This window comes from Argentina anserina, chromosome 5, assembly GCF_933775445.1.
Source record: "Argentina anserina chromosome 5, drPotAnse1.1, whole genome shotgun sequence".
NCBI lineage: Eukaryota > Viridiplantae > Streptophyta > Magnoliopsida > Rosales > Rosaceae > Argentina > Argentina anserina.
The window spans coordinates 23,878,019-23,947,921 of NC_065876.1; the positions used below are offsets into that span (position 1 = coordinate 23,878,019).

The 69,903-nt window shown below is 37.7% G+C and overlaps 9 protein-coding genes and 1 pseudogene across 11 annotated transcripts in view; 5 read left to right on the forward strand and 5 right to left on the reverse strand.

The window, feature by feature from the left end:
• Positions 1-6,004: 6,004 nt before the first annotated feature.
• Positions 6,005-18,328, forward strand: LOC126796040 (suppressor of mec-8 and unc-52 protein homolog 1). The gene is made up of 16 exons (XM_050522804.1): positions 6,005-6,116; positions 6,221-6,431; positions 7,061-7,213; positions 7,597-7,645; positions 10,399-10,482; positions 12,300-12,403; positions 12,782-12,868; positions 12,957-13,010; positions 14,094-14,189; positions 14,779-14,906; positions 15,280-15,406; positions 15,483-15,542; positions 15,661-15,768; positions 16,830-16,930; positions 17,271-17,322; positions 17,948-18,328. Exons 1-16 carry the CDS (start codon positions 6,088-6,090, stop codon positions 18,044-18,046), a joined length of 1,542 nt encoding a protein of 513 aa, XP_050378761.1. The 5' UTR covers positions 6,005-6,087; the 3' UTR covers positions 18,047-18,328.
• Positions 18,329-18,687: 359 nt separating this feature from the next.
• Positions 18,688-20,201, reverse strand: LOC126793793 (elicitor-responsive protein 3-like; annotated as a pseudogene).
• Positions 20,202-29,285: 9,084 nt separating this feature from the next.
• Positions 29,286-32,107, reverse strand: LOC126796035 (pentatricopeptide repeat-containing protein At1g03100, mitochondrial). Its single transcript, XM_050522798.1, has one exon. The coding sequence runs from the start codon at positions 31,957-31,959 to the stop codon at positions 29,626-29,628; it is 2,334 nt and encodes a 777-aa protein (XP_050378755.1). The 5' UTR covers positions 31,960-32,107; the 3' UTR covers positions 29,286-29,625.
• Positions 32,108-35,444: 3,337 nt separating this feature from the next.
• On the forward strand, positions 35,445-37,773 carry LOC126795782 (GDSL esterase/lipase At1g71691-like). The gene is made up of 5 exons (XM_050522539.1): positions 35,445-35,727; positions 35,938-36,059; positions 36,706-36,945; positions 37,186-37,435; positions 37,535-37,773. Exons 1-5 carry the CDS (start codon positions 35,445-35,447, stop codon positions 37,771-37,773), a joined length of 1,134 nt encoding a protein of 377 aa, XP_050378496.1.
• A 378-nt stretch (positions 37,774-38,151) lies between these two features.
• Positions 38,152-40,063, reverse strand: LOC126796052 (GDSL esterase/lipase At1g33811). Its single transcript, XM_050522819.1, has 5 exons — positions 39,811-40,063; positions 39,501-39,625; positions 39,032-39,283; positions 38,577-38,835; positions 38,152-38,369 (listed from the first exon to the last, which is right to left on the reverse strand). Exons 1-5 carry the CDS (start codon positions 40,061-40,063, stop codon positions 38,152-38,154), a joined length of 1,107 nt encoding a protein of 368 aa, XP_050378776.1.
• A 415-nt stretch (positions 40,064-40,478) lies between these two features.
• On the reverse strand, positions 40,479-44,962 carry LOC126796046 (uncharacterized). 3 transcript variants are annotated; one of them, XM_050522811.1, is made up of 11 exons: positions 44,703-44,962; positions 44,455-44,629; positions 44,191-44,349; positions 43,559-43,652; positions 43,320-43,390; positions 42,577-42,628; positions 42,233-42,281; positions 42,003-42,155; positions 41,358-41,477; positions 41,129-41,266; positions 40,479-40,814 (listed from the first exon to the last, which is right to left on the reverse strand). In XM_050522811.1, exons 1-11 carry the CDS (start codon positions 44,900-44,902, stop codon positions 40,811-40,813), a joined length of 1,215 nt encoding a protein of 404 aa, XP_050378768.1. In that variant the 5' UTR covers positions 44,903-44,962; the 3' UTR covers positions 40,479-40,810. The 3 variants fall into 3 exon arrangements, with proteins under 3 accessions (XP_050378768.1, XP_050378769.1, XP_050378770.1); XM_050522812.1 differs by lacking the exon at positions 40,479-40,814 and having other exon boundaries at positions 40,853-41,266; positions 42,003-42,140; XM_050522813.1 differs by lacking the exons at positions 40,479-40,814; positions 42,003-42,155 and having other exon boundaries at positions 40,853-41,266.
• A 5,302-nt stretch (positions 44,963-50,264) lies between these two features.
• On the forward strand, positions 50,265-51,644 carry LOC126796059 (glucuronoxylan 4-O-methyltransferase 3). The gene has a single exon (XM_050522824.1). The coding sequence runs from the start codon at positions 50,572-50,574 to the stop codon at positions 51,466-51,468; it is 897 nt and encodes a 298-aa protein (XP_050378781.1). The 5' UTR covers positions 50,265-50,571; the 3' UTR covers positions 51,469-51,644.
• Positions 51,645-55,298: 3,654 nt separating this feature from the next.
• LOC126795783 (pentatricopeptide repeat-containing protein At5g18390, mitochondrial) lies at positions 55,299-57,252 on the reverse strand (the record flags this gene model as incomplete). The annotated part of the gene is made up of 2 exons (XM_050522540.1): positions 55,299-55,747; positions 55,879-57,252. A coding segment is annotated over one exon (1,173 nt), but the record flags the coding sequence as incomplete, so codon positions are not given.
• Positions 57,253-63,338: 6,086 nt separating this feature from the next.
• LOC126796058 (peroxisomal membrane protein 13) lies at positions 63,339-66,562 on the forward strand. Its single transcript, XM_050522823.1, has 5 exons — positions 63,339-63,476; positions 64,595-64,831; positions 64,937-65,289; positions 65,581-65,673; positions 66,074-66,562. The coding sequence occupies exons 1-5, from the start codon at positions 63,446-63,448 to the stop codon at positions 66,275-66,277; spliced, it is 918 nt and encodes a 305-aa protein (XP_050378780.1). The 5' UTR covers positions 63,339-63,445; the 3' UTR covers positions 66,278-66,562.
• A 697-nt stretch (positions 66,563-67,259) lies between these two features.
• The window catches only part of LOC126796034 (disease resistance protein RUN1-like), a 4,580-nt gene continuing 1,936 nt past the window's right edge, over positions 67,260-69,903 (forward strand). The window contains exons 1-4 of the mRNA XM_050522797.1: positions 67,260-67,874; positions 67,984-69,085; positions 69,362-69,637; positions 69,755-69,903. The exon at positions 69,755-69,903 is cut by the window's right edge and continues 895 nt beyond it. Coding sequence (XP_050378754.1) covers positions 67,363-67,874; positions 67,984-69,085; positions 69,362-69,637; positions 69,755-69,903 — 2,039 coding nt within the window. The 5' untranslated portion in view covers positions 67,260-67,362. The remainder of the gene's footprint in view (positions 67,875-67,983; positions 69,086-69,361; positions 69,638-69,754) is intronic.

The window sequence follows — 69,903 nt, forward strand, 5'->3', positions numbered from 1 at the left end:
GTGGCGCGTGTGCCACACGCGCCGCCGTGTGAAGCGGTGTGATTAGTTTCGACTGAAAGGGTATTTTGGTAATTTACTATGTACGGTAAATGTAAATGTAATTTTTATTTACTACGGTAAATGTAATTAAATTTTACCTTCGGTAAATGTAAATATAAATTACTTTCAGTAAATGTAAAAAGTAATTTGTAAAAGGTAAATAGTAAATTTTATTTACTGAGATTGTATTTACATTTAAATCGTACGTATACGTACAGAAATACGTATTAATATTTATACGTACAGAAATACGTATTTAATATTTATACGTACAGAAATACGTATTAATATTTATACGTACAGAAATACGTATTATTATTTATACGTACAGAAATACGTATTTAATATTTATACGTATAGAAATACGTATATAGTATTTATACGTACAGAAATACGTATATAGTACTTATACGTACAGAAATATGTATTAATTGAGTATTATACAATAACCGTGAATAGTGAACAGTAACTTCGTAAAACCGAAATTTGCTGAACAGTGACCGATTATTACTGTTTCGGCATTTAAAGGTTTACGAAACGATTCTAAATTCTTTTCTTATCTTTTCAAGGTGACCGTTAAATCGAGGAAAGGAATTATCATCGGGAATTGTGGAAGTACGCTCGAGTCATTAAGGTGAGTAAAATCTCACTGAATTACGAATCTACCCTCGTGGTGATTCAACATTTTTGCAAGTGTGTTTATCAAATGAATTACAACATGTATATAATTTAGTGGACTACATATATACAGTATAATGGTAATAAGTACATATATATATATAGTTCATTAAATTACGTACTGTTATTAATTCATTAAAATAGTCATTCGATGACGGAAGTTTGGGAATTGAGCATGTGTGGTGAAATATGACATGTATAAGATATAGTGGACTATATATATATTGTATAAATGGTAAATAAGTACGGATATATATATAGTTTGCTATATAATATACTGTTATGATTTTATTGTGATTCTATTGAGCATGTGATTTGAATTGTACAATATGATGTGAGATTATTGTACGTGATTTTTAACATTGTGATTGTTAAAATGTGAATTGTCTTCGGACCTGATTTTGGTACAATATGATGTGAGATTATTGTACGTGTTTGGCAAGTCGAAACCTAGCCTTTGGCCGGGCGAAAGTTACGATACAGTTAGAGCTCTAGTCTGTCTGCCTTAGTACTGCATGCGAGGTAACGGGTGGTTATCTGCTCATGGGTACTCGGTGTATTTTGGATGTTGGGTAGCGGGTGGCTATCCAATATCAACGGTGTATTACGAGAGGGGTAACAGATGTGTACCAGCGTTCTTGGTACCCGTATTATAAATGCATTGGGTAACCAGAAGGGTTACTTAATTTCCTCATGAGCTTTTTATTTCATATTTCTTTGGATCAACCAGATGGGCTGACCATTGGCTCATGGGGGCATTTATATTTGTTGTTTGTGATCTTTCGTATATTTTGATATGCGAATTATATTTTGATTTTTACTCATACGAGCTATAAGCTTACCGGGTTTGTGTTTACAATCTCGGTGCACCAATTCGATGGTGTAGGGGATAATTCCGCAGGTGCTGTTTAGTGGAGGTTGAGTGTCGACTACAGAGGCTCGAAGTTGTTCGGATCCTACTTGTGGTGAGATTTTAGCATGGATTTGTGTGTGAGGATTTGTGTAATTTCATTTTCGAGATTTGTGAGTGATTTGTGAGGATTATTACATTTCCATTTTATGTATGGATTATAAATTGGGTTGTAATAATTGGTTGTCTGAGTTGTATTGAGAACTCAGAATTGATCCGCTGTTACACTTAAATGATTTCGATTTATTTGAGATTATTTTGTGGTTAACGACTTTAGAAACTTTGAGTTTTTAAGCTCGAAATTTCGGGGTCGTTACATTATTAATTAATCAGTTATTAATTTAATGCGATTTTCTTACACTAAATTAATTAGTGTGTTTGTTATTATGTCATCTTGTTTATTGATTTCTTAGTCTGTTGGGAACACTTGACAATTATATCATCCACAATCTGGGAGACTGTCCACCATTCTACACTCATATACGGAGTATTAGATATTTGGTGACGCCCGTTTACATAATTTGTGTCCAGTACTAATAATTTGATAGAGAATGAGTCCTTCAAGGAATGAAATGATTAGATACCTATCTTACGGTTTTGGTAAGAGATTCCTTATCATGACTACCTCCTATATGTGACTACCTTGGTTCTAATGCATGATTCCATCTTGTTTTTCCACAACTACTTTCTCTTTCTTTTTCACTTTTTCAAGAAGGGCCGGCTCCCTAAGTCCTAATTAATAAAACCATAGAATATAAAGAGAGAACATGGTGACTAAACTTCAAAAATACAATTAGTAAATGTATTATAACATACACCAGGCTGCAAAGAGTGTTTAAATATTAGCTAGTTATTCTAGTTGTTTTGATATAATGGTGATATAACGAAATAATTCAAATAGAATATGGGAGTGACGAAACTTTGCTTGAAGGCAATCGAGCAGCCATCGATGCAACAGAAGCTGCCATGAGAGTTAGACGTAGCTCAGCCAAGCTCTCATAACAATAGGGCACTAGGTCGAGAATGAGAGTTGAGACTAGAGAAGGTTGTGAGGTTTTATGCTTAATTGTGTAAGTGTCCAATGTACTTGCAATAACATTACAAAAACAAATGATCGTTCAACATAAAGACCACTCAAGGACAAGTTCGGTAAATGACTTTAGAGGAGATTTTCGTTACACATGTTTGAGTTTACACGTAGAATGAACAATAATCCGTACAAGTAGTGAGGAAACAAACTGGGCTTGCTAATCTATACTCTCATAGCCCAAATTGGGCTTGTTAGCCAAAACAGGAACAAATGTACAATTTTAACCCTAAATATATTTAAAAATATCAACATTGAGAAAATTAATAGGGATTGAGCTTGTTATAAAAAAGTCACATTTAATACATAAAATTAGAAAATAGTCAGGTAAGGTTTCAAAATTTAAAAAAAGTCAAGCAATCAAATCTGTTAGACAGTTGCCCCGAATTTTCAATAAAATTATGAACATTGCCACTAGATCTGATCCTAAACTCGGTGAATCGCATCACCAGCGTCACCGTCGTTCTCCGACTTCACCTTCCCCGTTCTCCTCTCCTTCCCCGATGCCGGTCTTAAACCTTACCTGCCGCTGAAGCTTTGAAATCACCTCAGAGGTCGAGAAGCCTTCAAAAGCGACGTTAATCCAAATTGGAACGCGAGATCGTCCAAGAGCTTTGTCGATCCAAATCGGAATACATTGTGTAATCTTTGTTATATAATTCCGACTTGGCATAGGTGGCGGTTCTGTGCGAGGTTCCGAGCCTTTTCTGGTTAGTCATGGTTTGAAATTAAAGCTAGGTGTTGGCGACAGTGATAGCGCCGCAAAAGAAGAAGGCAGAACCAGGAGACCAATAACGAGGTCTTTGTCCGGCAAGAGCTACTTTAGGGTTTGGAGGTCGTCCTCGAGGTTATGGGCTTGCGCTCCAGTTGATTTGGATGGTCTTCTTCTCGAAGATGGCGAGCGTGTCGTTGGTGGCAGTATAGCAGAACGTCGTCGACGTGATTTTGGGTTTGACATAGGTGCCCAGATCATTTTTCTAGGTGTCAATATGACATTTTTTAAGGCTTAATGGTTGAAGAACAAGGAATCTAGCAAGGGGGAAGCTATGGGCATAGTCAAGGATGGCGACGCAAGAAACTACCGTTAAGTTACCTGTCACACTACCTATCACTGTACCTATCACAATACCCGTCACAACACAAAGTTAGTGTGGTTGGTAGTGTGAGTATCAGTTTACCTATCACTTTACCCGTCACACTACCTGTCACACTAACTTTGTGCTGTGACATGTATTGTGATAGGTAGTGTGACATATATTGTGATAGATAGTGTAATAGACACTGTGATAGCTAATGTGATAAGTAGTGTGACAGACAGTGTGATTGGCGGTGTCTGTACTACAACATAAAATGTCAATATGTATTAGTTCAAGATCACAAAAGTTTGTTATTTCTAGTTATTTTCTTCTTCATCATCATCATCATCATCTTCTTTTTATTTTTATTTTTATTTTTATTTTTATTTTTATTTTCACAACATAGTTACACAAAAATGGTGTGACAGTTAGTGTGATAGGTATTATGACAGGAGTTGTGACATGTAGTGTGATAGGGGTTGTGACAGATTGTGTGATAGGGGTTTGTGATAGGTAATGTGACATAGGGTGTGACAGCGAGTGTGATATGTAGTGTGAGAGAGGTTGTGACAGGTAGTGTGACAGATAGTGTGACAGTAGATGTGATAGGTAGTGTGACAACGGGTGTGACAAGGGTTGTGACAAGGGTTGTGACAAGGGTTGTGACAAGGGTTGTGACAAGGGTTGTGCGACAGAGGTTGTGACAGTGGGTGTGACAAGTTAGTGTGACAGTTTTCTGTGATAGTGAGTGTGATAACGGTTGTGACAGTAGGTGTGACGGTTAGTGTAAGAGGTAATGTGACAGTGGTTGTGACAGGAGGTGTGATATGCTGAGAGGAAATGTGGAAATATGCGAAATTTTGTTAAAATTCAAATGAGATTGGTACAAGTATGCTCAGAATGAAAAGAATAGCTAGAATTGGTATAAGTATGACATTGGTTTTGCTGGAATTGCTTAGAGCACCGCCATCGATGGCGGCAACCCTTTGCGATGGTTGTTGCACCTTGTACGGTTGGTCGATTTGGAGTGAGTAGTATATCAAATGAAAGAGGGGAGCAAGATCTTTCTAACGGTACCAATTTCGTTAAAATCTATCGCCATACGGGAAAGTTATGGCCGAAATTAGAAAAAGAAAGAAAAAAAAGAAAAAAAAGAAAAAAAAGAAAAAAAAATGAGAAATGACAAAATAATCCAGAAAATATTTTTAAAGTGACTTTTTTTAATTTTCACTAAAATATGATGATATTTTTATAATTAATTCATAAGTAGTGATATTTTTATAATTAATTCATAAGTAGTGACATTTTTCTAATATAAATTGAAAGATTGTATCTTTTTATAATTTTCTATAAAATAATCAAATTACAAAAAACATATAATAAAAAAGAAAAAGAAATAATTTTCAATAACCATTACTCATGTGTTCAGTAACTACCTACTTATATCTCTAATAACTACCGACGGAAAAAACCATCTCCACTTTGCAATAAGGTACTTGCATTAATCCTTATTTATTTATAAAACGTTTAAACATTTTGATCGGGTGTGTGTTCATTCTAGTAGATATAACCGATACACATAATTTAACTGGCTTATCAAAAATAAGCATATATGCTTAACACGTGGTCCGACATTGAAAGTAGATAAAATAATTATATGAGGTAATGACTTTTTTTTATATAATTTGTAATAGTAAATGATACTTTTTTATTTTTTGTTTTTTTATAAATGGTACTGTTTTATAATTTACTCTTATATTTATTTTAATTAAGGACAAAACAAAACATATATATATGTATATGTTTTGGTGCGGATTTTTATTTTTACACTACTTTTTTATTAAATTTCCTCATCTGCACCGTATAGTATTTAAATAATATTGTGTATATTATCTTTACAAAATTTCAATCAATTTGGTAATCGTTAAGACTTTTAAAATTGCGTTTTTTGTTAAAAATATGAACAATTTATGTTTGACAGAATTCATTCAGTCCATTTGTTTTTCGATTTTGAGGGCCTTAATGATTACTAAATTGGATAAAATTTTATAGAGATAATATACAAAATATTATTTAAATATTAGACGGTAGAGATAAAAAATTTAATAAAAAATGGTGCGTAAAAATAGAAATCAGCAATAAAACTATTTGTGGGGAGGTCTACAGCCAAGAATATATTTATATATAAAAATCATCTTTTCCGTTAGACTCCCTTAAGGCGTCACTGTAAAACCCTACATTGCTCTACCACTCTGCCTTCTTATTCAAATTCCGACTTCGCCCAACTCTCAGAGCCCATGTCGACCTTGGAAATCGAAGCTCGAGAGTACGTCTCCGCCCCTCAATTTCTCGATTCCCTCTCTTCCTTTTCAAATTCCTTATCGCGCAGATTTTCAATTTCAATTTCTTTTGCTTGTTTGGGGATTTCAGTGTGATCAAGATCGTGCTTCAATTCTGCAAAGAGAACTCTCTGCACCAAACGTTCCAGACGCTGCAGAGCGAGTGCCAGGTGTCGCTCAACACCGTTGACAGTGTTGAGACTTTCTTAGCTGATGTAAACAATGGGAGGTGGGACGCGGTTTTGCCTCAAGTGGCGCAGCTTAAGCTGCCTAGGAACAAATTGGAGGATCTGTATGAGCAGGTTTGTGTAATTGCGGTTCCAAATCTCAATTCTTTCGATTTCGGATACAGCGAAAGTAATTGGTTCCAGTATTAGCTCATTGATGCTGCTTGTTTCTTAGTGATTGGTTCCAGTATTAGTTAGGGAGTTGAAGAGTGTAGTGTTGTGGATAGCTAAAGCGAAACTGAATGCCGTCGACTACTTGATAGGATGTACTTGTTTCGATAGTGATTACGCCTTAGAATGCAGGATAGGAGCAAGTACTTACTTTTTGAGGGAATGCTTATGATTAGGGTTGAAGTTAGGGACATAGCGTACCGCAAAGACACACTTTTGAAAACTTTAAGTAGAAAAAACAAAAGTGGATGTAAGTTGAGGAATGTAATTGAGGATTATTAAGTGTTAAGAGTAGGCATGTTATAGTTTTCTGTGGAAATTTTATGTGTTGAACTAGTGGACGGTAAATTTTGCTTTGTTTTTGGGTGGTGTAAATGGCTAAGGAGTTTAGTAGTATCTCAACCCGAGATTTCTCTAATTGATAGTGGTACCTGTACTTAAGATTTCTGAACTTGATAGTACATTGATTTTGATATTAGTTGTTAAAGTATAGCTGCACCGGTCATGACTACTTTGGCTTGTAAATTTTGTAGATTGTACTGGAAATGATTGAACTTCGAGAAGTAGAGACCGCTCGGTCGATATTAAGAAACACTCAGGTAATGGGTGTAATGAAACAAGAACAACCAGAAAGATACTTGCGTCTGGAACATCTCCATGCCAGAACTTATTTCGATCCAAATGAGGTATGAGAGTTTTGTTTAACTATTGGATACATGAGTCATTTACACTTTGTAATAAAAACAAGAGTTTTTTTCAACCCTTTTTCTTCATCTCTATTTATGCAACTCCCGTGGTATCTTGCCAGTTGTCAGCTAATCTTTTACTATCTATATTCTTGTGAATCTAACTAATAGAAGAAAAAAATTGAGAAATGGGGTAGTTGTATACTATTACGAGAAACGTCCACCAAGTATTTAGCCAAATCTGATCTTGTCATTTTTCCATGTAATTTGTTTTTATATTTTCTTTTTCAAAGAGCTGTCAGTCTGCAAGATAAGATAAATTTTTTGAGTATGTTCTTCTATCTATTCAATTAATGATATCAAATTAATCTTGTTTATTTCAGGCTTATCAAGATTCAACAAAAGAGAAACGGCGTGCACAAATTGCTCAAGGTTTACTTTATATCCCTTCTCACTTCTTTAGGATTACTTGGGAATACTCCTAATAAGGTCATCTGGAAGAAAATAGTTCGCCTGTAGGGTACATAATGAAAGTTAAAATGATGTGAAGCTTTGTTTATATTCATTAAAACCCTCAGCTGGAATTTAATCTCTGGCTTTCATGACTCATGCTTAAAGTTGCTCGTAATTTGTTTTAGTGGCATCATACATGAATATAAAGATCCTGTGTTAAATGTCATTTTTTTCAGTTGTCTGTTCTTCTTATTCTACATGTGTCCTTGATATTGATTATATGTGTTATACAGTCAGAGGTATCAGTTTTTGAAACCTAAGGACAAACAGATAGGAAATGTGTTGGGTTTCCAGCCCATGTGTTTTTCCTAAGATGGTTTCTTAGAGTATGGTGTTCCGGTAAAGATATGGAATCCTTATTTATGATTGTTTACCTGTAGAAGGAGGAGGCTTTACAGCCTACCATTATTAGGAATATGATTCCTATTTGGTGAGGAAACATGTTTGTCCTTATGGCTATATAATGAGGGGTTATGCTCTAGGTTTAGGCATTACAGAGATAAATACCAAAGTGTGTTTCATTCTCAGTTAGAGGGTGAGAGAGGGCAGAGAGGAGAGAGATAGGAAGAGAAGTGAGTCCTTGTTTTCTTAGTCTTTCTTGTGTACCCATTATTAATATAGTGGAAGTGTATATCTGTCTGGTAGATGTATGCAAAGCTAGTTGCTGAACCACCTTAAATATGTGTTTTTGTGTTCTTTACTTTGTGGTTGTTTCTCTTAGTTTGCTGTGCTTGTTATGTTTCTCTGACTAACTTGTTGACCGATTCACTACAAGTGGTATCAGAGCCTGGTTGAAGGTTGGGTTTGGCTGAATCAGTGTTGTCAGAATGGATAATGATGTGAAAGACACAATGATCAAACTCACCCACAAGAATTGGGTGACGTGGAAGCTAAGAATGGAGGATATCTTGTATTGTAGGGATATGCATGAGGCCATAGAGGGTGTGCTTGCAAAGCCAACCAATATGACTGATGAGAAGTGGCGAAAGTTACACCGGAAAGCAGTTGGTACGATAAGGCAATGGGTTAATGATAGCGTCTTTCACCATGTGTCGAAAGAAACTGATGCGGAAGAACTCTGGAAGATATTGGAGTCCCTCTTTGAGAAGAAAACTGCTGTGAAGAAAACATTCCTTATCAAAGAGATGGTCAACATGAAGTTTGATGACAACTCGAACAATTTTCAGAATGTGACCAACCAGTTGTCGACAATGGGTATGAAGGTTTATGATGAGCTACTTGCATTGCTATTGCTAGGAACTTTGCCGGATAATTGGGAAACTTTCGTGGTGACCTTGAGTAATTCTGCGTCTAATGGTGTATTGCCTATGGATACCGTTAAGGATAACATGCTTAACGAAGAACAAAGAAGGAAAAGTGTTAACACATACAATGAGCACGCAAGAGCCCTTTATGTGAAGGGTAAATGCAAGAATTCGGGTCAAAGGTTTAGTGGTGATTGTTACTATTGTGGCGAGAAGAGCCACATGAAGCGGATGTGTCAAAAGTGGAAACAAAACAAGAAGAAAGGCAAGTACCAAGATGGTGAAGATAATGGCTATACTGCTTGTATTTCAGATGAGTTTCTTACTTTACAAGAATGTCTATATGTGGGGGACAATGGTCATGATTGGTTCGTGGATACGGGTGCAAGTTGTTATGTTAGTTCCAACTTGGAGCTCTTTTGTACATACAAGGCAAGGTTTCCACCAGTTTATTGGTGATGGGAAGTGGAAGCTTACCGAATCGATCGTTGGACGTTGTTAGTGGAGAGTTTTGTCGTTCCTTGTACAAGACACATAGCTTGGTGTATAAAGATGACTTGAGTGCAATGGGTGATACTTCTTCGGATATACGGCATCATGGTGACGATCATATAAGGAAGAAAGGCGTTTTAGAAAAGTGGTCCCCAAATGTCTTTTTCCAGCGGGTTTTCTGACCAGGGTGAAGATGGTCAAGAGTTGTTCCACCAACAGGGACATGGTGATGAGTTGTTCGATCAGTGGGAGCCTGATCAGGTTAGCTTGGGCGGACCCCCGGTGATGGAGTCGTGCCGGTGTACCTCTCATGGTCTGGAGGGGGATATTGTTGGGTTTTCAACCCATGTGTTTTTCCTAAGATGGTTTCTTAGAGTATGGTGTTCCGGTAAGGATAAGGAATCCTTATTGATGATGGTTTACCTGTAGAAGGAGGAGGCTTTACAGCCTACCACTATTAGGAATAAGATTTCTATTTGGTGAGGAAACATGTTTGTCCTTATGGTTATATAAGGAGGGGTTATGCTCTAGGTTTAGGCATCACAGAGACAAAAAGCAAAGTGTATTCCATTCTCGGTTAGAGGGTGAGAGAGGGCAGAGAGGGCAGAGATAGGAAGAGAAGATAATCCTTGTTTTCTTAGTTTTTCTTGTGTACCAATTATTAATATAGTGGAAGTGTATTTTTGTCCGGTGGATGTAGGCAAAGCTATTTGCTGAACCACCTTAAATCTGTGTTCTTGTGTTCTTTTCTTTGTGGTTGTTTCTCTTGGTTTGCTGTGCTTGTTATATTTCTCTGACTAACTTGTTGACCGATTCACTACAAAAGGATCAAATAAGAGTAGATGCTAGACCATTACTTTTGTTGCTGCAATTTCAGTTTCCATTAATTCATTTTATTTTCTTTGCATTTCTCAGCACTTGCTGCAGAAGTTACTGTGGTGCCACCTTCAAGATTAATGGCTCTAATCGGTCAGGCTCTAAAGTGGCAGCAGCACCAAGGTTATTTTTTTCTTCCAAGTATCATATTTCTTGTCTGTTATTTGGTTTAAAGGTTCTTGCAAACTAAAGTTGAGTTAAAAAGTTATACATTTTTTTTTTTTTGGTTTGCTCTCTCTGACATTTGCAGTACTCTTGGATATTTCTTGGCCACAGTTTCTTCAGTAGCAGTAAACCTGCATGAATTTTTATGCATTTCAGAGTTTAAATACTATGAAAAGTTGCTTTCATCTATCTTACCATGCTAAGTATCATATTCACATAATTTGCTTATCTTGTATTCTTGTTGATGGATCCAATATGCATCAAAAAGATTAATTTTTCGTAGTTTAAATTCATCTAAGTTAATGGATTTCAGTAGTCTCCCAAGAAAAAGATGTCATTGAAAAACAATGTTTCCATATAAGACAAAGCTCACATATAATTTAGTTGGAGAGAACATGACAGGATGAGATGATCTGAAGTAAAAGTACTCACCTATCGACACTGTACTAGAACATATATTACATGTCGGGAAATTTATGAGGATTCACGAGGTGGGAAGACCAAAGTTACCAAAGGACAGGTTGGAAATTTACATCCTAAATTCTGGTACAGGTTTTGCTTTTGGTGAGGTAGTTTTTTCACCAAAATTGTAGAACAGACAATTCACCGATTCCGAAGGAACTATAGAGACAATTTTAACAAGTAGGAGAGATAAAGTAATCAACTTCTGTTGGTATATGTCAAATCTACATACGCAAAGGATGGAAATTGAATTGTTAGACCAGGGAAGAAGATAAGCCTTTTTCCATTTAGTCAGGGAGGAGGAAATCCTAGGGATGCAACAAGACTGTAGCACCGCAGGTGGTGTAAATATACTGTAAACCTAGCGGACAAGGAGGTGTTATGAATTAGATAAGGGGTATCTAAAGTATGGGGACTTGTGGTGGTCTGTACTAGTATCAAGCAAAGAAGGGCAAGCCATCCATTGTTCGTTTCCTCTCGCTCGAGTGAACAGTAGTTTTCTTGCAGCCAATCCAGTGATCAAGCCTGTATCAATCAGTACTTATTTCTTAGGCTGGGCAATCTTTTACATCCAGTTCCAGTAGTTGCCTATTCATAAGCAGTGCTAAGATAATCCCCTCCATTTGGAGTTTTGAGTAACCTTTGAATCAATGATGTATACTAATTGAATTATTCAATCAGACAGAGGTCGGCTTTTGCAAAAATACCAGAGAAGCTACTGAGATGAGACAGTAAGGCGAGTGCTTCTGATGGACTTTGCCAGTGGTTGTTTTAAAACGGCTTACACGGGTCAATTATTTAGAAGTTAGATGCTTTGAGTAAGTTAAACTGTAATGCGGATGGTTAAGGATATAAAAGTTAGTTGGCTGGTGCTATCCTCTTGTATATCTTTATTTCCTGGATAGTACTGCGTCTAAGGTGCTTGCTATTCGGTCTGGTCAGGAAGAAACAAATTAATAGTTGAAGATCAAATATGGTAGCAGGGAATTACCTGAGGGTCAAGCAAGATTGTTTCCTGTGAAACTTTTAAAATCTGGATCAGGAAGTTTCTATCTTGTAGGATATTTTGGTCTGGTTTACAGTAATTTGATGTGCATGTTGGCTGTTCCTTTGTTGTTTTGCTACACTCTGACCTTTATGTTTTAGACTTGCTTCTCTGCCTCTGGTCAACTGGACTGTTCGTTTGATATACGTACATTAGGTCTTTACTATTTACTGAAATTGTTCTGATTGTTTTTTTGCCATAAATCAAATGGTTTTCCGCAGTTACTTTGCATAAGTTGTCTAATGGTTAAATTTTCTTTCTCTTTCAGGACTACTTCCTCCAGGGACACAGTTTGACTTATTTAGGGGAACGGCAGCTATGAAACAGGATGTAGATGACTTGTATCCAACAACTCTTCAACACACAATTAAGGTAAGGTCACATAGGAATGGAATTCATTTGACTTCCCCAAAGGTCGTCCATCCCCGACTAGATATAGTTTTTAAGATGCTTTTATTCATTCCCCTGCAAATTACTGAAATTACAGCCCGAAGAATGCTGCCCATGATCTGTTTTCTGGCAGCAGCTAAACCCTCCTTTCGATCGAACTGTTGCCACAATGTAGGCATGGAGCACACTTGATCTTAGAATAGCATATTTGCCCAATTTATTTTGTTATGTATTAAGTGGAGCATCATATAGCATGTCTATTCTTTTCTTTGACATTACTATGGTTCTTATTTACACTATTTTTATCGTAGTTGTAGCAATTTTTTTAATTGTATGGTTAATTGTTCTATTTTTTTTCAGTTTGGGACCAAGAGTCATGCAGAGTGTGCTCGGTTCTCACCAGATGGCCAGTTTCTTGTCTCTACCTCTTTTGATGGATTTATTGAGGTATGTATAATTGATCGTCTTTCCTTCATGATAAAAATATTTGATGAGATTTGAAGGCACTGCCATTTTCTGACTGTGTCACTACCAGGTATGGGATTACATAAGTGGGAAACTGAAGAAGGATCTTCAATACCAGGCCGATGTAAGCACTTATTTCTTCCCGAAGTTGTAATGTTTTGTACTACTTTTGATTTTGTGTGTGTATATATATCAATATAAATGATATAATTTTCAGTTAGACTACAGAAATTGGCGCTACGGCTGTGTACCCTTCCCCTGAATTATAGGAGCATGAAAATATATGCTTGTATATTTATAGCATACCAATTTATAAATATCAATCTGATCTGCCCCAGCCTATATTGTGTGGGTCTTTGGGTCACCTTTCATATAATGAAAATCTCTTAAGCTTGTATCCTCTTTTCTTGTTGCAAATTTACTAGCAATTTGAAGATGTTTACTGAACTGTGATTTTATGATATCTTTTTATAATTCCAAAAATTGAAACCCATTTGACCCAAGAGAATACCTTTTGAGCTAAAGCAAAGGGCTTCAGTTTGGCCCCTTTTTCTTCAGCCCATTTGACTATATGTAGGTCTGCTGAAGAGCCACCTTTTACAAATATGGAGATACCGTCATTTGCATAAAGTTTAGCCTTTAAACCTAGTTTTACGTTACTAAATAACTTAATTGTATGATTTTCTATCTATCTGTATTTTATTGGTTGATCAAACCCGGTTCATTGACAATCTCTAGTCATTCAAAATTTTGCACTTCGCACATATTAAATCTTAAGCCAAGGAGATTTTCATTGAATTATATAATACATTCTGCTATGCATTCTAAGACAAGAAATTGAATAGCTGAGGTGGTTGTTTCTAAAGATCTCCAACACTGTTCTCACTAATAGTGAGAAGAGATAAGAGTAATCATTGTGAACTGTAATTGATCTGGTTGCTGTAAACTGAATTAGTCCTCTCAACTTTGCAGTTGCTAATCAAACATTCACCAAGAATCAAACGTAAAAAGAATCTTTCACACACATACATGTCCACATGGATAGTAGATACTTCTAACTATTTTAACTTAGCTAATTAGGTCATCGACACTACTTTGCTGATGAGATCTTAATGGGATATTCCTAAATCTGTTTGGTGAAGTTTGTATTATGATATGCTGGTTTCTGCATATTAATATTATTTTTTGACGTATTATCACTGTTCAGGAAGCTTTCATGCTCCATGACGATCCAGTCCTGTGTGCTGACTTTAGCAGAGATTCAGAGATGCTTGCATCTGGGGATCAATATGGCAAGATCAAAGTATGTATCTACTTTGGTTTCTTGGATACAGGAAAATATTTTGTTGATTTTCTCTTAAGGAAGTTGATTTAGGATGCGGTTGCTATTCTGATTGATTCTCAACTTCTGGTTTACTTCATCTTTCTCTTGCTATGATTATGTGTCTGTGCTTAGTGTATATGGGATGTTATACACATGCTGTAGCAGATTGCTTATAAATTTTGGTTTTGGTTTTGTATGGTTATATTTTTGCATGGGGGTGTTGTCAGAACGTGGTTCACTTCATGCCAATGTTCTTTCTGTTTTTAGTGAGTATTTGCGGTTACCTGTTGGTTTAGTTTTGCTGCATATAACATCTATGGACATAAGTTGGTTTGTTTTATTTAGGATATCGTTTGAATGTTCTGTAGAGATTCCTATATATGCTTCTACTGCTAGTCTTTATAATTACCAATGTATCTGATGCATTTGGACCTAATCTTTAAACCAGAAGATATGTGCTTAGTGTTCTCCAGTTCATGTAAATGCCTTGCAGTTTATTATGCTTTTTTATGCAATGTGCAAAAGTTTCTGTGCAAATTTCCTGTATGCTTAATTTTTCCTCTAACAGGTTTGGCGTATTAGGACTGGCCAGTGCTTGCGGCGTCTTGAACATGCACATTCAAAGGGTGTCACCAGTGTTACCTTCTCTCGAGATGGAAGCCAAATACTTAGTACATCATTTGATAGCACTGCCAGGTTTCATTGAACTTCTATTTCTTTGACTTTCTTGATGTACATGTTTGCTTGGATGTCAGATCGATATTCTACTGAGTTTGTTTATATCCCAAATCATTCTACCGTCTGCATCCTTATTTTGTTTTAATTTTTGACTGATTTCATGTGTTTCATATACCTAAATTTCTGTGAGGTGTATTGGTTAAATTACAATTATACTACTCAAGGGTAACTTCATTGGTTGCCTGAGGCATCTCTCACACAGACACGTTGACACACTGACGCATACACCATGGCTTTCACATTAAAACTTTGTATAATTGGTTGTTACATGCTTTTATGTGGGCTTTTCTGTTATACTACTATGAAGTTGATTGTAATTTGGCTTACATAGGATCCACGGCTTAAAATCGGGGAAGCTGTTGAAAGAATTCCGGGGTCATTCCTCTTATGTTAACAATGCAATCTTTACAAGCGATGGTGCCCGCGTAATCACTGCATCTAGTGATTGCACAGTCAAGGTAAGATCTCTAACAATGCGTCCTGTTGTTGAAGGAAACCTTTCAATTATTAGGCATAACAGAACATGTGTTACAGGTTTGGGACTCGAAGAGTGCCGATTGTCTTCAGACATTTAAACCACCTCCTCCTTTAAGGGTGTGCTCCTATTCTTTTAATATTGTGCATAGCCTGAGGAAAATAACTAATGTGTCTTGAACATATGCTTTTCTGAGTTTTCTCTAATCTATGGCTTTTATTTTTTGTTGACCGGTAGGGAGGTGATGCTTCCGTTAATTCTGTTCATCTTTTCCCAAAAAGCAATGATCATATCGTTGTATGCAATAAGACTTCATCGATATATATAATGACACTTCAAGGACAGGTATGTGTGTGTGTATTTATATATCACACCAAATGCAAGACATATTTTCAGGCATCTTTAGTTGATATTTTTCTTTGATTTCAATCCTGATAATCGTAGCAAATAACTTTTTCACTTATATCTGAGGTTGGATAGTTGATGATTATATTGATGCATGACTTTTTAGTTACCGTCATTGTTTTATTGACTCTATAAGGGATGTCAACTGAATTTATAATTTAAACATTTAAATGTATATACTATCAAATAATGAAATCAATACTTTAGGGATGCTTTATCACTTGATAAGCTCCAATGGGTTTCATTGAGTCATTGCAAATTTTACAAAACAAAGTGGTTATACATTGTTCCTGTTGACTCTGGGTATAAATCTGTATGACGGATCTAATTGGCTTATAGAATTAGTTAGTTGAATGTGTTGATACATATGGGGCCGTGCATAGACCACACAGCTTACAGTTATTGTTTGCTTCAAATTATACTTAGCCATGTACTTCAACTTCTTCATCTTTGCTTAGTTAAATAATGTAAATTATGATTCTTAAAGAGTTCTGAAAGCTATTGTATTTAGTGTTAAGATGTTGCAGTCAAGATATATATATATATATATATATATATATAAGGTTATTAACGAGTTTCTACTTCCCGATAATTTTTCTAACAAGCCATAGAAGAAATGTCTAACTGTCTTTATGCCAATTCCTAACTTTTCTATTAGTTCATTGAAACTCTGTTTCTAACTGGCATCTTTGTTTGATGTTTTAGTTTCATGTGCATTTGTAATTTTCTTTTAATCAATTAACTTTTGTTTCTTGTGAGAAAAGTTATATATCTTTATCCCAACTTAACTACCTGTACAAATTTGATCACATTATTAGGCAGGTCATCATAAACAAATTTAGGGACTTCTTTGTTCTCTTCTAGTTGAATGGGGGCGTAAGCCACAAATAACTAGAAACAACTGTTTTGAGCCTGAGGCCATGACTGAATGATTGTGAAGTGCATATATAGGTGTACTCAGATAGGACTCATCTGTTTCTGATCATTATTTTATTGTTTAGGTTGTGAAGAGCTTTTCATCTGGTAAAAGAGAAGGTGGAGATTTTTTGGCCGCTTGTGTGTCACCAAAAGGGGAATGGATTTACTGTGTTGGTGAAGACAGGTACATACTGTAAGACTATCATGGTCTTATTTCACATTGTTATTTCAATACATTGATTTTAGAATATTTTCTTATATACATCTATGTATGGATCAATGCACATCTTTGGCTGTTTTACTAAAAAGAAAATACAAATTTAGGAGCAAGTACAGTGTTCTCCGTAACTTCAAGAAGTCCAGTATTGTTTTCTTAGCGTCTTTGGATTCATTCATGCTCTTGAACCTTTGATTTCCTAAAGATTTCAGTGTTTTGAGTTATCTCTTATTATTACAAAGATGTTTCTGCAGCATGTTTCTGTTCTTGTGATCCTTATCTGATGCAAGAATTTTTTCATGTGCAGTAATCTGTATTGTTTCAGTTACCAATCCGGAAAGTTAGAGCATTTACTGAAGGTATGTCTTTTGTTAATGCAAAGTTGTATTCAACCCGGGCATCAGATTGCTTTACTTATTTCATGTATTTGCAATCAGAACAACCTTGAACGTTTGCTCTAAGTTGAGAAAGTGACTAGAGAACTTGATCGAGTTATTTGACATTTCCCTGACTGAAATGTCTTATTTTGCGCTTGTTGTTTGCGATGCCTATAAACGTGTATAATTAGTCAACAGATTTCATTTTCTTGATTAATTGTGGAGTCACCTTAAATAATATTTGGTTATTTTATAGATTGATAGAGGGCTGACAGCCTGACAGTTACAGGCTAGAAAGCAGACATAGTGGTCCTTTTTCAAGTTGGTGAGATTCTTTCAGGGATCCTTAGGGTTCACTGCGATGAGTTATTTAGTGGCATCTCTATGTTCTTGCTGACGTAGTTGTTAGCATACACATATCATTGTTCTCGTAACCGGTTCAGGCATGCCTCTTCTTAGGTTATGGTTATATAGGCTAGCAACTTTCCACACCATATTCTGTGTGCCGTTCAAATTCTGTTGAAAGGCGTACTTTTGGTATATAAATACACTTCTGATTACTTTAAGAGGTTGATCTGATTTAAACTCTTAATTCATACATTTGCAGATCCATGACAAGGATGTGATTGGTCTCGCACATCATCCTCACAGGAATCTTCTTGCGACATTTGGTGAAGACTGCACAATGAAGTTATGGAAGCCTTGAATACCCCTCGTCAACTGTAGTTTTGTTAGTGGGTGAACGTGGAACGCTGATTGTTATTTACGAGTTAAACTCCCCAAGGATTAGGACCCGACTGAGATATTGTATAGCAGCGCGCATCCAAGTGATCTGTGTTGTTCTTGTAAGTTAGGCCATGTAATATCAGCCTTTTAAATCTCATATTCATGTTAATAGTTGTGTGATGAGCCTTATAATGATTTGATATGTCGATTTCATTCTTCAAATATTTTTCAATATCAATCTTAAAGGTTGCAATTGAGTAGTAACTCCAAAACATTTCTAGAACCACAATTATTCCCTCCTAATATTGCAGGCGCAATTGCTCATATTCCCCATCACTCCTTTACTGTTCGTCATCATTTTGATCCTGATATAAAAAAAAGGCTTAATCACAGTGATATATATAGTTCCTTGGGATCTTGCTTTTTGGGGGTGAAATTGGGAATGTATATAGAAGAAGGTTTGGAACGCTCCAAATACCAATTCTTATTTAAGGTTTGTAGAGGGCTTGTAACAACATTTTGCCTGGTCTAAGTTGCTTGTTTGAGACAACTCGGACATACTCAGGTTCTACTAAAATGAAAAAATCAAATGCTTTGGTTGGAAAGAGTTTCTAAAATTCCTTAGTTCTGCTTCAGGTTGTTATTAGAATCCATTCTTTGATGATACATAATCCTCCACCATAGAACTTTCCATAAGTTCACAATGGTCCTGCAGATTGATCGTTCTTGTTTATTGTTCAGTGCTAAATACTCCCTTGTGTTCACTACAGCTTCTTCCTGCATATCAAAAGCATGGACTAAGTTGAGAAATCCAATTTTCTTTTTTGGAATACTATCATGAGGTTTGCATATCACATAAACTCTTGAAACGAATGTCCCAACATAATGTACTCGATAATAGTCAAATAATTTGTAACAATAAAACTTAATTAAGGTACTGACATTGCCACAAATCTGAATCCGATCTTTATTTCTCCTTTATAGGTGTCATCTTCAAGCACAACATTATATGGTGATGGTTTTACTTCAATAAATCCTGTCCTCTCCCTCGGAAATGATTCCACCAATATGAATCCTATATATATAGCAGGATCAAAACATTGGTGTGTGTATTTATGTATATAGATTTTCTCATGTTCGGAGGTTTGGACCGTCCGGATTCAGCCATTCCGGCCACCGGCGATGCGCAACGACTGCGCAGATGGTGTCAGTCGTGCTCCCCTCACGGCGATCACGTACGTGCTGGCCAGAGCTCCATCTGCGACCCACAGCTGCCGGAATGGCGAAATCGCTGGAATCTGCCCATAAACTTGTTTTGGTTTTGCAGATTTCGGCCAACGTAGGTCATCGATAGAGCTCCGGCCAGCACAGACGAAATCACCGGGAGGTGGGTAGTGTGGTTGTCGTGGTCCGGCCTGCCGTCACCGAACACGGCGAATCCAGACGGTCTGAATCTCTGTAGCCAAGAACGTGTGTGTATATATATATATATATATATTTTTTTTTTTTTTCATATGAAAATACATGTAGTAATAACTAATTTTCATATGAAAATACAGGTAGTAATAACTACCAGTTCTCATATGAACTTTATCCAAGAAGATGGTATATTTTATCTTACATGGTTTCGCCAACAAATCCACCATCCGTGAACATCTCAGTGTCCATAATTCTGAATTTGAGATGAGGCGAATGTTTCCAATCAGAAATTTCAAATGTGAACTTTTCATTCCAGGAAACTTTTTCATCTTCTTCTGTATCACATAACCAATTAAACTAGCTAGACCTAAGAATGATATATATGCAGTATTATCAACTGTGCACTACAGAGAAAGAATAAAAATATTAACTAAAAAAGAAAAATAACCTGATGATATTTTGGTTTTGTACACTTGAGTGCCACACTCTAAGATAACATAATATGCCGGTTTACCTATACGAGAGTAACAGAATATCTTAGTTTTTTCATAGAACGATTTCGGATATGTATAGTAACAAAGATCTGGGAATTCGACCATAACTCTTTTAGTTATTGGAATCTAACATAATGCACCATAGCTCTTACCCAAGATATTAGTGTGTCTAATGTCTTCAGCATCAACGAGAAGTACTTCAAGTGTTCCTCTTCCTTTCATGTATGGCTTCATTGTGTATGGAATGAGGATCTTTCCCTCTATATATAAATTGATAACTAATTAATGGGGCAGTTTCCAAAGTTAAAAATTAACTAGTACATATTTAAATGCACTAATTAACTGGACTGTTTTGTATAGAAGAGTAGACGTTTTACTTGGCAACGTAACTTTTCTTTTTGAATGGTTCGCAACAACCTTCTCTCGATCTATTTTTGGCCACTACGGAGATGCATGGTGATTGTGGTGACAACTACACCTAATGGAGACTGTCAACCGCTGCTTCATCCATTCCATTTGGATCAGCTGGGAGGTATGTATATAACTATATATTCCAGTTTGATAGACCAGCTAATCAACTACGTACCCAACACATTTCGTTGATAACTTCAATTCGGATTGAAAAATCTTGGTATATATCCCAATTTGATTAGACAAGCTAATCAACTACCCAACACATACACCTGAAAAATGTCTACATGACTACATTCCTCGATACTGACAAGTAACAGACAATAGCTACTCGACTCTTCGAAACATTTAGGCTAACCTTTCTCCAAAGTAATGTCTTGCTCATCACTGTTGTATAGTATGTTGTTTCATCTCTGATTGACACATATACATTCGTCTTGCCAGTTAGATTTGTAGTGTTTCATGTCTAAAACCCCCCAACTTGTTACATAATTACACGTGTTTAGTGTTTAGGCAAAAAATAAAATGGTAAATTGGTAAAAACAAGACTTTAGGATCATCCTATTAATTATTGGTAGTATCTTATTTAATTAGTGAATTAATAGAAGTACTACTTTTTTTTCCGGGGGTTTTAATAGACTAGATTGCGACCAAAAAGATTCGAAACTTGATCCCCACACAAACCCAAAATGCAATTGACAGAGACAGAGTAATAGCTTCAAGAACCGCTACAACAAGGTACGTATTCGATCAGTTTTCTTTTCTTGACGCGAAAGGAAAGTCAGGTTCAGAGTGAACAAAATTTGCCATTTTTCTTTTGTAATCCATAGACATTCAGGAAAAGGATTTTCAAGTTGTGCCATAAGTTCAGACCGACAACTCCACTCGAGGGATCAGAGACTGCTCTCACATCATGACCTCAGAAGGGAATGACCAAGTAAAGACGATGGAAAAGTTGGAGAAGAAGAGGAAAAGAATCCACCAAGAAGAGCCGGATTCCGGCAACGCCACTCGGACCAAACGGTGGGTTCGGCAAAGGTTCCTCGGCGCAGGACAATTTGGGAGCGTTTTCTTGGCTCAACCGGTCAAACCAGGTTCCAAAATGCCGCCGGTTATGGCCGTGAAGTCGGCAAGGCTGTCGGAATGTGCCGACTTGGTTAAAGAAAGTCGACTTCTCAAGAAATTCAAGAACTGCCCTTTTGTGATCGATACTTACGGCAGCGATGTGACGAAGAATGTTGAAGGTGAGGAGTTGTTCAACGTTTTCTTGGAGTATGCTCAAAGAGGAACCGTAGAGGATTGGATTCAGAGACTTAAAGAGTTCGGGTTGCACGAGATGCACGTAAGGAGATATACAGAGTCACTTCTGAAGGGTCTCAAGTACATTCATGGAAAGGGTTTTGTGCACTGTGACATAAAGCCTGCAAATGTATTGCTGGTTCGTGACGGTCCTGTTGATACCGGGTTTGGCTCTTACATGGCGAAAATCGGAGATTTAGGACTGGCAAAGAGGGCTGACAAGTACAATGTGATGAAGCGTTCTGATTATATAAACGGCACTGAGTTGTATTTGTCTCCAGAAGTAACATTTCACAACATTCAGGAGCCGCCGGCCGACATTTGGGCATTAGGCTGCACTGTTCTGCAGATGTTGACCGGGATGGAGTTCTGGGATGTGAAGAACTTTGGATATGGCAGGGGGGTTTCGATTGAGATTCCGATCATCCCTGAAGGGCTAAGCAATGAGGCTAAGGATTTCTTGGGGAAGTGCTTCATATTGGACCCTCTGGAGAGGTACACTGCTGAGATGCTTTTGAAGCACCCTTTTGTGTGCAACACTTTGCAAATACGGATTGTCTCATCTCCTCATTTGGTTCCAAGAAGTCGACTGTATCAAGAACCTGCTGCAATTCCTCTAGTGGGTGCAGTATAAAGTCACTGTTGCAATTGTGTTTTGTAGTTGTAAAGAAGGCTAATTCTTTGTGCTTTACATTTTGATCTGAGAATTTTTTTTGTAGCATATATGGTTAACAATTCTGTTCATTGTGGGGATTTGATCACAGTAAAGAAATTATATCGGTGGCTTTAGGCTGCATGCATATTTAGTGTTGATGTTAGTTGTTTGATGATGAGATCTGAGATGCATTGAAATTGTTAGAATTCGATTCCTCTATCTTGTTATGTAACAGGATATGATTGAGCAGATTGAACAATCAATCTTGCAGTAGCAAGATGAGTATGAAGAACAAAATATAGATTTGAAAACAAACTGAACATGCAGCTGTATTGATATTTCCAGATCTTATAATTTCCTTAGTCCTTACATATTGATCAAACATCTCTCACTTTATATAGTGAAGCAAAATGAAAGATTAACCTACAAAATATGCAAGGAGAAGAACTCAAACTGAAATTGAATTACACAAAATATCTATGATTGTTTTTGAGTGGAGAAAACAGTAAACTGCAGCTGGAAAATCTTATTAGATTTTTCTGCAGTAGTTTCCTAGTTGCAGCAGGAAGTCATTAACATCAACACTCCCTCTTAATGCTTTGCTTCTTCACTCCTAGCAAACCTCTTAGATATACAAATCTTTCTCTTGGCAGAGCCTTGGTGAAGATATCTGCCACTTGGTCTTCAGTATTGCAGTATATCAAATCAACTTCATTTTCTTCAACTGCATCTCTGATGTAGTGAAACTTCAAGGCAATGTGTTTTGCCCTACTGTGATAAACTGGATTCTTGCTCATAGCAATTGTAGATTTGTTATCACATAAAATAGTTGTTGCAGACCCTTGCTTCTCACCAAAGTCATTTATGACTCTTCTTAGCCAAATTGCTTGTGAAGTGGCAATCGATGCAGACACATACTCAGCTTCAGCTGTAGATAAAGCCACTGATTTTTGCTTCTTTGAAGCCCAAGAGAATACACCAGTCCCTAGTGTGAAAGTATAACCTGATGTACTTTTCAAATCATCAACACTTCCTCCCCAGTCACTGTCACAAAAGCCAAAGAGTTTTGGTTCCACATTCCTCTCATACAGTATTCCAAAGTCCATAGTACCTTGGATGTATCTCAGGATTCTCTTAGCAGCTCCATAGTGAATCTTAGTAGGGCTGTGCATAAATCTGGACATCAAGCTTGCAGCATACATTATATCTGGTCTTGTTGCAGTCAAGTATAGCAAGCTTCCCACTAGGCTTCTGTATAAACTCTCATCTGCACTACCACTTCCATCTTCTTTTGAAAATTTTTCATTGACAACTAGAGGAGTAGCTACTGGCTTGCATCCTAGCATCTTAAACTTCTCTAAAATTGCCTTTGCATATTTTTTCTGTGAGATAAAAATTCCTTCCACAGTTTGAACTATCTCAATTCCCAGAAAATAATGCAATATTCCCAAATCACTCATTTCATATTTCAACATCATATCAGACTTGAAATCAGAAATCATTTTTTCACAACTTCCAGTAAATACTAAATCATCAACATATAAGGAGACAATAAGTATACTTGAAGTACCTTCAGTTTTGGTGTAAAGAGTAGGCTCATTCTCACTTCTTTTAAAACCTCTCTCTGTGAAATAGGAATCGATTTCACCATACCAAGCTCTTGGTGCTTGTTTCAGGCCATATAGAGCTTTCTTCAATTTGTACACCTTCTGCTCTTTGCCCTTTATGATGAACCCTTGTGGTTGCTCCACAAAAACTTCTTCTTTCAGCACTCCATTTAGAAATGCAGACTTGACATCCAACTGGTGTAGATACCAGCCTTTTTGTGCAGCAATGGAAATCAGACCTCTTATAGTCTCATGCCTTGCCACTGGTGCAAACGTTTCATTGAAATCAACTCCAGGTATCTGTGCATACCCTTTTGCCACCAATCTTGCTTTATTTCTTTCCACAGAACCATCTGCCTTCAGTTTGGTTTTATAAATCCACTTCAAACCAATGACATCCTTGTTGTCTGGTTTCTCAACTAACTCCCAAGTGTTGTTTTTCACAATCACATTTATTTCCTCCTTCATTGCTGCCCTCCATTCATCTTCTTTTACTGCATCTTCAAATTTTTCTGGCTCAAACAAGCAGGCATTGCAGCTTGCATACACATCATTCAAGCTTCTCATCCTTATTGGTGTTGAGCTTGGTGTAGATTGAGCCTCAGAATTTTCAGGTGAGGGTTGTTGAGGGTTCTGAGGTGGAGACTGTTGTGGTGGATTTAGCTCCAACTCTTCTGGACCTTCTTGTTCATCATGAACAAAGGCTTCTTTAATTCGGATTGTACCATTTTTCCAATCCCAAGATGAATTCTCACTGAAGAGAACATCTTTTGCAATTATCAATTTTTCTTTTTTCAAATTGTAGAGCCTGTAGCCCTTTGTCTGTAAACTGTACCCCATGAAAACACATTTTTCACTTGTCTCATCCAACTTGGTTCTAAGTTCTTCAGGAATGTGAGCATAGCAGATAGATCCAAACACCCTCAAGTGATTCACACTTGGCTTCCTTCCACTCCATGCTTCAACTGGAGTCTTGCCTTGCACAGCTACTGTAGGATGTCTGTTCATTAAGTACACTGCAGTATTAACTGCTTCACCCCAATACTCTAGAGACACCTTTTTCTTATACAACATGGATTTGGCCATTTCTACAATCGTTCTATTTTTTCTCTCAGCCACTCCATTTTGTTGAGGTGTGTAACTCACTGTAAGCTGTCTTTCCAAACCAATGTCTGCACAGAAATTCTTGAATTCATTTGATGTGTATTCACCACCTCTGTCTGATCTAAGCTTTTTCAACTTCAACTCAGATTGTCTCTCCACCATAGCTTGAAATTTTTTAAAAATAGTGAACACTTCACTCTTCAACCTCATGCAATAAACCCAGGTCATTCTTGAATAATCATCAATAAATGTCAAAAAATATTTATTTCCTCCATGTGTAGTTGTTTTCATTGGACCACAAACATCAGAATGCACTAGCTCCAGTGGTGCTTTTGCTCTCCATGCCTTTCTCTTTGGAAATGAGATAGTATGCATTTTCCCAAGAGCACATCCTTCACATACATCATTTACTTCTATAATTTTTGGTAACCCCTGCACCATTTCTTTTTCATGTAGCAACTTGAGACTTTTAAAATTCAAATGTCCAAGTCTTTGATGCCACAACCATGGATCATCCTTCACATCCATTCTTCTTGCACTTTCTGCAGCATATTTGAGAGATAGAGAAAAACTTCGGTTCCTCTTCATATCTATATCCACCATGACTTTTGTTCTGCTCCCCCTTTCAAAGATTTGACAAGAGTCATCACCAAAATGTAGATGATAACCATGCTCAATAAGCTGACCTACACTCAACAGATTTGAGTCTAGGTCAGGAACCAGCATCACCTCTCTAATGAACATTTTCCCATTTTTAGTTTCAATAGCTATGCTCCCTTTGCCTCTTGTATCCACTAACATTCCATTTCCCATCTTCACTTTTGTAATGCTGTTGTAGTCCACATCATACAGGAGATTTGCATTTGCAGTCATATGGTTGCTACAAGCACTATCAACAAGCCACACATTTTTGTTTTCTGCAGTAGTTTCAGCTTGTGTCATACTGAACACATTTGCATCACACTCCTCTGTGCAGTTTGCTTGTTGATTTCCTTTGTTACAATCTTTTGCTGCATGTCCAAACCTATTACAATGTGGACATCTTGTCTGACCTTTAAACCAGCATTCACCTAAGTGAGCTTTCTCACAGGTTGCACATTTGGTATAGTTTGGATTGATTGAACTGCTTCCTTTCTCATAAGTTGACTTTCCTCCTTGCTGATTTGATTTTCCTCCCCACTTCTTGCCTTTTCCTTTCCACTTTTTCTGTTTGGTATTTGAACCAGATGGTTCACTAGTTTTAGGGGTAAGGCTAAGTGTTTGGAAGGCTTTTTCTGTTGGTTCATCATGACTAGCTAACCTCTGATCAAAGGCTTTCAAAGTCCCTACTAAATCCTGAACTCCTAGTTTTGAAATATCCCTAGTTGCTTCTATAATACTTACTATAGCATCGAATTTTCTGCTCAAACTCATTAGGATTTTCTCAACTACTCTTTCATCAGTTAAGGGTGCATTGTAAGTTTTTAACATATTAACAATGCTAGTTATTTTAGTACAATGAATATCTAGCAAGTCAGTATCACTCATTCTTGCATATTCAAACTCTCTCCTTAAGGACTGAATTTTAACAGCTCTAACCTTATCAGAACCTTTGTGCTCCAGCTTCAGAACCTCCCATGCTCCTTTAGCTGTCCTCTCATTTGAGATCAAAGGAAAGATGTCGTCTGAAACTGAATTTTGCAGAATACCAAGGGCTTTTGCATCTTTCTTGACTTGACTTTTCAGTTCAAGTCTTTGTGCTATTGTCATAGCTTCCAATTCTTCAGCTGTTGGAACTGTGTAACCTTCATGCACATAGCTCAACAGATCTCTACCAAGAAACATTGTTTCCATCTTGATCATCCAATAATCAAAGTTCACTCCTGTAAAGATAGGAACTTTGATTATTTCATCTGATTGACCCATCTCAGTAGCAGTAAGAATAAACTTGTGTTTGTTTGTTTTTAATCTCTTCTAACAGATGATACACCCCAGTTGATATTTGATCAAATAGGCTATGATACCATGTTAGAATTCGATTCCTCTATCTTGTTATGTAACAGGATATGATTGAGCAGATTGAACAATCAATCTTGCAGTAGCAAGATGAGTATGAAGAACAAAATATAGATTTGAAAACAAACTGAACATGCAGCTGTATTGATATTTCCAGATCTTATAATTTCCTTAGTCCTTACATATTGATCAAACATCTCTCACTTTATATAGTGAAGCAAAATGAAAGATTAACCTACAAAATATGCAAGGAGAAGAACTCAAACTGAAATTGAATTACACAAAATATCTATGATTGTTTTTGAGTGGAGAAAACAGTAAACTGCAGCTGGAAAATCTTATTAGATTTTTCTGCAGTAGTTTCCTAGTTGCAGCAGGAAGTCATTAACATCAACAGAAATGAAAAGAGGAACACTGTAAGTCATGATTTTACACCCAGAGATACAACCAACTCAATGATAGATAGTCGAGAAAGCACTAGGAAGAAAATAAAATGTAGAGCAATCATATAGCCATTGTTCACTTATCTAATTTCTTCTGCCATTCCATCATCTTTGCTAGGTCAAATTTCAGAGCTGCAATCACCTTGTCTTAGTGGAGTTGCTGCAGTCAGCTTCTTCATCATCAAAATAGCCAAAGAACCTGGCAGTCAGATTCTTTTCTTAACAACTGATGAGCAAGCATTGCAATCACTCATAGAGCCGCGTCAAGAAATTCACGAATTCAAGACCTGGAACATCCTCAACTTTCTCACAATATGTAAGGTCCAGATCAGTCAAGTTCTCCAGCTTTGAAACAACAGAGATAAATTATAATGCAATACAGTTTGTGATGTCCACCTATGTCAGACTTGAGGGAAGCGGAGGCAGAGATTTAAGCTTTCTACAGTGAGGCAATAGAAGTTCTTGGAGGACAGACATGCCACTCAGGCTGGCAGGAAGGTGGCAGAAACTATTACGGCTGAGATTCACAGTTCCGAGAGATGATAACTTCTCAAAAATCATCAAAACATTTCACCAGATATATTAGAAGTACGGGCATCTAGTTCATACAGGACTAATTTGAGAAGGAAGCTGGAAATATAAACTTCTCTTCTGCAGGTTCCCCATCTTGTGGCTTCTTCCCCATGCTCAAAACCATCAAACTAGAAAGCATACCAAAGCTTTCAGGGAGTTTTGTCACTGCAGTCTCCACCATCTGAAATTGGTGCAACGATTTTAACTGTCCTATTGATGCTGGAAGCTTGCCGAGCTGTTCGCACCTGTTCAACAGTAACATAGTAAGATTTTCCAGCATCCTATGGATTAGGGCAGTCTTTTCAATTGTGAGCAACCAGAGAGGATGAGGTTCTCAAGTTTTTTCAGGCCACAGACATCACTTGGAAGTTCAACCAGGTTTACACACCCTTGCAAATTCAAGTAGACTAAAGTCTTCAATTTCCCAATCTAATCATGAATTTTGATCAGTCCAATGCAATTCTTAAGAATAAGATTTTCCATGGCATGATTTCCAGATGAATCAGGAATAGCAATAGGAAACTGAAGCCACTAAGATTTAGGAACATCGACATCAACTTCCCAGTCACCTGGAAAATGATATAGTACCTATCAAATGCCAGCACAAATATGGTATAGTTATTATCAAATACCAGCACACATAATAAACAAAATACACTAGTTGATGCCTGCAAACTAGAAGGGAAGATACAAGGTTCACTATAAATAAACTGAAAGTGAACTAAAACAAATAGTGAAGGCTACAAGGCTCAGCATAAAGGTACTGAAAGTAAAATATAATAAAAGAGAATACATTATGACTGTTGCGCCTTTGAATAATCTGCAACGTTGGTTCCTAAAACTAACTGTTTCAGTGTTTCGCTATTTCAAACTTCCAGTAGCATCATCTGGTCAACCAAAGATGTTTGAGTTGACATAATGCAAACAATGCCATCCTTCAGTAGTTCAGTTGAGTATTCAGGAATATTCAACTAGTCAAGACAAATACAACAACAACAACAAAAAACCAAAAAAAAAAAACAAAAAAAAAAACAAAAAAAAAACAACATGCGCACATACTCACAGTCAAGAAAAAGTAAAACCTACTGAATAATTCACCATACCCCTCCCCAAAGATCTGGGTTGGGTTTCATTTGTTGTATCAATTAGCATAATGGCACAGTGAAAAAATCCTATGTATAGTAACTTATTCTTAGTCATCTTTCTATATCAACAACAGGTCTCTTCTGTCATTTATGCCCAGAAAAGCAAGAGTCCAAGACATTCACATAATAAGGACTCAAATCTTCTATGATCATACACAATACTTTACCTAAGAAATGAGGATGCTTCATGTCAACACTCAGATACTCTAAACTGTAGTGGTGCCTGTGGTGGTAATTATTCCCTTTATATGACCAACACACTCTTTTGGTCCATATCAAACTTCGATCCGATTTGATAGCTGCTGCACAAGATCATGCGTCATTATTCTGAGGTCAGACCCTCTTACAACCTTAGCACAAAGTTTCTTAAAATTCATGCCAAGGAGTGCACGAAACAGATAATACAAACTTAAATCAGCACACTCCTATCCAGTTCTTAAACGCTAATGCCGCTTCTCTCTTTTTATGTTGGGATTCAGTCTGGAATTTAGGAGCTTTGCCTTTGTGTAGTGTTTTATGGTACTTCAGGAAGAGTGTTCTGTACTTGTACTTGTCAACAAACATCTTCGCTTTCTCCATCATTTCCAGAACTTCATTTGCTCTACTGAAAAACCCACCCCTCACGAAAGTGTAAAGAACGGAATCCAGGAGTTCCTGATCAAATTCCATTGAGGAGTTATACGCAAGAGACTTCATCTCTCCCCACAGGTCTGTTACCTCTATATATTTTCCTCCTACAGCAGCATACCCAGTGACCATAGAATGAAAAGTTTGAGCATTTGGGGCATGCCCCAAACTTCTCATCTTCTTCAGAGCCTTCTCAGCATCTTGCATCAATCTCTTCCTACAGAAAAAGTGGATTACATTGTTCCAGTCATGGACCGCAGATTCCAATGTCGTCTGCCCTTCCTTTATTTCCTGCAACAGCTTTACCATCAACCTCGGTTCACAACCCTCTGCACATTCCTTCACCAACTTCTCAAACTCCCGATGACCAGCTTTTGGAATCTTAGCCTCTTTCATTTCTGCATACAAATTAAGAGCCCCCTGTGTATCATTTTGAAGCACCTTCGATCGAATAAATGCATCATAACTGCTTGCGTCAAGCTGGATCCCAGCCTTACGAGCATCTCTTAACAGTGATGCTGCATCTCCTGCTTGGTTTGCTTGACAATATGCGTTTAAAAGTGCACCGTATACAGAAGAACCTGTTCTTACACCAGCCAAGCACATTTCATCAAGAAGGTCATGTGCCTTGTCTAACCATCCAAGCGATATACATAAATTGATGACATGAACCAAGGCTGAATCATCACTGGAAGCTGGGTTATCTTCTCTCTCTGCCTTTATAAGAAAGGCTGCCAAATCCTTGGTCTTGTCTGCTTCCAGAAAGGCCTTGACTAATTTTGCAAATATTTTTTCGGTTGGCTGGAGGATACCACGGTCAGTTGTTACCAATTCAACTTGGCTTTGTAATTTAGCTAACAAAATTCCCAGTACTTCCTTAGCCTCAGCCTCAAGTCTCAAGAAGTTTCTATCCCTAGAGAACTCTAAATAAGATAAATAACGGTTACCAGGTAACCTATTGTCTCCATTATCAGCACATGATTCTCCATGGCTTGAATGATGCCAGAATTCAGAATTAACTGCCAGAGGGGACTTGTTTCTCCTTCCAGCAGCATCAAATACCAGCGTTGCTGCTGCAAGAGAACCTCTTGCTTCTTTTGCTTTCCGCAGCATTTCCAAAACCAGCAAGCAATTGTAGAACTGGCGAAATTGGACATCAGTTAGGTCATGGGCTTCATCCACATACCTTTGCAGTTTGCTAAGCTCATCTCTCCGTCCATTTCTCTCACAAATTTGTGCCATTAGTATCAATAAGTTGGCATCCGTTTTGATACCAACTCGAGGCATCATGTCAAGGAGCTGCTCTGCTTTCTTGGTTGTTCCAAACAAGAGACAACCAGCCAAAGCAATGTTGAAAGCAGTAGTATTAGGCTTCATAGCAACCAAAGGCGCATTACACTTCTTACGTGGGTCAATCCTGTGATCTTGGAACAAGTAACCTATCTCCAGAATCAATTCAGCAGCAACATAAGCCCCTTGAGCTGTCTGAGACATGAATGCCAAGACAGCAGACCAAGCAGCAACAGGTGGGTATTCCTCTATGTCTACCATTCTTCTCAAAACAGTCGACGCAGGAACTGGTAATCCAGCTCTCGCAAGACCAAATGAAACATAAATCAGCATATTCCTCTCCAACAAGTTTAGTTTGCTTTCATCAACAACCTGCTCAACCAACCCATAAGCCTTCTCAAGCCACTCAACATCACAGCTTTCTACAAAACCTGCTAAAAGCTTATTAACAACAGATTTCCTATGAAACCCATCCATCTCCATATACTGCTCATAAAACCTCCAGGCATCATTTAGTCTATTCTCATCAACTGCATTCTGTATCTCCACATTTAACTTAGCCGGGTCTCGAGCCTGGACCAAGATTGTTCCAGCCATAGTCGAAAATGAACCAATTCCAAATTCAGATTTTTTGGGCAATCTCAAAACACAATCTTGCACAATGGGTTTGGCCAAACAATGAGAACTAACATACCCAAAACTCGAATAACTTCGAACATGAGATTCAAACAACCCAGCTGAACTTAAACTAGCATATGATGCTTGCACAATATATAAAACACAAGGGCAAACAGAAGCTCTCCGATGGATGATTTTCCTCGAACAAAGCATCTTAAGCAGACAGAACACAAACTCGGTATCTAACTTAATAACAATTCAGTTGTTCCTGAACTCTACTGAGTGACACGGTGGCGGGAAAATTCATAATACCAATTGGTATGCTATAAAGAGTTGTAATTTGAGACGAGTGCAATAGAAGGAAGGATACTGTGACCGGCGGCCGCTCGGTTTTGAGTTCCATGAAGAAACACTGTGGTTGGTAACTTGGTATGATACTGGGGAAGCGACTTAACCTTGAGCGCCGTTTGATGATTCAAAGCATTTTCTCGTTTATCAGCTGCCTTTTTAGTTTATTTTATATATTACTTGAAATTTTTCCATTTAAGTTGGAATCTGAAAAAAAAATTGTAACAAAAAAAAAAAAGAGATGATGAACCCCCACGGATTTGGTTTGGTGGCATAAGTCACGGTAATCGTGAATTCTACTACGGGGAGTGAAATTTGCACTCCTTATTTGAGACATTTACAATGAGAACTATTTTGTTGAAGACTTGTTGAGGACTATTTTGATACACCTATTTTTCAATCTTAGATTTATATCTCGACCGTTTAGGTTGTAAATATATATAAATAGATCATTTCTGTAAATTTTTGTTCAAATTGAAAATCGTTAAAAATATTTATAAATGTGATTTACTCATTATGAACTTGAACGGTTCATGTTTGACAATTTTCGTCCATTCACTAATTTGATCTATTTTAATACCTTAAAAATTACTAAATTGGATGAAAATTTGTAAACGTAATCTACTTATATAGACCTAAAATCTAAACGGTTAAGATGAAAAAATGTGACCGAAAATAAGTCTAATTAATAATTAATTAGAAAATTTTCAACTAGTCCCCAAGAAGATAGTTCTTATTAGAAAATCTCTCCTCCGTATTTTACAACCTACACTCATCTTTTCTTCTTTTAGTTAAAACTTTTAGAATGAGACAAAACACATGTTACTACAAACAAAATTTAAGTTACCATAAAAAGAAAGGAGTGTGGTTTGTAAAACAAATATGTGTAAATTTCAATTTCCTTCTACTTATAATTGACTTTCTGTAGCACATCGGTTGTTTAATACTAGCTTTTACACGGTGGTGGACACTAGAAAATTATACAAGTGGGGCCAAAATATTATAGTTTTTTTTTTGCGCGAAGTGAAAAAAAAAATTTGGGATCCTGACACAACTTTATTATGCTTAAAATAGGTGTCATGAAAAGTTGCAAAAGGATACAAGCCCATGTTCTTACGAATCTCAAAGAGTCAGAAAGCGGGAGATGACCGGAGGATTTACGACAACAAGAATGATAGTAAATTTATGACATGAAATTGATATGAAGACTTTAGTCAAATATATTATTATCAATTAGTCTAATATACCTATATTTTAATAATTTTTTATGCAACTCAATAATAGAACTCAATATTGTATGTTATGGATCTAACACTCAGTCATGATAATGTGGTAAAAACAACTAAACAAGTTAATAAAGGCCATATATATGAAGCTCGTTGGCAAAATCAAAAGTACAGGTGGGGCAAGTGTCCCCACTCGCCCGGTCAAAATTTGGATGGGTTATAGAGAAATTCTTGCGTGTGTCAAAGGCACCACGTGTCCCGTGCGACCGGCCACTCCTTTGTTGACACGCGCTCTATAATTCCACGTTGGTATAGCAAACCTAATCGACCGACAAAAACACCATCTCCAACCAAGTGGAACTGCAGCTTCCACCCGTTGCAGCCGCACGTAAAATGCATGTGGCTCGTCTGGAGCAGCCCTTTCTTGATCAGCCTCTGTCGCCGCTTCTTCCTTAGCGCGCCAGCAGAGCCTTGCCTGAACCTTGTAGATTACGAGCACCAGGAGATGGACCAGCCCGCAAGGGGAGTAGCAACACACGGCGGCGGTCACGCCGGCCACTTCAGCCAGTCGATCTTTGCAGTTGGTGAGTCTTGAATTGCAGAGGCCATCGGCGGCTCCAGAAGCCTTGCCGGAGGAAAGGGTGCTGGGAAGAAGACGACATGGGTGTATGAGTTGGGCCGTTTTCGACCGAAACTGAGCAAATTCCGATATGGGTTTTCTAGAATGAACCCCAAAACCCCTAGAGATTCAAGAATGAATCAAGATTCGTGAATAAGAATAAAGAAAGACACCTTGCTCACTTGCTTAGGGATTGCCGGAGTATGGAGGAAGAGAGGTTGATCGGAGATGGCAGTGTTTCCGTTTGTCCATTTCTCTTGCTATACCGACGTGGATTTATGGGACACGTGACAACATAGGAGTGGCCGGTCGCACGGAACACGTGGTGCGTTTGACGCACGCAAGAATTTCTCTAGGCTCATAATCTACAAAGTTCTGGTAGGGCTCTGTTGGCGCGCTAAGGAAGAAGCGGTGACAGAGGCTGATCAAGAAAAGGCTGCTCCAGACGAGCCACATGCATTTTACGTGCGGCTGCAACGGGTGGAAGCTGCAGTTCCACTTGGTCGAAGATGGTGTTTTTGTCGGTCATTTAGGTTTACTATACCAACATGGAATTATAGAGCACGTGTCAACAGAGGAGTGGCCGGTCGCACGGGACACGTGGTGCGTTTGAGGCACGTAAGAATTTCTCTATCAATATAGATATAAAAGAGAACTAATAAACCGATCATCACTAATCTACATGTTGGTCCGTACGTACGCTATCTAAAACCGAGACATTAAGCCATGTCCCACGGTGTCTAAGTGATCACTACTAATCTGCCGACACTACTAATCTAGATCAACAATTCGCAGTCAGGTGTATAATGTGTAAACTATATTAGCTGAAGTAGCTCATGTTGTAATGACTAACATGTAGACGAGTTTGTGCTTTTGTCATATATATTTTTTTTCTACATAGGAATGCTGAGCTACACCAACTACCCACAACTACCCACTTCAGATAGATGCCTCTACCAGGGAGCAGCAGCGCAATATATTAATCAACAACCTCTCCTAGTTTTGGCAAAACAAGGTTGAAAACTTTCATGAAACCAAATAATGAGGTACCTGGAATGGGACTGAGCACCACCATCATCACCAATCATCTCTTCCTCCCTCACAGGCATGCCATGACTACTGCTGCCTCGATCTACATAGTCCATATGTGCTCAACGTAACCATTCAGCTTTTTAGCTATGCGTGTTGACTTGTTTTTTCTGAGAAAGAGAAGAACAAAGAGAAGCCAAAACGAGGGTGTAAAAATTCCAAGAAAGCTTTCAGGACTGCAGAATTTAAGTTGGAAGTTATTTCGTATTTACTACAGTGTTGGAGAACTGGTGAAAACATTAATAACAGTCACAACTACTGCCTGAATTACCACGCCTATTTAAAACTCCTCATTCCATCAAATACCCGACTACCAGTAGTAGGGTGAACATACACACCACGCACCTCTGATCTCTCCCTAACTACTCTCGTTTTCCCTCATTCTCCTCTGCATCAAACTCAAAACACATTCCTTCATGGCTAAGCATTACTTTAGGCTGTTTTCTCCAGCTTTGCTTGTTCTGTACTTCATGGTGCTGCAGCAGGCTGAAGTAGCTTGGGGTCAAGGTGGTGATACTGAAGCAGGGAGGAAAGAAATGGTGCCTGCAATGTTCGTATTCGGAGACTCTCTTATCGACAATGGCAACAACAACAACCTCCCTTCATTTGCCAAGGCCAACTATCCTCCCTATGGAATTGATTTCAGCGGCGGAGCAACTGGCCGGTTTAGCAATGGTTACACCACGGTTGATGAAATAGGTAACTCGGTCTCTGCTTCCTTCGAATTCGTGGCTCTTGCATGTTGTTTAATACTTTAGCTCTCTTCAAATATGATTAATTTAACAGTCTTAGGATGGACTAGTATTATTTTTGAACAAAAACTAGGCGCATCTTTGAATTTGTTACTCTTATTTCTGGAGATTGTAGCCAGTGGTTTTAAACTAATTGACATGGTATATACACATGCAGCTGAATTGCTAGGACTTCCCTTAATTCCTGCTTACTCTGAAGCATCTGGAGATCAAGTCCTTCATGGTGTCAATTATGCATCTGCAGCCGCTGGAATCCTTGATGACACTGGCAGAAACTTTGTACGTAATTTTTACCTTCATTCAATAAAATGATTAGCTCATAAAATTTGCTCCGTTCTTATCTTGTTTATAAGGTAGGCAGATGATGCTTCCTCAAGCTATTGCATGCCTTACTCCACCATGTCAATATATAGAAGACAGTTTCCTCATCTTTAACTCCGAATATCTGCAAAAGACCATTAGACATGTGTTTGACAATTAACATGTTATGTTGTCCCTTTTTTTTAAGGGGTTTGGAACCCAGCCACGAATAAAAGATAAAAGACATAACAAGGGGGACTAGACCAAAATATTGTCGAGAGAAAAAAAAAAGCCAAAGGAAAAAGAAAAAGAAAGTAGATAATCATATTATAAAAACTGATAATTCGGAAATCTTAAGTAATCAGTTTGTAAGAACTTAACGAGTACACTAGGGGGACTATCATACCAAGCAAAAGAGTCATGTTATGTTGTCCCATATGATAGTGTACATTGTTTTGTACTCTACATCGACTTGGATAATACTCATAAGAGTTGAGATGAACAACATATATATGTGTATACATGCATGTGTTATTTCTGTACATCAGCCTTTAGACACAATCTGTGGTTCATAGGGAGCAATTTAATGGAATAATTTGGTCTCAAAATCGATTGTTTTTGTCAGGAGGCTCGCATTCCTTTTGGTCGACAAATAAGGAACTTCCAGACCACACTTGATCAGATAGCAGAGATTCTGAGCGCAGACGATGTTGCCCGGTCCATTGCAAAGTGCATCTTCTTTGTTGGAATGGGCAGCAATGACTACCTAAACAATTACCTTATGCCCAACTATGACACCAAGAATCAATATAATGCTCAACAATTTGCTGATCTCTTGGTTCAACAATACACTCAGGACCTCACTGTAAGAATTTCATCTCTCCTTGAGGAATATATAAGTATAGAAAGACCATGTTCTTAGATCATATCGGCTGACAGTCTCTTTCATAGAAGTGGAGTCTACCTTGTTGTATATAACTATATATAGAGGCCTCCTATCTCTACTAGAGATCTGTCCAGAATGTGACACAAGCTATGCAAAAACAGAATTTCCTTGATAAAGCTAAAGTTACCAAACAGTTTACCTGAATATGACATTTTACAGAGGCTCTACAATCTTGGTGCGCGAAAATTTGTTATTGCGGGAGTTGGGAAGATGGGTTGCACACCAAGTATCTTGGCCCAAAGTCCAAATGGAAGCTGCTCAGAAGATGTTAATCGCCTTGTTTTACCTTTCAACGCAAATGTGAGAACAATGATCAACAATCTTAATACCAACTTACCTGGTTCAAAGTTCATTTACCTTGACATTGCTAGAATGTTTGAAGACCTCATCGCCAATGCTAGACTTTATGGTATGCTTCGCCATCATCTACAATGCTACATCAATCTTATTCTTCATAGAATTAGCTATAAGCCGGTAGATTTTCTTCTAATCTTTGTACTTGCAATAGGATTCAGTGTCGCGAATAGTGGATGCTGTGGTATTGGGCGTAACAGAGGGCAAATTACATGTCTTCCAATGCAAACACCTTGCCCAAATCGTGACCAGTACGTGTTCTGGGATGCGTTTCACCCAACCGCAGCAGTGAACATCTTACTTGGCAGGAAAGCTTTCAGTGGAGACCCTAGCCAGGTTTACCCCATGAACATTCAGCAGCTTGCCGCTCTTGACATCGAATCAATTAACTAATGAGTGGACAGGTTATCATCTGTCCTAGATAGGAATCATGCTTGTTCTGGTTTTTATCGTTTGGCTCTATCCATTTTTGTTTGGCTACATTGTATGATTTTTCATGGTACTGCTTATTGCAATGGCATCCACACACTTCTATTTTGGTGTTCTTTATGTTATTAGAAGAACTGATGATCTGAGAGTTGTTGGGACGATTCTAAGAAAGATATTTTAGACTTAAGGTACAGGTAGTGCAAGAATAAATTAGTAAAACACAAGAAACCTTTTATTACCAGCAATGAGCCAATGAGGAATCAAAAGAAAGCATATATGTTGAAGTGCTCAACAACATGAGAGAACAATCATATTTGCTTATGCATTGAAGTTTCAAACCCCTTATAGCATTGCCAATTGTTGAATATTAATTGGATATGTATATCGCCCGGAACTGAATGTTGCCCTGCCAAAGCCAACGTTTGCTATATCGGTTGGATGGAAGGCATCCCAAAACAAGTACTTTGTTCGTTCTCGACAAGCTTCTTGAAGAGGTAGACAAGTTAGCTGCCCATTGTTCCTTCCTACTCCACAGCACCCCTTGTCTATCACATCAAATCCTGCGTATACCATTTTTCATAATCAGCAGGTTAGATACGCGGACGTATACTAGCTAGTTTTGGTATAGCAAAGTCATATCTGGGCGTATTATATTGTCAATCATGGTCAATCTAGCGATGGATGTAGTTTGCAAAAATGGGAAGCTGTTAGAGATAAAGTAGAAAATGTTTTGGAAATTTATGCATGCAAAGTATGTAGTTATGTACCAGAAGCATTTGGGTTTTTATAGAGATCAACGTTGCTTTGATAGGCATCTACATAGACAAACTTGGCTCCAGGCAGCTGACCGCCATTAAAATTGTCAACAAGTTTTTTAAGCCCTGAGTTGAACATAACAATCGCTTTGTTGATGTCTTCATTGCATCGGGTGCTGTTTCCACGAAATCTTGCTAGTTCATAAGGTATGCATCCAATTTGGCCAATGGCTGTGACGATCACTTTTCTAGCTCCAAAGGAATACAGTTGCTGAAGAAAAACACAGAACAAATAATCTAGTTATTAGAGACTTTGTTTTTTCATCTAGTAGTAAATCTAGGTCATATATAGAGATATAATATATATTATTATCTTGAAACTAGATTCCCAACATGACCTTGATATGTTGGGTATTTCAAACACTTGGAACAACAGTTGGTGATGGTTTTTTGGATTAAGTACTTACAGTGAGCTGGCGCGAGTAATCCTGAAGAAGTGCTGCAGCATAAGCTTTTGTAGTGAAATCGGAACTGGTCGAGTAGAAGTCAGTCATGAAATAATTGTTAAGATAATCATTACTCCCCATCCCAGAATAGAAGATGCATCTGCTGAGATAGCTGTTTAGTGCATTGGCGTCTCCTCTAAACAACCTTCTCATTTCTGGCAGTATATCATTTCCAAAGATCGAAACTTGTTGGTTCATCGACGTGTGACCTCCCTGTACGTACATGGAAACAAAATATTACATACATGCACTACGAAAATCTTTAAATAATGGTCGCAGAAAAGCCAAAATCAAAAGGATTCAACGTATCATGCAGACAAGAAGATATTACCATCATGATGCAAGAACTAGGTACCAGTTGAGTGAGTTAACTCTGAAATGTGATAACTATATAGATGAATGTCAGAGTAAAGATATTATTAGTTATTACCAAATTATCTCCAGTTTCATCTCGAATACCAGATGCTCCTGATGCCAGATTTGCTCCCCTCATAAGTGCAGCTCCACGAGTTCTTGAATAAGGTGGAATAAAATTTCGAAACCCCAGAAGCTGAGCTGCAAATGCCACAAGAATAGTGTTAGATTACAATATTTCAGTTCACAGTAACAAGGCATACCTAGAAACCACGTATAAGAGCTGCTTAGTATCTTGATAAGGTACTAAAATGCCTTGGTCACTAAACATTCTGAAGAATGATGTTCAATGAAAAGAAATTGATGTGCGTACACATTCACCTTACCTAGTACATCAACATAGGTTCGGCCATTTGTGAAGCGACCGGTGACACCCTGCGGAAAGTCGATGCCATAAGGCCTATAGTTTGCCCTAGAAAGTGTGATCAGTCGATTGTTGTTTCCATTGTCCACCAACGAGTCGCCGAAAATGAAGAAGCAAGGGACTCGCTGTTGTGGCTGCGAGCAAGCCCTGGTACTCAACCGCAGCCAAACCACTAGTACAAAAAACAACCTCCCCAACTCATTAAACTTCCTCATCCCGTACTATGATATTGGATCATAGCTACTCGTTGCTACAATTTTATAGACATGTTTCAAGGCCTTCTCCTAATAGCTATAAAGCTACTCACGTGTGATATGGTTGTGATGATGATGAAGACTTGTGAATAAAGCAACTTTTAGCTCAGCAGCGGTGGTTTATAGACAACTATATATCCTGTGAACTGCTATAAATATTGCCATTTTCATACATACTAGAAACAGCTGAGATCAATTACATCTGTCTGTACGCACATTCATTTGATCCATTTATATGTATAGAGGGAAACAAAAGTGTTCCATTGACAAAGCGCTCATCCTTTTGTAGCTATGATAGACAATGTTAATACTTTTCTAATTACAATTTTTCATAGATCAACTAATTTTAGGTTCGTCACAATTTAAGGAGGGGAGATCTTCTCACCAGTTACTATGGACTTGCTAACAAATATTTTGTTTGCTTTAAAATGTCAGAAATCTAATCTTGGTTCTTTGAGTCGATGAGAGGTTGTCCATCATAAATAGTGAGATAAGAAATACTGGTAGTGCCCGAACAAGTTGCTCATGCAGGATGCATACTTTTATTCGTCCCACGTATATGAATGTGCGACTTCAATATTCCTCCAATATCTATCGATCATCACACTTATCCTCCTCAAGTCATCAATGTTATCTTTCCCAATTCTTCAAAGCTTGTAATAGAGCTTTAAGTTAGTTTCTTCTTAATTTTCGCCTGTTGCTTGGTTTCTAACTATGAAAAAGAAAAAGAAAAATACTCAGAAAATTACATTGCCAGAGCCTGAACTTCAATCCTGTAACATACAAAATCATTTGAACTTGTTCACAATAGATGTTTAAAACTCGCAAGTCAAAAAGCACTGAGAAAGAGCCAAGAAAGTTAGAATCTGGTACTACGACTCTAGGAATTTCTTGGAAATTATCAACAAGGATGAGAGGTATGGTAATCAAATTGTTTCTAGATTTATAGTTATCTATATTTCACTACTTACTCTCTCTACTTAATGTGTCTCCAAAATTATATGGTGAAAATAGGAGTAAACTCACATGCAGGCCACAGCAGCTTCAGAAGCAAGATGATAACGCTTACTCCCAGAAAATTTCTGTCTGAACTGCTCAAAATTACCAGACTTAATCGCCTCCCTTACTGAACGGAAGAAACCTAGGTAGTGGTGGGTATTATGTCTGCAAATAAAACAATGACAAGATTATCACAAACACATTAAAAAAAAAAGACGAATGTAAAACAATATTGGAAGCATATAGTAGCCCATACATCTCAAGTAGAATCTGAGCCAGCATTTCATGAACATTGAGCAGGTGATTAATGTACGCTTTTGTATGATTCTGGCATGTGTAACAGTTACAATTTTCAACAATTGGTGAAGTGTCTTTCCTGTACGAAAAAAAAAATGTCACCGTAACATCTGTTGTGAGCACACTGCAATTGTTAATTTTTAATGTATTGGGCATTAACTGATCCGGAAATATTCTATGAAAATGCTGAGACTGACTTCATAACTTTATGTCCCAAAATGAAATGCTATTCCACCCTGCATTATCTCTAAATTAAAATAATAGCATCTATTTATCACCAAACCAATAGCCAAGCGCAGACAGCTTGGGATCCATCGAGTTGCATTATGAAAATACTGATACAGGGATGTGTTACATCAAAGATAAGGAGAAGAAATCTGGAAAAGTTAACCAACATTAGGTGATTATCGGTATTGGTTAGGCAAGCACACAGTGAAGTAAAGCACAGATCTCTATAGACATTGTTTATTTACACGTTAAGGTCAAAGTTCAATTACTAATAAACTATGAACTCGATAGACATAATAACAAACCAATAATTTGTCAAGACTGTTACCACGACAATCTTGTGAAGACACAAACAAAAAGTGAAGTAATCAGTTACCTGTAAATTGTTGCTCTTAAATTAATCTTGCTTCGATCACTTCCTATATTAGATAACTGAAAAGCAGAGACATCAGTCTCAACACCACCTATTGGGAAGGCAAGTGCAAAGCCTCCTAGGGTAAGATGGTATATATACCTGCAACAGATTGATCTATATTACCCCTTTTAGAGAAGATACTTGCAAGGAGAGTCATATGCCCAAATTTTTTAAAAAAAATGAAAACTTACGTAGAGTCAAAAACATCGATTCCTGCAGCAACACCCTGCAAGACCTCCTCTGAAAGAAATAAGAAAGATCAAATGTTCAATTGCCATATATGTTTATTTAAACCATGAACTTTAGAAAGGTTATAAAGATGCAAACATTTCCCTTTGATGAAATGTCCAAATAAATGCATGTCTTCAATCTATTAACGTATGAAAGTTGCAGAATGAATCTATAACTCATGCTAACACTGCATAAATTTGTTCAGCTAAATGTTATATTTCTATCGAATGCATGAAACTTTCTCAGAAGATATTGTTTGCAGGGATCTAAAAAAAACTTATGCTAAATTTGGTACACCTATTACCTGGAAGTCCAAGCCCACTGACCAAGCGTGGTTTCTCCTCTTCTAAGATATCCTGATCATGTAATAACATAATTAGATATCAAGAATGATAACAGAAAAAGGAAACTGTTTATTCTATGGACTCGGCTATTGTTATATGAAGAAACCAGAAGATCTTCTAACAAAACTGTAGAGCCATTTTAAGTAATTTCAAACTGTTGTTGAAGAGTGAGCTTAGTTTTAGTAGTTTAGTTGTTATAAACAAAACAGGAACTTGCACAGTAGCCAGTGTGCTTAGAACTTGTAAAGCTGCCAAAAACTTCATTTTAGTTTAAAATCCTCCAACCCATAAAAGTTATTCTATTTCAATCCCTGGAAACGAGTAAACCAAATTCCCCTAAAAGAACCGTAAAAGAAACTACAGTCTATCAGTGTTTCCTAGTGATGTGATACATTAATACCTTTTAGACCAGATAACAGTTGTTTGACATCAGGTGCCAACCGCCCAACCATACATTACCCTACAAATGGTTCTCTCTCCCTCCTCTCTCTCATTAAAGAAAAGAGGAAGTGTGGACCCTGACAACAAATATGATCTCTACCACAACCCTCATTCGAATTCAACTTGAAATTAAGTTGCTTAACCACTGATCTTCATAGACAAATCTTATTGAGTATATATATGATAAATGGAAATGCTGCTTCTAAAAAACCAATGCGACTCATATATCAAATTCTAGATATAAATTCTGGTTGTGACTTACAGTAACAGCATTAAGGAGAGCAGGGCGCTCATCCATGCTCTCTCCAAGCCCAAAGCCTCCAATCCAATAACCTGCACAAGGATACACATCTAAAAGTTCAGGGTAAAGTCTTAACAAATTCTAAAATATCTATATCCAATTGACCAGTGTCCAGCGCTTAGGAAAAATAATCAAAAGTTCAAAAGAAGCATATCCCTGTACATCTTCTATAAAGCAAATTGTCGAAAACTGCAATTAACCTGATACACCTCGGCTGGCGACCTCTTGCGCACATCGCTCACGTTCTTCAACAGAGGATCCTCCAACAATGGATCCAAAAACAGATCCACCTGCCTATAATTTCAAGATTAGTATATGTCCATTATTGAATAAAAATAAATCAATCAATCAAAACTCAGTTTATTTTCACTTGAAACCCTACTAATAGAGTTTAACCGTGACAGCATCAAGACATCTTTCAAGTTAAAACTGCAACAAGTAACAATCAAAACTAAGGGGCTACCCTGACAAAGTTATTAACAGCTAAGCTGACAGTTTCTCAGAAGCAAGAACTAATTGAAAATTAGCAACCTCTAGAATGCTTTAAACTTCAAAGGTCCTATAGGATACAAGTAAATATTTACGAAATCCATATAAAACAAAGCACAGTATGAAGGTAGTCCAAGACAACTTTCTGAGGATACAAAACCTCAAGAGAAATTGGTTGTGAACTCACATTCATTAAAGAAAGTGTTCAATATATACTGAAGAAATTCCAAAATGCTAGGTATTCTAGTGTGAAATCTTGCAAAATAACACATGTTATACGCAGTTAATGTTACTCCTCTCTAAAGTACATGTTCGAGAACAGCACAAAACCATGGTCTTTTACCCAATTTAGCTGAATGCATTCGTCAAGCCATCTAACAGTCCGATCAACCGAGGTCTTGTTCCTCTTATCAGACACCCATGCAGGGACTTCGTCCGCCAAACTAGTCCATGTATTAGGCTTCAATGAAGAAATCAATTCAACATACTCTACAGGCTTAACCTACAACCAAACAAAAACAACATATGTTCACCACATTAACTCAATAACAAACAAACAAAGCTCATACTAGTGAAATGTAAACCAATGTATCCATGAGGGTCTTACCAAAGTACGACCACAGGGAGTCTCGAAAGATGCTCCCAACTTATTAGTGGAATTACATTCCGGGAGACACTGAACCGAGTCTCTCGGAATGGCGACAAACCCGTGGTTTGGTAATCCCACCATCTTATGCAATCCTCCTATTTTCGATATTGTCTGCGGCGAAATGCCTTCCAAGCTGCAGTATGTTACATTACTTTCTCAAAACCCAACTCGGAAACAAAAAAGGGTGGAGAGGGAAGAGTGCTTACAAGTGAAGGGAGGTGACGTGGAGGAGATGGGAGTCAGGGGAAGGGAGAGAAGGGAGAAGGTCGGGGGGGATGAAGAGGGGCAGGCCCTTACGGGTAGAGAGGAGAAGAGCAGGGGTCTCTATTGGGTTTGGGCAGCTGCCCAGATGGAGTACCCCTGCCCGTGCGCTTCCACTGCTCCATGCCTTGACTGCGAACTTCATGGCGCTCTGGACAGAGACTCCGACTCCTGAGAATAGATAGGGTGGACTAGAGGGTTTAGGCAGGGTTTTGATTTGGCTCCCCATCCATAAAAAGAATCTAAAGAAAATAATAATAATAATAATAATAAAACTAATCGATCGGTACATAGAGTGAGAGACTGAGAGGTCGTGAGATTCGACTCACATGGTAACATATTAAGAGAGTGTATTCTGTGCTTCAGCGGTGTGCAAGCACCATCATCACGTGCCTAAGCACGTGCTTCTTTAAAATGTCTCAGTTAGTCTCCGTCATAGCTCCAGGCCTCCAGCCTCCATGGTTATCTCCGATAATTATGCAGAAGATGTTTCAACTCATTCAACAGCTCCATGACATAAAATCAGTTTTAAGGTAACGATTAAGAAACCAAAATCATAGGTTGTGTTTGTGAATCTGATTCCTACATGTGTGTTTTGGTATTGAATCCGCTTTCTTCTCATCTGCGTTTCTTAGAATCCTAGTTGTATTGACATGGTTAGAGCTTGTAAATGATGTTTATTATGGCCTCAGTATTTTGAATTTTACCTCTCCATTCCCTCAAAGATTAGAGCACAAATCCAGGGACTTGGGTTTGTTGCTTTGTGTTTAGGGCTGCAATTTTCCTTGGGTTTCTGAGGTGCTTCTCACAAACCAAATGAATATTTCCTTGGCTTTAAGAACCAATATTTTTTGATGAATATTTGAAGGCAAAGAACTACTTAGTACAGATCAAATCGAAAGAATCTTATCCCCACCCACATCTCTTCGAGCACAACCGCGAAAGCTGCCTCCGACCACGCAGCACCGACACCGGCCAACGACGAAACTGAAAACCTATCGACCCTAAAAACCACCACCAACTCCCCTAAGCTCAGATCTCGTGACCAAAACACCAGATCTCACGACCTACATCCAAAGAGCTAAAGGCCATCACCAACATCAGTGGCACCAGTAGCCATCGCCATCACCACCACCAGGAACAAAGAGAAGTTTGTCTAGTCAACCAAATGTTGACCGTTTAAAGAAACTGATAGCTTCTTTCAAATCTGATGGATGAGAATTTTTTGTTTTAGTCTTCATAAATTAATAGTTGAGATTGTCTCGATATTTGTAAAATAATAACCGGTGTCTGCACTCCAAAGTGCATACAATCCGTTTCCACATATTAATTGTTATATTTTAAACTAATCAATTTGGTCGTACAAATCTTAGGCTCCTTGCGGCCAATATGCTTCCTCCTGAGTAATAAGCTGCTCCAAGTGGGAATGCAAACACTGATTTTGTTCACCCTAAACGATGTGTCAGTTCTTCTTATTCTTCTCTTATTTCCATCAAATCATTTAGAATTTTTAATTTTATCCCTTTCTCTTAGACTCTTACACAAACAAAAACTAGAGATTTATCAATCCGGAGTCATAGTCTCTAGCTTGTGTATGTTGAAAATTTTCGACTGAATGTTCGGTTCATGTGTGGAATACGGAAATTAACAAAAGCAAGAGCTAGGCTGCAGTGTATCCTGAAGGCCGGGCTTACCTTGCACACTTGTTATAAGGCAAATAAAGTCTAAAATAGGGGTATTTAGCTATACACTCATTTAGATAGACCTGATTTACATTAAACTCATCTCTTCATTTTACACCGACCATATTTACTAGATTAATTATTAATTTAAAAAAAATTATTTTAAATGTGGATAATAGAACCTAATTTTACAAATATTTACTAAACATGTCATAAACCCAAATTAAAAACCACAATCATGATTCCATACTAATTTATCCCATCCTAACTAAAAAATGTTAAGATTATTCCATGATTAAAGCTCAATTTATTGCTACCTTCATTATAGGTAATTTATTATTACTAAAATTACATAAATATTTGTTTGACTTCATTATACTTGTTATAATATACCTGACTAATAAGAGTCGCTTGATGATATACTTAACCTCTAGGAGTTGGGTAAAATAAGAAAATACCTATAAGAAAAACAGGATTATTTAGGAAAAAGATGAGTACCTTACGATGAGAAACTTTTAGCATAAGAAAATGTACTTACAAGGAAGACAACATTGTCTTGTTTAATTATACATATAAGAAAGACAACATTATCTAAGAATAAGAAAATATACCTATAAGAAAGACAATATAATCTATAAAAAAAATGACCAGTACCTTACGATGAGGAACTTTTAGCATAAGAAAATATACCTACAAGGAAGACAACATTGTCTTGTTTAATTATACATATAAGGAAGCCACCATTATCTTGTTTAATTATACTTATAAGGAAGACAACATTATCTAGGAATAAGAAAATATACATATAAGTAAGACAATATAATCTAGAAAAAAAATGACTAGTATCTTACGATGAGGAACTTTTAGCATAAGAAAATATACCTACAAGGAAGACAACATTGTCTTGTTTAATTATACATATAAGGAAGCCACCATTATCTTGTTTAATTATACTTATAAGGAAGACAACATTATCTAGGAATAAGAAAATATACATATAAGTAAGACAATATAATCTAGAAAAAAAATGACTAGTATCTTACGATGAGGAACTTTTAGCATAAGAAAATATACCTATAAGGAAGACAACATTGTCTTGTTTAAATATACCTATAAGGAATATAACATTATCTAGAAAGAAGATGAAGAACTTTTAGCATAACGTATAAAATACTTACCAGATCATGTTATATTTCTTGATCTCATATCTCCCAATTTTTTCTTCTTTTTCAATAATCTTTCTTCAACTATGACTAGGAGAGTAGGCGATAAGTACCATGCATGATTGCCCTCCTCTTGCATCTCTCGTTCTCAATATTATGCGGTAACATTTGGTTTCATTGAGAAACTTATGTATGAAATTCTTTCAAAAAAGACTACATTCATAAGAAAGATAAGAATTACGAATTTGTGTTAGAAACAAATTGAGCATATATATAGAATGTGTGTTCATGTCAGCAACATAAAATAAAGATTATATAAGGAAACAAAAACTGATTAGTCGTAACTACTTATCTAGGAGATGTTTTATTTTTTCAACTAGAATGGCAAAACAATGAAGCACCCAAAATGAAAAAAAATGAATTTATAAAAATCAAGGTTCTAAAAAGCGCTAGGTGGTATGTAGGCGGACAGCCACCTCCTAGCGCCTAGACGGTTAAGCGGCCTCCTAGGCGGTTTTGAATTATTAAATATTTATTTATTTTTATACATATATTTTAAACTATTTTAATGATTAAAAATATATAAAAATGTTTGATATTAATTTTAAAATACTTAAAATAGTCTAAATTCATATAAATTACGTAGAAAGTCCATAAAAATATTTGAAGAAGAAATAAATAATGAAACAAATGCAATAATACTAAATCTCAATTTATTTCTCTCCAAATTATTTCCTAACTCATTCAGTATCAGACTCAAACTTAATATTTATATTTCTTTCCTCTTCTTATGTTGATGAGATTCAGTTTTCAGAAAATAGACAAAAAGTGAGAGTTGCGGCCTCTTTTAGTTTTTTTTAATGTCAAATGATGATTGACCGCCAATGACTAAATATGGTCAATTAGACCGCATAGGACTGAATATGGCCGCCTAGGACCGCCTATGACTGAATAAGACCGCCTAGAACCGCCTAGGACTGAATAAGGCCGCTTAATTCACAAAATGCCACAGATGGCCGCCGAGGCAAAAAGCGCGGCGGTGGGTGACCTCCTAGCGCCTAGACCGTTTTTTAGAAAATTGATAAAAATAAAATGATTAAATACTTGTGACATCCTATACTTTAGGTGTAAAAACAGTTTTGTCTTTCTATTTTCAAATTTAATCTGTATATCCTTTAACTCTTATTTTTTAACAGTTTTGTCATTCTACTTTCAAATTAAATCTATGTATCATTTAACTCTTATTTTTTAACATTTTTGTCCTTTTTTTAACAATTTAGTCAATTCCGTTAGTTGACCGTAAAAAAATTCCGTTAAGCCATTAAAATACCTAGAATACCCCCAATTCAAATCAAATTTTTTTCTTTCTTTTCTTATGCCTTTTTTATTTTCTCTTTTGGTTTTTCTTGTTTTTAAATTTAATTCATCATATGTGCTATCAAATATATATAATTGTAATCAACACAAATTATCAAATTAATTGTAAACAAGAGGAGAATTAATGGCAATTGCTTAACATCAAGTTGGAAATAAATAATTTGAAACTATTTTTGCATCAAAGTATGGATATGATAGTAGAAGTCTTTTTTGTCTTAGCATTGTAGAAAATAATCAAAATATATTTGTAGAGCATCATAATACAAAGGAAGTTTCTAACTGGATTTGAGTACTGACACTCACATGCCATTTTAGCCATTATCCAATTGATTATAAGATGTTTACAATTAATTTGATAATTTGTGTTGATTACAATTATATATATTTGATAACACATATGATGAATGAAATTTAAAAACAAGAAAAAAAAAGACCAAAAGAGAAAATAAAAAAGGCATAAGAAAAAAAGAAAAAAAAATGATATGAATCGGGGTATTCTAGACATTTTAACGGCTTAACGGAATTTTTTAACGGTCAACTAACGGAATGGACAAAACTGTTAAAAATAAGAGTTAAAGGATATACAGATTAAATTTGAAAGTAGAAGGACAAAACTGTTAAAAATAAGAGTTAAAAGATATACAGATGAAATTTGAAAGTAGAAAGACAAAACTGTTTTTACACCTAAAATATAGGGTGTCACAAGTATTTAATCATACTTTATATGAAAATGGGGCTTTCAGGATAGGTCTATGACTTAATTATCTCTCTAAAAAACAGTGTGTAAGTCTTTACGTGGTTTTGAAACATTTTTCCTCATTAGTCATAACCACAAACACAAACCTAAACCGAGCATTGTAATTGACACATGAAAATGATCGTCGGAAAAAGAATAAAACCAACATTGTGAAGGAAAAAAAAAGGAAAAAGAAAAACGAAGCCAGCACATACAAACACATTATTAGTCCTACGATAAAAAAAAGAAGTCCTACGATAAAAATTAACATCAACATCGTGGTGTCCTCAACCCCTCCAATTCAAACACATCACATCTGCATAATATAAACAAACAAGCCAATAATAATTAAATTCAACAAACACTTGCTGATATACCAACCATGCTATCTTTACCAACCGAAGTGTCATGGTAGTGTGGAATTGATCATGACCCCAACTTTTGCTTCACTTCTAAGACTAGGAGTTTAAAGAAAAATAACTCTTGCCTATCTCACAAGCCACTCCTCTTATTAAAAGGACCATATCATATTTGAGCCATGGAACAAATTATTTCCAATTATCCATATTTAGGAGGTATGCGTTCTTTACTTGATTGATTGTTCGTTCACAAAGCCTTGCAATATAATTTATGTATTTGGTAGTTTGAGCTTCATTTTCTTAGTATGAATCTTCTGACCTGTGATTATTACTCACTCTAGAGGTTTCTCACGTACCATAGTACCAGCATTTCCTCCTAGAAAAACAACAGAACCCGTCAATTTGTGTCTCCCATCTCTCTTCATCAAGTCCCACATTCACCTAGCTAGCTTTAACACCTTGATCCCTTCCCCCCCTCTCTCACAAGCATCAGAAAAATGAGGTCCAAACCTCAATGTGGCATCAATCTCAAGCTCATTGTCATCTTCTGCTCCCTCCTCCTCCTCTTCACCGTCTTAATATTCCGATCAAACCTCACCTATCCTCTGAAAACCCCATCTTCATCATTGATCTCAGAATCCCGCCTCTCAAACTCCACTACTGATCAACCTCAAGTCCCAAAATGCCCATCGCTTGAAGTACCCTTCATCCCCACATGCACAAAAACCCCACCTTCCTTGGCCAACGCCCTCATCCACTACGCCACCACGAACATCACCCCGCAGCAAACCTTCAAGGAAATATCAGTATCAGCAAGGATCCTAGCAAAGAAGGCCCCCTGCAACTTCCTCGTCTTCGGCTTAGGCCTCGACAGCCTCATGTGGGCAGCTCTCAACCACGGCGGCCGCACCGTCTTCCTAGAAGAAGACCAGTCCTGGATCGACCAGATCAAGGAACGCCTTCCCAACTTAGAATCCTACCACGTCATGTACGACACCAAAGTCCATGAAGCTGAGGAGCTCTTCAAGCATGGCTCGAAAGAAGAGTGCAAGACTGTGAGCGACCCTAGGTTTTCCAAGTGCCCATTGGCGCTGAAGAACTTGCCGGGAGATGTGTACGACATGGAGTGGGACTTGATCATGGTGGATGCTCCCACTGGGTACTTTGATGGAGCTCCTGGTCGGATGAGTGCTATATACACGGCAGGGTTGATGGGGAGGAACAGAGAGGAGGGTGAGACTGATGTGTTTGTTCATGATGTGGATAGAGTGGTCGAGGATAAATTCTCCAAGGCTTTTCTTTGTGAAGGTTATTTGAGAGAGCAAGAGGGGAGGATTAGGCATTTTACGATTCCGAGTCACAGGGCTCGTCTGGGCAGACCCTTTTGCCCGTAAGATGTTAGTGTTATTATAGAGCATGCAGCAATATGGATCTATATCTCTTCTTCCTTAATTTCATCTCTTCTCCTGTTCTTTCTGTGTAGCATCAGATAAATTTCTTCGGATTGTATTCTTTTTCTATTGATTTTGATGCATACTGAGATTATTAATTAATCTACTCTAAGAATTCTTGATCATTAACTCTAGTCAAGTAGCTAATGAATTATTTTTAGTGGAAAAAAAATGAAAAAGAAAGGAGCATGCAATGGCAAAGTAAAAAGGTAGCGACACCTGCTAACGCCGAATTAAAAAGCTAGTGACACCTGCTATTGGTTTGGTTAATCAATTGGTAGGAAGTCAACAACAGCAATTGTGAAATATCTAAATCAATAGAGGACTTTGTGTCCAAAAAAAAAACAAGACTTTCTAATCTCCCTCCCTTAGGAGAAAGAGAAACCATTAGCTTTGGTTAAATCCTAATTGGAGACCAGTTCTCCCTACATACTAAAACCGCCACATCAAAATCAGGGTTGATAAATGTTTGGTAGGGCAATCATATAGCTAAATTTTGGCAAAATTTTAAAATTCATCTAAATATCCTTACTACCTTTGTTCTAAGTTAGGAAAATTGAATCTATGCTAATTTGCTTCAGAAATGGTACTATATGAATAATACCAGTTGAAATATCTTCTTCATCTATTGTTGTTGGTTCATATGGAAATGGAGGTGCAAATCCATTTTTAACAACTCCTTCAAGTATCCTTTTAATATTTTCTGAAGTTGTTTTTAGTTATGATGATGAATGGGAAAAGCTAATACTAAGCTTGGTACAAACTTGCCTAAACATGTGGAAATGTTATATTGGATTAAACCAGCTGTTGGAAATCTTAAATTGAATGTTGATGGCTTCAGGATGAATAATGGAAATATTGGAGTAGGGGGTGTGCTTAGAGATGAGGTTGGATGTTGGCAGGGTGAGTTTAATGTGAACATTGAGACTGAGGAGGTCCTACAAGCTGAGGCTTGGGGCTTGTTTCATGGTGTATACTTAGCTCGTAGCTTAAAGATTTCAAAACAGTTGAGTTTGATTCTTTAGTGCTTATCAATCTTCTTCAACATAATAATATTGATTTGCATCCTCTTAGGACCTTGATAATAAACTGCAGAAGCCTGATGTGTGTCTTTGATTTTATTGATGTGAAATATGTCCACAGAGAGAGAGGAATATGATAGCTGATATCCTTGTTAAATATAGTACCTCTAATGATAGAGGAATATGTATCTTATATGACCCTCCAACGCTGGTTTCTGCTCTGCTGGATGACATTGTTTGTCTTTCTAGAGCTATGGAGTTTATGACTTGTAGTTCTGACTAGTTTCTTTTTTTGCTTTCTTTTACTTGGGCTAATGGCCCCATTTATACCAAAAAATAATATAGCTAAATTACTGTACTTTCTAAACTAATCATTGAATGCCACTAGTGAGTATCCAAACACACGTAAAAGTAATTTTGCAAGTAAATCATCGAAGATAGAATGTATTGGCCATTCATGGTAAAAATCAGCTGTCCAAACGGATCCAATGCAAAAGCTCTCTACGCGGTAAATCTATTATAGCCGTAATCTGCACCACAATTTTACTAGGATGAAATCAAGTTTCTTCACTGTTGACTGTGACAATTGATCCTTTTATTGGGGAGTACTTGCCTACTTGGAGTATTTATTTAGGTTTAGACGCCCAAACTACTCTTACTAAAAAACTACTGAAGTTTCTGGAAATGGATGGCAAGTCCCCCTTAAGGAAGTTTCTTAGTATGGTTTTGTACCACATCAAAACATAGACACACAAGGGCTCATAAAGCTTTGGTTATGTTTGTGCTTCCAATCAAAAGTAGAGAAGCAATAACAAGAGAAGAATGGAAACAGATATGAGCCTGTGAGGGATAAACTTGTTGAGGCTAAAAGCCGAGCAAAAGAAGAGCCTCTGCCTTGGATCATCAACGTTGCTACAGTAATTTGGGTAGGTGATCTTGGAAAGAATATGTTATACCAGCGGCATTGTCGATGCTCCTCAGGTACTCTGTTAATCCCTTCGGTGAAGCAGCACATAAGAAAACTTTAGCAGAAGCTACTAAATTAACCAAAAAGCCGATCAAGATCCTTATCCTGAACAAGATTGACTGATGACGCAGAAACCATCTCAAACTTGAGAAATGAAGCAACTTCATACCAGTTAACAGAAAGCTTCAGCGTGTAATACATTGTCACCCACCTATATTATAGATGATACATTTCTTCACTTCCAGTATCATTGTTTACATCAGCCACCCACCCTCAGGCTTGCAACAAAAATTTTGATGTCTCTACATCAGTACATCTTACACAGAATATAGCTATCCCAAAAAAACTTGTAGGGAGTTATAAACGAGCTTTAAAACTCTCATTTCTGTATCCCAGCAACACATTAAAATCTATTTTCCAGGCGAACCACGAAATTGAAAGGAATTATGATGATTGTTAGCACAAACCAACTGTTGCAGTTAAGACAAAAGTTACCTATCAATCATATCATCACATTAGGACCTCGAAGAGTAATACAGCTTTAGCTTTTAAAACAGTCAGGCAGTCTCCGAGTGTATCATGGTTTCATAAGAGCCTGGACCAGAAGGGCAGCAAGTCATCAGCAGATTTCCTGCAAGTTTTTGATCATTAGTCACAACTCACTAGCCTCACATGTTAATACTTTCAATGCTGGAGACTTGAAAGCTGCCAAATACTGGTGGATTTGGTATCATAAGAGTTATCATTAGTTATTTCCTGCTGTGCCACAAGCTTTGTATCATGGTCCATGTATATATGTTCAAAGTTGGTTAGCTGGCCGGAGACTTCCAAATATGCCATCTTGGTATTGCCAGAGCTGTTGCCTATTGGAACAACTATGACTCAGATAAGCAGAAGCTAGGGACAAAATTCGCTTCTGATGCATGCTTCCAAATTAAATTATCCAACAGTCATAGCAGTAGGAATTCTGAGGACAAGAGCCTTTCAGTTGCTAAATAACCAGGAACTCCAGAACCAGTCTGGTCATCAATCAAAAATCTTGCAGAACATCAATCGCCAAATCTCTGAATACACCATCTTCATCAAACCAGTCCCAAAATATATACTACTCCAAATTGCCACCATCTCCTACAGCTTTCCCTTAGCAAGCATAGCTCTATTAATGGTCTGATAAGGTAAAGATACTTTATGTATAAATTGAAGTTATCTCTCCATAAGTGCTTGCATATTTCAATGTACTTCATTAGCTGCATGCTCAGTCACAAATGCCAAATCCAAAGTCAAACTTCCAGAACTTTTAAGTGTGCCAAATAAAGAAAAGCAAAGCAAAGCTTATAGAGTGGTGTCTTTTGGAGCAGGGATTGTCAGAAAAGTTTGAAATGGGCAGTTACTTCATGAGAAACACCATGAGGAACTGTATCTCTTTCTCTGCTTATTTAGATAGCTATTTCTGAGACTATTTTAAGGAATAATTTCCAGTACTGTGTCTGATTAATCCAAGAATGCCAACTAAAAAGATCTTAAATTATACTTTTCTCAAGTATGATATCATCAGTCAGATGCTCAGAGCTATCGAGACAACGTGGACTTACCACCAGAGGATAAGGACCGTAAATGAGAAGCACCAGAGGTTAAGTGCCTACGTTCCTATATTTATTTGGGTAGAGCTATTCTGTAACTACTTTAAGAAAATGGATGACCATCCAAGAATGCCAACTCAAATAAGTTGTAGTTTAATTTTCCTAGGATTATATCACACTTCACTCTTAAGATTGGATTTGAGGTTTCAGAGAACATGGTTTAATAAAATTGTGAAAATGAGTTTCACACTCCATACATAGACAAGAAGTCGCAATCCAGGGTTACATAAGAGTATGAAGAAGCGCCACAAGAAAGGCTACTTCTAGATAATTCATGATCAATTTCAAATAATTAAATCTGGCACATATAAGAAGAGGAGATGCTCAAACTTGTCACTTTTGATTTGTATATATCAGTTCCGGTTTGAAATGTAAAAATTTAACCAATACCAATTTAATGTAATCTTAGATGTAATATCCAGTCTCAGTACGAATCTATTCAAAAAAAAATCATATATACTGTGTTAAATCTTTAGATATCAAAGAAAATAACATATTTGTTAAAATGACATACATGCGGTATTGCTGTTCTTACCACTGGATCTATCAACCAATTCTCTGTGTCTTCCCAAACCTTTTGGACGAGGATAGACCTGCAAATGTATGATCATAAAGCTAATAAACCAGTTCAAACCATTCAAACAATTTATATAACAACTAATATGAACCATTTGCAGAATGTTACGATTTTAAAAGAAGTAAGAAGCTCCATATTTGCAATTACCTGCTTGGCTGAAGAGCTGGTTCTTTCTTCTCTCCTCTTTTTCATTATGTATCCATACAACTGTCTCTTAACGCAAATGGCAGAGGCACTAGTCATCCTTCAACAGCAAAAACCATTGTCTCTAAAGGATATTGGCAGAGGCAACAGTCATTGTTCAATAGCGAAAACCCATCACAATTCAACAACTCAAATGAAGCATCATCAAGTGCCCCTGAGAGAAACCTCTATTTGCTCAATCCTCTTAGCCAAATCATGCTTCCCACAATTCTTCAATCCATCAGTAACAAAATCAAAGCACCGCGAAATCGGCACCAACCCCACCTCAGTCATCTCTATCAAATAATTCGCAGCCTCAACAAACCGGCCTCCACGTCCAGCCATGGTTATCAACATAGTATACACAGGCCTATTCGGTGGATGCCCCTTAACCTTCATCTCACTAAAGAAACAAAATGCATCATCAAACTGACCATTCCTACACATCCCCTTAACAATAGGAGCATACAAGCTCGGAAACGGCTTATGCCCCTCCTCAATCGAATTACACAACAGCCTAAACGCATCGTCCATCCTCCGAGCCTTTGAAACCGCCGGAATCAACACCTTATAAGTATTAATATCAGGACAAAGCCCCAACCCAACTGCCTCCCAGTAAAGACCAATGCAAAACTCAACCTCCCCACTCTTACAAATAGCCTCCATCAATGCATTAAAAGTCGAAATCTCCGGCACACAATTCTCCTTCACCATCTTCCTCACCATATCCTTGGCACCCTCAATGTAGCCGGCATTGATCAGCCCCTCAACCAACAAGTCACGTCCCCGAAGCGGCGGGTTGAACCCCTTCTGGCTCATCTCCTCCAGGAAAAGCTGCGCCTCCTTCATTTTCCCATTGGAGCACCAAGCATTGACCAAGACGGAGTAGGTGGTCTTGTTAGGAACCAACCCTTTTCGAACCAGCCGCCTCACCAAGGCGTAGGCGCCGTGGAAGAGCTTGCACTGGCAGAGGGAGAAGAGCAGGGAGTTGTAGATTTCGACGGACTGGGGGCAGTGGAAGGTCTTAGAGGCTCGGTTGAAAAGCTCGACGGACTGATCGATGAGGCCGTGCTTGCCGTATTCCTGGATGATGAAGCAGAGGGCGGACTCGGAGAGGGTGAGGTGGTGGTGGGTTTTCATGGAGTCGAGGAGCTTCCACATGGAGTCGTATTTCTTGGAGCGGGCGAGGGTCTTGACGAGCTCTTCGGTTTCGAGGGAGGTGGGGTGGTAGGAGGGGTGGTGGGAGCGGGCCCAGTTGAAGAAGCGGAGGGACTCGGTGGCGGAGGAGGATGAGGTGGTGGTGGAGGGTTTTTGGGATTCGGGGAAAGGAGGTTTTGGTCAAGGACAACCTCAGCATTTTTGTTTAGTTGTTTAGCAGGAGGAACTGAACTGAAAACTCAAAACCTCAAGATCCTCAATAAAGTTAGAAGCATACAGAAAATGAACAATAACGGCAAAGCAATATGCCCCGAGCGATGCCGCTAATTTCCTTTTCTCCCTGCATTTTATGAGCAAATCATAGAACTGCATTAACACATTGGAAATATTTGTATGTAGATTTGTAATGTAATGGCATCAAAATTGTAATGGTATCACAATTGTGTGTCTGAACTCGGTTTAACTGCCATATTGCATAATTACAGAAACAAACAGCATAAGAGACATTTTCTATTTTTTTTAAGTGAGTCATTTTATACTCTAAGAAAAACAAAATGGATATAATCATATTTAGGTTTTAACGTTACTTCCACACATGGGCGAAGGGAGCTGTGCTGCGGTTTGGCGTGCTGCTTGGCAGAAGCTGGGAGGTGGCCAGGATTGGGCCTGAGTCTTACCTCTTGGCCCAATGAGACTTTTTGGAGGTTTGGCTTGGGCCTGTTCCCAAACTCCCTTTTGTCTTTTCGTTTTTTCGTTTTGTTTTGTTTTTGTTTTTGTTTGTGAACTCTAGTTTAGTTTGCTTTGTTGAGCTCTCACATGGTGTTCATGGAGTTATGTTTGCTTGGTGCTTCATCACTTAGATATGTGGCTTACTATGTATCCATTTAGTACGTGTACTATGAATCTTTATCTACCCTGAAAATGTGGTAGCAGGTGGACGTGTAGGAGCATTCCTTAGCTTTTGTTTGCAGTCTGAATGAAATTATTCATCATCTTCAACAACAACAAAAACTAATACTGAGGCATTTCTTATTACAACCTCATACTTGATTTTTACTAGGTGGCCATATGATAGGAGCACAAAGTGTGCGTTCTTAATGTGATTATGCCATATTCTTACTCTTTGTTACCTCTTATTTATTATGTTTTAGTTTCTTTTGTAAGAATAAGTGTCTAGGTAGAGCTTATATCAATTATGAGTGAATTGATGATGAAATCGTGCTAAGTGTTAATAATCCTTGTTGAGATATGATTCCTTGTTCGAGTAGGATTCATCCTTTCGTATTTCTTTGTTTCTAACGTACTTATTCTTATTAGGAAATACAAATCCATGTTGGAGAAGGAAAGCAATCATAGTTCCACAAGGAAAGAAGATGCACTTAAAAGCCCAATCAATGCAAGAATCAAAATGCTGTCAAGATTCGTAGTCCAACTTCGACGGGCTCCCCTGGATAGCTCCGATTGCGTTAGAAGACGTACCTTATATGGATAAAAAGGATTTTGAGTCTAGTTTCTGTAGGATTTGGAATCAAATCAATATCTTATTCCTACAGGGAGATATGACCAAATCATTACTCGGAGGTCCAGTGAACTCGGCGGAATTATCTCAGCCATTGATTTGCTTTTGATCCAAAGGCTATGAGGGAAACTTGGGACCTTGTTTGTCCTGCATATAGAGCACAAATATGATCAGAATCTCCATAAATCCCTGCACCAAAGAATGTCAAAGAAGGCATGCAACAAATTTAATGAGGAGAGGTAAGAAAATCAAACATGGCTGCAACAATTAAGACTTTTGCTGCCTCCCTAATTCAAATGAAGAAATTTGTGCAAAAGAAATCAGCATTAAAGGAGGAAGAAGATATGCAATTAATGCAAAAGATATGCAATCCTTATAGAAATCAGAATTCTGGCAGTGCATATCAACCAACTTTGACGGGCTCTCCTGGACAGCTCAAAATGTTTGAGAAAATGCATGATATATGGATGAAAAGCCACGGAAGTCTAGTTGAAATTGCCAGTTGGAATCATCTCAATATCTATTTTCTAGAGAAAGTTATGGCCACAACAAGGGACAAAGGTCAGATCTGCCGAATCTAGGAAACCTCAACCAATTTGGTTTCAACTTTGTGGACTTTGTGGCCATCCTCCCTTGGGTTTCTTCCTCTATATATAGCACCTCATTTCCACATAAATGATCATCAACCTTGCTCACAAGACTTGCCAAAGCTCTGCCCAAACAATCCCTCACCCTTCCAAGAAATCCTAACCCCGATTCCACCATTCTTCACCTTCATCTATAGCCTTCAAGCACGATTGAGAAGAGGTTCCATTCCCCTAGAAGTCTTGGCTACACCTTGTAGAATCGATTGATTGATAAAGTGTAACCATGATTCTCTCTTTGTTTCAATTCGGTTTTTGGTTTTCTTGTTCTTGGATGAGTATGTGATTTGTGTAGTGTAATCTTGTTTCAATTTTGTCTATGAAATAGCTACTTGATTCAATTTATATAAAGATTCGAATTTATGTTTTGGTTTTATGGATTTTCTGTTTTTGGTTTCTGCCGTGTACTATGTATGAACAATTTCGATTCCTAAGTGTTATGTATGCGATTGTAGCATGATATTTAGGTTGTTGGATTAAAGACTTATGTTATGAACATGTATTCTTTTCTATATGATTTTCGAAATTGCATGATTGGGGGTTAAGTAGGTGACATACTTGATGAATTCGATATGCATGCTTTGGGATTGTATGGTAAGATGAACATGTTAGATTTCAATGAAGCCGAGTGGCAAGAATTGAATGTGTTAAGTGTCTATGCATATAGGTTACTGATTTGGAACTTAAATTGCATGATCCAACCTTAGTTGTTCATGAGCTAATCTCGGCATGACTCTAAAAGGGAGACATATGACTTGTTTCGATTTCTCTATGTGAATTGTTTTGGTGATTGTTTATGTGTTGGTTGGTTGATCACATGTATATATTAGTTTAGGTTTTATTTTCTGTTTTTATATCTCAATCCGAATCTATATCAAACCTTTTAAACTCTTATGAATTCGTTGTTAAATGTTTGTGATTCTTTACCCTGGTTGGATCCCCGGTTTGTGAACGATACCCTCTTGCTTTATACTACTAACGATGCTTACAGGGTTAATATTGATCTCGAGTAATCGAACCGATCACCATATTACAATCTTTTTTGATTCCATGTCTTTTTTTCACTATCCATATTTGTAGCAATGAAATACTATTGTAACTCCTGTGTGTGAGACCCCATGACCACTTTTGCTTGGCAATCAATATCAAAAGCTAAGTTACACTTAAGATTTAGTCCCTCGTGCAATCAGATTGAAATTCAGTGCAACTCATATTTAGAGAGAAAAACTTGAAATTGGATGGTCGTGGTCAAGGTATAGCGCTATTAGTTTTTTTATCATTAGCATGGCGGATCCTCTGTATAACAAGGGGATTTTTTTTTAAGTTGAAAGATCCCCTATACACACCCACACCTAATTCTCTCACATTGAACCGAGTTTACACACACAAAATTGTTACTTCTTCTTCTTTTACCCTAACCCTAAACTTAATTGTTAAAGTCCTAAATCAAAATTGATGGATTCCACTTGGACATTAGCTCTGTGCTCCACCACAACACCACCGTCGCCCCATCCTATGCTTTATAGATTGATTTGTTTAGTTTTAACTATCCTGTCTTTATGACAACAACTGAAAAAGACATTTTTAAATATGAACATCATCAAGAATAAACTTAGAAAAGAAAAGGGAGATGAGTTTCTTGGTGATTGTATGGTCATTCATATTGAGAAATAATATGCTAAATCTATAGAGAATGAAGAGGTTATAAGAGCGTTTTTTTTTAAATCAAAACATCAACTAAATTACATTTTAGCGAGCAAAACCAAGATAACACACCCGAAGGCCGACAAAATGAGATATCTCTTCTTACTATAGAAGCTAGAAAATCCTGAGAAACTAACCTAAACAGCCAAAATTCACCCACATTTTCATGGACATGAAGCACAAAGACTAACAAAATATAGATGATATAGAAGATGAATAAATTTTAACAACCACACTATTATAAAAACTGTGACGCGATTCAAAATCAAGCATGTTCAGTAGAGGGAGCTTGCTCCTGCTCTGCCAGTTTACCAGAAGAAACAAATGACCTTGGACTCTGATGCTCTGAAGAAATCACCAACTGATCAACAATACCCGCAACAGGAACAAGCACCTTTGAAGGAGGAGAAACATATGCTACGTTCTTCTTCTTTTTAGCCATCTTTCTAGATGGAACTTTATTTCCCACAACATCTGAGGCCTCCATGTTTAACTTATGTGCAACCTTAGGGCGATTAGTACTCCTTTTCGAATGACCGGGTTTCCATTTAGCTTGTGGAGAAACCCAGAGCTTCCCATTCTTATGTTGAACCACAATCAATGTATTTTCTTCAACTTAGACAGAATCCGACTGTATGTACCTCTTCCAAGGACGTTGGAGTTCCGTTGTAGCAGGATGCTTCAGATGGTTGACCAAAGGAGGGACATGAACTACTGATGTAAACGTCGTAGGCCCCACAATACCCAAAACAGTTTGTTTACCCACAAAAGGCATCGAATTAGCCATAAATTCAACCCTAGGGCATTCAGGTTGTCCCAGTTCTACCTCCATCTCCACACCCGGTATCTTTGGATCCATAGATGCTAGCAAGACGGAGGATGAAGGCACCAAGGCTAAATTAGGAGCCACCTTCTCACGGATGGTTTCCAAAGCCACACTAGGTATCGAAGCCCTAGTAGATACATCATCTGAAGCCTGCCTCTTTGCGAAAAAATCCGACTGAAGAGAAAGCCGTGCCATATCAAGCGATGGACCTTGCATCAATTCCGCATGCTCTAGGATCAAGAACTCATCACAACCATTGGCACCATGCTGGAACAATCCACAAGCACGGAAAAACCCCTTGATTTTCTCAAAAATCAAAGAGATCTCAACCTTAAAGTTTTCGATACCTCAAACAACATCCAACTCCGAATCTGATCACGAACATCAAATCTGATTTTGATACACTGCTATGCATCCTTCTGGTTCAACGCCGGGAAATCTAAATTATCCACCTTCCCCAAAGCATCACTAATACAATACAACACCTCTTTATATCTTAGATTGGCCAGAAGGCCATGAACACCAACCCAAGTCACCAACTCAAACAATGGAACCTCCTCAATAGGTGCAATATCGCCATACTTATTCAAGACAAGCATGATATTATGATAATACCAAGGACCCCCTCAGTAAACACCCGATCACGATTCAGAACCTTATCAAATAGGAAGAGGTACCGCTTTTCTGGCGTCATGGATAGATAGACCACGACGTAAACGCCATATAGTCGGCATCATGCCATAGAGACCAGGCAATTTGGGACCAAGAAGACGACCCATGAGGTAGGAATGGAGACTAAGCGCCACCGCTTGCCCCGCTGAACTGAGAACCACACGAGGGAAACTCATGGGATGAGAAGAGGAACCATAAGCAAGGGAAGAACCACGAGCAGGGGATTGATCAACCATGCTGATGGTGTGGAAAATTTTGTCGAGCTTCTTCGAAACCCTAGCAGTTAGGGTAGAGAGAAAAATACGATAGTTCAAAAAAGATATATAAGTAATCTAGGTCATAAGAGAGTTTAAGGAACTACCTACTCATAGAGTTAAATTTAGTTAGTTTAACATATTCTATTGTATGCATTTTAGGGGTTAGACTCATTAAGTCTCTAGGACTAGATGTATCTTTTTTATTTCAATTAATAATTTTTTCTTATACCGTCGAAAAATCTGACTATTTCCATTTTCTTTAATTTAAAATTTCATGCATCCCTAATATAACTATCCTAATTCCACCACTAATCTTGAGACAACTGAAGATGACTCAAATTGCCAAGAATAAAGTTAGACTAATGTTAGTATAGATTAGAATCATTTAGAGTTATAAAGAATGGTACTATCATTATTGTCTATGTGACTATGCCTCATGCATTAAGATTCCATAATACCTCATCTAGCAATAACCTAGATATCATATGAAATACATGTGATAAATGTGGTCAGTCATAAGCAAAAAAGTAAATGTGGTCACAAAGCCTATTGATTCATGGCTGAGCCGCCACAGGACCATTGACTCTCAACAATTCACATTGAAAGAATACACAACAGAATATCCCACAACCGGACAAGTCCCACCGTTCACAACAACGTAAAGAAATGAAATTATAATCAAAACAAAACTCTCTTCAAAACTAGAAGACCGGACTCATCCTCTATCTCATGTCCTGCCTCTTCTTTTCTGATGGACAATTCCTCCAACCCCCAGCCTTCAGGTTCGTTTACAATCCCCCATCTCCTCTATTATCTAATATTCCAATCAATTCTAGTCAATACATACATCCTGGATTAGACCCAAAGTTTTAATTTTAATTTCCAAAATGAAAACTTTAGGGTAGTTGTGTGGTGGTGTCGGTGGATTTTAGGGTTTTGTGATGTTTGATTCCGATTTCTGATTGCTGAAATGGGTTCCTAGTTTCCCATTTCTAAGAAACCAAAAATCGGATTTGGGAAGCTGGAATTTTGTTCTGGTTCAATTTTGGGTTTTTATTGAGCTCTGTATTACTCGAATCACGGCGATGGGTTTATAGTGTGGGCAAATTGATGGGTTTCCTTCATTTTCTGAAGACTTGCACTAATTAATTCTGCTCAGGAATTGTAGACGATTTTTGCTTAATTCTCTACTGCATGTTAGCCCTTGATTTTGTGAATAGTTGATGTAATCTTGTTGAAATGTAGAGTATTTACTCATCCTTGTTTCAAATTCCTTGTCCATCACTGATTTTGTGAATAGGAAAGTGAGTGTATTGATATTGTTACTAGTTTTGACACCCGGAAATGCAAAACGTGCTTTGCAATCTTCGGTTCAGAATTGGGTGTGTGTAAAATGACTAGATTGGTACTTAGAGGGGTGGGAGCCTATGAAGGAAGCATACAACTAAACCTTGATAGTTGCAATATATATCTAGGTTTTGTTGACTGCTTGACAGTCTGCATTTCTTCTCCGTGCGTTTCATTGTTCTTCTACTGTTCTAGTGGTTACTCATTTGTACATAACCGATCCGTAGCCATAGGTTTGTAGTATGAGGTCAGTATTCTAACTATGACATGTTTTGGAGCAAAAGACTGCTTAAAAATTAAAATCCATAACATGCTGGTCATCAGCTGGTTTTTGATAATTAGCCGAACTTTATCACGTAGTTTATGGAAACTGAAATGTGATGACAATACATGAGAGATTCATTTTCCATCAGAACTAGAGTAACCTTCCTTTATTTGCTTATGATGATATATGAATTTATGTATGTCATTATTTGTGGGCTGGATTAGTAACGTGAAGATGATGTGGTCTGGTTTGAGTGCTTTTAACTGATTCATTTGATGCTTGCTGCAGCTAATGGTCCTCCACCAAAGCCGTGGGAGAGAGCAGGCTCATCATCTGGCCCTGCACCTTTTAAACCCTCATCAGCTGGAAGCACAAGTGATGTAGTGGAGGCTTCAGGAACCGCTAGACCTGGAGAAATAGTATCAAATGATGACAAAACTGCCCCTAATAATAGAAATACACTTGGTAGGCCTGTTCCCTCTAGGCCTTGGGAGCAAAACTATGGAACTAACAACACTTATGGAGGTTTGTGAACGTGCTCTTTCCTATCCCTCTCCTCATTTGTTGACTTCCTTTTTCTTTTTTTGTTTATATGTTCATCGTTTTTATATTTTTGTTTCCCTATTAAAGGATATGGTTCTACTACAAACTATGGAACTGGTATGACTGGAACGTATGGTTCTTATGGTGGAACCGGAGGATTATATGGTGGAACTGGGGGGTTATATGGTGGAGGGATGTATGGAAACAGCATGTATAGGGGAGGGTATGGTGGGGCAGGTGGGCTGTATGGTGGGTCTTCTGGGATGTATGGAGTTGGATCTTCTGGAATGTATGGAGGTGGAATGTACAATAGTGGTATGGGAGGCCCGATGGGTGGTTATGGAATGGGCATGGGTGGTCCTTATGGAGGTCAAGATCCAAATGATCCATACGGTGCTCCTCCATCTGCGCCAGGGTTTTGGGTTTCAGCACTCCATGTGGTAAGCCTTCCCTAATTTAGCCCATTTGTCATTTCTATATTAGGGATGAAGAATTCATAGTTACATAAAATTAGGTATTGTAAAATACAAAGCTCCCTAAATGACCAAAAATTTATGTGTTCCACTAATTGAATAAGAAGAGTATGCATTATAATGAGAATGAGTTTCTTTACTAGCAGATGCAATTAAATTTTTTGATGAAGTTAACATTGTGGATGTTCTGTTACCCAAAAACAAAGTAGTTAATGATACTTCCAGTACAGATTCACTCAGTTTTCCCCTTTCTTGCAGCTGCAAGGTGTGGTCAGTTTTTTCGGTCGGATTGCAATTCTGATAGACCAAAATACCCAGGCATTCCACTTGTTCATGACTGCTCTACTTCAGGTTTGTATCTGTTTTTGTAGCTTTTAATTTGTTTGAGTGTAAAAGTTTCTGGAAAACTGTCTGGTAAATGCTTGTGGTAACGATTTAGATTAATTCTCTTAGGGCTGTGGAAATTGTTGTAAGTTCCACATCATATTGAGCTAAACTTGATAAATGGCAATGCAAATCTAGGAACAACCCCCCCCCCCCCCCCCCCCAAAAAAAAAGTTCCTCTGCTTCTTGGCAAAAAAAAAAAAAGTTTCAAAACCCTGGACACTAAGTCATTTTCTGGCTGGCTCAATATGACAGATATTTCAAATTCTTACCTTGTTTTGTTGGCACGAGGTCGCACTCTTCAATTATTTGAATATGTCAGAAAATAGTTATATGTTGCTGACTGTTTGATAATACCATGCCTCAGCTGTTTGATCGTTCTGGCCTATTGTACGGAGAGCTAGCTAGGTTTGTATTGAGAATATTGGGAGTCAAAACAAAACCCAGGATGAGCCCTCCAGGTCCCAATGGGCCCGGCGGTGCACCTGAGAACCGAAACTACATTGAGGGACCGAAGGCCGCTCCTAGTGGTTCCTGGGACAATGTTTGGGGAAATGATACCAGTAAATGATCAGGTAATACAAATTATTGTCATTTGATTGGCATGTGAATCTTTGCTTGGATTCAGAGAAACAGAAGAAAGACGGAATTCGTCACCCGGCTCATTATTAGTGAAAACCTGTGCAAATATGTTCGTAGGAGACGAGTTATCTCTGCAACTCATTCCAAAGTCGGTTTGTAGGTTTTAGATGGACACGGAAGTGGGGGAAAATAATGTATGGTAAAGCTTTGCATCTTTTGAAAAAGATAAATTATGGTCTGAAAAACCGTTATGTATTAAATTATATTTGTATTAGTCTTATTCTGCCTTTTTTTTTTTTATCAAATGACTGCCATAATCATGAACTATCGAGATAAACTTCAAAGAACTATCTGATTCTCGGACATTATGCAAGGTAGGTTACTTTTTGAATGCTCTGACATAATCATGAGATTGGACTCCAAGAGAGTATTGTAGTATCTTAACTCGTAGGTTAACTTTGGTATGACCAATTTTGCTACTGAGTTGAGATTGTGTGTGGTCTCTGTACACTTAAAATTTAAAAAGCACCACTCTTTGCTCTTTTGTTCCCCTTATAACTGCTGGAGTTTTCTTTCCCCGCCAAGGTCACAAGCTTCAGCCAGAAAATTGCTGGACTAGAGTAGAGACTCACAATTCTTGGAACCTGTGTTGTGTGTGCATAAAGATGTATTCTTGTGTCTAGGTAAGGAGGTAGAGACCAAAGTCACCAAAGTAACTTCAGAAATGTAAATAACAAAAATAGGTAAAGAGAACAGAATGGAGCATTCCTTCTTAATTTGCTGTGCAAGAACAGGGCGGAACAGCGGCAGAAACAAGGTGGTGAAATATCATTTTGATCTAGTGATATAGTGACGTAGTGATTTAGTGTGGATGTATAGACAGGTGAATAGGTGCTAGTTCTAAGCATGCTTGATACTTGATGCTTACTGAAATTCGTGTGCTTTGTAATACTGGAGTTTAACTCCAATAGTCAACGAAACTCGGTGTTACTGAAAGAGTGAAGCCTCCTCCTTTTTCACCCTCTTCGGTTTCTGAAGTCCGGAATTTCTGTGCCTCTTTCTTGCAAACTTGGAATGGCAGAACAGAACCCTCATGAAGCATCTTCATCTTCACCTTCCTCAAAACACTGGATGTATGACGTGTTCTTGAGCTTCAGGGGCAAAGACACACGCCACAGCTTCACCAGCCGTCTCTACTCGGCGCTGAGAGAAGCCCAAGTCAACGCCTTCATCGACGATAACGAACTCAGGAGAGGGGAGAACATCTCATCCGAGCTGCTTCGTGCAATTCAAGGGTCGAGAATCTCCGTGATCGTCTTCTCCAGGAGGTATGGAGATTCCAGTTGGTGCCTTGAGGAGCTGGTCAAGATCATGGAGTGTAGAAGAACACTTGGGCAAATGGTTTTCCCAGTTTTCGTTGACGTTGATCCTTCGAATGTGAGAAGACAGACTGGTAGTTTTGCAGAGGCATTTCAGAAACACGAAGGGCGTTACGTGTTGGAGAAGGAAAAGGTACGCAGGTGGAGAGCTGCTCTAACTGAAGCAGCAGACTTATCTGGCTGGGATCTTTGGAATACTGCACGCGGGTAAATATTTCTCCTCTTGGTCCTTTCATATTTCCATAGTTAAAATTTCAGTTTTAGCAGTTGCGTAGCGAGTCTTTGTTGTAATTATGCATTTGGATTGAATTTTCAGGCATGAAGGAAAGTCAATCAAGATTATTGTTGGGGAGATTACTAGACACTTGAACAACACGTACTTATTCGAAGCCGTCTACCCGGTTGGAATTGATTCTCGGGTAGAGGATGTAGGCAAGCTTTTAGGTGTTGGATTAGATGATGTTCGCATGGTTGGAATTTGGGGCATGGGTGGAATTGGGAAAACAACAGTTGCTAAGGCCATCTATAACAAATTTTGTGGGAGCTTTGAAGGTAGAAGTTTTCTGGCAAACGTTAGGGAAGCGAAAAAGCAGCCAAATGGTCAGGTTGGTTTGCAAGAACAACTTCTTTTTGATGTCTTGAGAACAACCAAGATAAAGGTTGGCACTGTTGATGGAGGGATCAATGTGATAAAAGAGAGACTTCGATGTAGAAGGGTACTTGTCATTATTGATGATATAGATCACCTAGATGATGTATATGCAATAGCTGGAAATCATGATTGGTTTGGTTCTGGAAGTAGAATTGTTATTACTACAAGAGACAAACATTTGCTAAAGCAACTGAAAGTAGATTCAATATATTCAGCTACAGAAATGAATGAAGAAGAAGCTCTCCAGCTCTTTACTTGGTATGCTTTCAGGAAGAGTGATCCGGATGAGGGATATTCTGAACTCTCAAGTAGGGTGGTTGCTTACTCTGGAGGTTTGCCCTTAGCTCTTGAAGTTTTAGGATCTTTTTTACTAGGAAGATGCATTCCAGAGTGGGAAAGTGCGTTGAGGAAATTGGAAAGAGTTCCTCATGGTCCTATTCAGGAAAAGCTTAAAATAAGCTTTGATGGGCTAAATGATGATAAACTGAAGGACATCTTTCTTGACGTATCTTGTTTCTTTATAGGAATGGACAAGAACTATGTCAGTCAAATATTGGATGGTTGTGGCTTTTTTGCAGAAATAGGAATCAGTGTTCTCCTTGAGCGTCGTCTTGTAACAGTTTGTATAAAGAACAAGCTGATGGTGCATGATTTGCTTCGAGACATGGGCAGAGAACTCGTTCGTGCAAAATTCCCTGGTGACCCTGGAAAGTGCAGTAGATTGTGGCATCCTACAGATGTAACAGATGTACTGACTGAACATTCTGTAAGTACTTTATAGTAAATGCATGCAAAACAGTCATATACATCACATCTGATAATTGTATTCCCTGGAATTGTATTAATAGAGTTGGTTGCCATATCATCAAGTTTTGTGCAGTTGCGTTTAATTGCCATATCATGTATATACTGCATTGTTTAGCAAAACTGTTATCGGAGCTTCTGCACCTCTCTTTATGTTTCAATCATAATTGTGGTTCATCTGTGTATATTACTTTAAGCATGCACGACTATTTTCTTAAAGGCTGCCTTTTGTTAACAGGGAACTGAAGAAGTTCAAGGGCTCACCCTAAGTTTGTTAGAATCTGATAAGACTAGCTTCAGTACACAGGCATTTGCAAATATGAAGAGATTAAGATTGCTCGAACTCAAATTTGTGCAGCTCAGTGGAGGCTACGAGCATCTCGCTAACACGTTGAGGTGGCTGTGTTGGCATGGGTTCCCTCTTAGATTCCTGCCAAACAACTTTAATCTACCAAATGCAGTTGCTATTGACCTGCAATACAGCAAACTTGTACAAGTTTGGACGGAATCAAGGGTACAATATTCTTGCACAAAATATAATTATTTCAGTATATTTAATACGTGCTGACATCAAGTTCCTATTTTCTCTGTACTTTTAGTTGAATTTGGAACTTTTTATTTTCTCGAACAGATGCTTAAGAAGCTGAAGATTCTAAATCTAAGTCATTCTCATTACTTGATACAATCACCAGAGTTTTCAAATCTTCCTAACCTCGAGAAGTTGATACTACAAGGCTGTAAGAGTTTGTCCAAGATTCACCAGTCCATTGGAGATCTTGA

Bases quoted from the DNA above. Each gene is read 5' to 3' on its own strand.
- LOC126796040 (XM_050522804.1), top strand. From the start codon at position 6,088: ATGTCGACCTTGGAAATCGAAGCTCGAGA. The intron at 6,432-7,060 runs GTTTGTGTAATT...TAAATTTTGTAG, and splicing joins TGGAGGATCTGTATGAGCAG to ATTGTACTGGAAATGATTGA. The intron at 15,407-15,482 runs GTAAGATCTCTA...CATGTGTTACAG, and splicing joins CTAGTGATTGCACAGTCAAG to GTTTGGGACTCGAAGAGTGC.
- LOC126796035 (XM_050522798.1), bottom strand. From the start codon at position 31,959: ATGCTTTGTTCGAGGAAAATCATCCATCGGAGAGCTTCTGTTTGCCCT.
- LOC126795782 (XM_050522539.1), top strand. From the start codon at position 35,445: ATGGCTAAGCATTACTTTAGGCTGTTTTCTCCAGCTTTGCTTGTTCTG. The intron at 35,728-35,937 runs GTAACTCGGTCT...ATACACATGCAG, and splicing joins CACCACGGTTGATGAAATAG to CTGAATTGCTAGGACTTCCC. The intron at 36,946-37,185 runs GTAAGAATTTCA...GACATTTTACAG, and splicing joins AATACACTCAGGACCTCACT to AGGCTCTACAATCTTGGTGC.
- LOC126796052 (XM_050522819.1), bottom strand. From the start codon at position 40,063: ATGAGGAAGTTTAATGAGTTGGGGAGGTTGTTTTTTGTACTAGTGGTT. The intron at 39,284-39,500 runs GTAATAACTAAT...ATGTACGTACAG, and splicing joins ATGAAACTGGAGATAATTTG to GGAGGTCACACGTCGATGAA. The intron at 38,370-38,576 runs GTACATAACTAC...TGGTATACGCAG, and splicing joins TAAAAACCCAAATGCTTCTG to GATTTGATGTGATAGACAAG.
- LOC126796046 (XM_050522811.1), bottom strand. From the start codon at position 44,902: ATGAAGTTCGCAGTCAAGGCATGGAGCAGTGGAAGCGCACGGGCAGGG. The intron at 44,630-44,702 runs GTAAGCACTCTT...AACATACTGCAG, and splicing joins CACGTCACCTCCCTTCACTT to CTTGGAAGGCATTTCGCCGC. The intron at 44,350-44,454 runs GTAAGACCCTCA...GTTTGGTTGTAG, and splicing joins CTCCCTGTGGTCGTACTTTG to GTTAAGCCTGTAGAGTATGT.
- LOC126796059 (XM_050522824.1), top strand. From the start codon at position 50,572: ATGAGGTCCAAACCTCAATGTGGCATCAATCTCAAGCTCATTGTCATC.
- LOC126796058 (XM_050522823.1), top strand. From the start codon at position 63,446: ATGGACAATTCCTCCAACCCCCAGCCTTCAG. The intron at 64,832-64,936 runs GTTTGTGAACGT...TCCCTATTAAAG, and splicing joins AACTAACAACACTTATGGAG to GATATGGTTCTACTACAAAC. The intron at 65,674-66,073 runs GTTTGTATCTGT...ACCATGCCTCAG, and splicing joins TCATGACTGCTCTACTTCAG to CTGTTTGATCGTTCTGGCCT.